Source organism: Acomys russatus, chromosome 16, assembly GCF_903995435.1.
Source record: "Acomys russatus chromosome 16, mAcoRus1.1, whole genome shotgun sequence".
NCBI classification, from domain to species: Eukaryota; Metazoa; Chordata; class Mammalia; order Rodentia; family Muridae; genus Acomys; species Acomys russatus.
In genome coordinates this window covers 28,236,180-28,307,078 of record NC_067152.1, presented here as the reverse complement: position 1 = coordinate 28,307,078, position 70,899 = coordinate 28,236,180, and the positions used below count along the sequence as shown (strand labels likewise).

The window sequence follows — 70,899 nt, the reverse complement described above, 5'->3', positions numbered from 1 at the left end:
AGCTTCTGCTGTCCCTTGAGCAGCTTACTGGGTGTCATTTTGGACCCCCCTCCCCCATCCCCTAACTCTTAACTCCTGTTAGGGCAAGCGTGGCTGCTGAGTGGATCAAGTGTGGGTCCTAGCATCACAGGCCACAGCTTTATTGTCAGACAGCTCAGGGTCATGAGGCTGGCAATCTATCACCCAAGAGGTTTCAATGAAACATGCACAGTAGCTGCTCATTTAAACAACTCTGTCACATAGCCTGCTAAGACCCATCAATGGCTTTGAAGAAGCCACTTTTGTTTCCCAATCAGCAACCTTAAGACAAGTTTGACCAAAGGGCTTGCTTCAGAAATGGAAGGCCTCTCAGGTCCCCCGGGAACCTCTGGCTCTAGTGTCACAAGACTGCCCTGAGCAGTGACCCCGCTCCCCCCATTGCGTGTTGCCTCTCTTGCCTGACAAACAGGAAGGTGGCAGGGCTGCCTCCGTGCCTCTGCCGCCTCCACAGCGCTGTACTGGCCCCCACCCTCCTCTCTGCTGAGGTTGTGGTGAGCTTGGATGGTGCTACTGTCGTCACAGCCCACAGTCAACACAAATTACCTTGCGGTGAGAAACAAGTACAATTTATAATTGGTGAAATCGGGGGTGAGAACTCACCCCGAGATGTTTAGTAAACAAATGCCTGGTCCTTGGGTAGGAGAGTAGGGTGCAGAAAACCCTGCATGGAGATGCAGAGCCTCTGTTTTCTGGGTAGGGGCACCAAGGATCTCACTCACCAGTTGGTTTTTGTTTGTGTGTGTGTGTGTGTGATGTGTATATGTATGGTGTGTGTGTAATGTGTGTGGTATGTGTGTATGGTGTGCATGGTGTGTGTGTGTGTGTGTGTGTGTGTGTGTGCGCGCGAGATTGTCCCCTCTCCTCTCACTCTAGTTGAGATAGGGTCTGTTGTCCATGCTGCCTGTGCCAGGCTAGCTGACCAGCTGGCTTCCAGGAAGTCTCCTGTCTCCATCTCCCATGTTGCCATGAAAGCACGGAGATTATAGACACATGCTGCTGAGTCTGGCTTTATGAGGCTCTGAGGATTCGAACTCAGGTCCTCATACTTTATCTACTGAGCCATCTCTGGAGCTGCAGTTTGGGTTTTGTTATTAAACGTATTTAGAACTTGCAAGAACATAAGCATTAGCAATCCTGCCTTCTAGACTCTGGCTAACACTCCGCCCCAGGCCTTAGCTTCTCCCCGGGTGTAGGGGCGTGTAGGTGCTAGGCACACATGATCGTTCTCAGTACCTGTTCACTTATGAGCTGCAACAGTCACAACTTTCCTCATCCACCAACTCATACCTTCTGGGGGTATCTAAGGTCACCGCCATGTGACAACACAACCCTTTGCAGCTACTGCTGTGCTTCATAGTCACCTCTTCCTTTTCCAAGGCAACCTGGCCAGCCCATCAACAGTCAGGGTACCAGGTAAGTGTCGCCCTTGGCCCCTGTAACAGGGTCCTGCGGTTGACTGAAACCCCACCCATGCTCAGGCTGGGGCAGCGAAACACATCAGTCACGTTGTAAAGCAAGGTCAGGTTTTGAGTCCCCTATCCCCCTAATGGCTGCTTCTGGGGACCCCTGAGGGTGGGTGGGCAGGTGGGCAAGGTGACATGAAGCTTTTGAGCTTGGGATCCCAAGGGAGCACGGGAAGGGTCCCCCTCCCCACATTTTGCCAGCTTTCGGGATGGATAGGTGGGTCCAGGAGAGTTAAGGGAGGGAGGGAGACATGTTGACTGGATTGCTCACTGCTGCACTCAGCGAGTCATTACTGCACCTTATGGTATACCAAGAATTGTTTTAATTGAGGGGAATAAAGCTGAGGGACAGCGCAGCCACATGGCATGTGTGTTCTACTTGGAGACGGCACTGCTTGTATTCCGTCAGGAAGGTCTTGTACCTTCTCTCTTTTCCTATTTCACAGTATGAAATCTACGTCTGCTATCAGTACTAAAAGTGGCCTGGAGAGACACTGTAGTCTACTTAGAGTGTTAGTGATATGCGAAGATCTCGCTGATCCCCTAAACCTCGGCTTTGAGACTCCCACAAGTCTCCATGAGAAGCCGGTGGCTAGGGACCAGCTGGTCCAAAGAAGAGACACAAGAATAGAACCCAAACCCAGACCCAGCCTGGAGCTGCCCTTCCCTTGCCAGTGAGAAAAGCCCGGGCTTGGTGCTTGGGGCCTTTGAGCATCATGGAGGAGGCGGGGTGGGAGGTGGGTGGGGGTGGGAGTGTTGGGGTGGGGGCTGTTATCCAGCATTGCTTTAGTCTGACTAAGCAGGGCAGGCTGAGAGTATAACCAAGCCAACCGGAAGTACATGCTGTTGGCGGGTGCTAAGAGCAGGAGAAGGGGAGAGAAGCGGATGAGCACGGCTGCAGACAGAACAGCCTGCTAAGGCCGAGCCCCTTCCTCGGAAGCACAGATTTGTAAACCAGGGATTGAGCCATACACCATCGATGTTTAACACCACAGGGAATTTCAGTTTCAGGCAGAGGAGACAGGCGGTGCAAGGGTCCTGAGGACCCGTATGTGTGGCCAGAGCCAATGGCAAGGGGGAGGGGTGGGGGGGGGAGTGGAGGGGGGGTGCCGCAGGCAAGCGATGGGTATGACGATTGATCCTCTGGAAAGGACTCGGAACTTTATCAGAAGAACCCATTGCTGCCCGAGGAAAAAGCCAGTGTGAGAAAAGCTTTGCCCAAAGCTGGCAGGTTTGGGTTCTGCTCCCAGGGCACCAGTGTCAACCACATTCTCGCTCACGTACCAGGAGCTTTCCGTTCTCATTCCTTGTCCTGTTTCCCCTCCCCATCAAATGGAGCCTTTCAGTCCAGGGTTCTCTACTGTGGGGCTCGGTGATGCACCTCTGCCATCCTCGCCCTTGGGAGACAGATGCAGGAGGACCGTGTGTTCAAGGCTAACCTAGGCTACCTAGCAGGACCCTGATACAAAGAATAAAATAACAAGGGCTGTGTATGGCTGTGCAAGCCTTTAATATCAATACCCAGAGAGCAGAGAGAGGCAGATCCCTGTAAGTTCTAGGCCAGGCAGAACTACATAGTGAGACCCTGTCTCAAAAATAATAAATAAACACAGCAGGCTATGTACTGTCCAGGGTGCTAGGGGACAAGAGACAGCCGATAAACTTAAACTTAATCCCTACATCCTCTGTCTCTTTCCCTGCTCCTACCTCAGGGTTGGATCACTTAAGCGTCAGTGAGTATTGAATATCTTGCTTTGTGCTTTTGTTTTGACTTGTTTTTGAGAGAGAGTCTTATGTAGCCCAGGCTGGCCTCGGGACCTTGAACACATCAAGTAGCTGAGGATGACCCAGACCTTCTCATCCTGTGGTGTCTACCTGCTGAGTGTTGGGATTACAGGAGTGTGCTTCATCACAGCAAGTCTCCTGCAGCGCTGGGGGATCAAACCTGGAGCCTCATGCATGCTTCGTGCACTCCAGTCAAGTGTTCTACCAGCTGAGCCATATCCCCAGCCAAGGGGGATTTCTTTTTAATGACAAAGATAATTAAATTAAAAAATTAAAGTCCAACACTGGGAGGTGGTGGTACACGCCTTTAATCCCAGCACTCAAGAGGCAGAGGCAGGCGGATTACTGTGAGTTCGAGGCCAGCCTGGTCTACAAAGTGATTCCTGGACAGCCAAGGCTAAGCAGAGAAACCCTGTCTCAAAAAAACAAAACAAAAATTTCAATTCCATGCTTGTTTCGACAGCACATGTCCTAAAATTGGAATGATTAGGATTAGCATAGGCTCTGTGCAAGGATGACACTGCAAATTCATGAAGCATTTCATATTTTTAATTTTTTAAAAATTTTCTTTTTTAATGAAAAAAGCAACACTTGCTGATGACAGAAAATGCAGAGCACAAAGCAACAAAGAAGACGTGACATAGGATACAGGGAGGGTTTCGTCCCTTCCATGGTGAGGTGGCCTCAGCACCCGAGTGGGAGTTATTGGGAAAAGAACAGCAGAGCTCAGAGACTGTCTAGGCTTTTGTTGGGGTGGGTTTTGTTTGTTTGTTTGTTTGTTTGACTGTGTGTGCAAGTGGCAACTGGTGCGCAGGTCAGAAAACAATATTATGGAATTGATTCTCTCCTTCCACTATGGCCTCCAAGCCTGAGACGGAGTATCTGGGAAAGACCGTATGTGTTTTTATCTTCCGCTTGGGTGCCACAGTGCCCCACACTGAGCAGGACAGGAACACAAACATTTATTATGCACCTGCAGCATGACAAGATATGACTGGGGCCTCACATCCACCCTCTGCACCCACAGGGAACACCAAGCATGGCCATGGTGACTTGACCCTCTAAGGAATTCAGGACCCAAAGAGCATGTGAGGGAGGAAAGAAATGAATCGAGATGGGGCAGTGACCCCACCCCACCCCATGACCAAGAGCTGACCTGCGGTGAGGCTTGACCTTGACAGAGCTTGCGCTGATGCATCATGGAGTCCTGGAAAGCAGCAGGAGGTATCCCCTGATGTTCCACAGACACCCCCCTCAAATCCAGCTTGGTTCCCTGCTGCAGGAACCCCATTCTTCCCCCCAGGCCACAGGATGCCACTCCTGGGCACAGCGCTGGCCCAGTTTCTTTCCAGGCTTCTCTGGGAATGGCAACATCCCAGTGTGCTATAAATAGTCTCTCCCGGGCCCCAGACGGCCAGTTGGCAAACATTGTAATTTGCTGAAAAGTTTGGAATGTGTCTAAAAATGCAGGTGGCAAACGAGACCCGGCCTTGGGGGAGGCGGGGAGGGGGGCAGGGTGCAAGTGGCAGATCCATTTCAGAGGACAGCTGAGGCCCCCTGTTCGGGCCAGAGTCTCTATGAGGGCACCCATGCCAAGACGCCCTGATGAGTGTGAGCACGGCCAGCACATATTACCTTTCTCTCACAGTGGTTGCCTCCCGTGTTGGCCTTCCCTCGGATGCTCTTAGTCATAGCTGACAGAAACACACAAGGGCCCTGGGGAGCCAGAAGCACACCCCAAACAATGTCACTTAATTCCCTCTATTTACAAATCAGGAAGAGATTTCTCAAAAGCCCCTAACAGCACATGGAAGTAGAGCAGACTTCTGAGCCCCACCCCCCATCCCAGTTTAGGGTGAAGTGTAAGAGCCCTGACTTCTTTGGAGAACAGCTCCCTGTTGTGTAGGAGATGACACCATGGCTCTCTGGTGTCCACCCTCCCACCCCACCCCCACCCCCGCCCCCGCCCAGGGTTGACACTGGACTAGCCAAAATCCTTCCGGTCTGATCCCACCCGGCAGCAGAGAGGCAAAGGTGTAGGGTAGACACAGTTACCCTGCAGAGCCAGCACACACCAGGAGCTCTGTGCCCAAGCCAGGAGCTTGGCCTTTTGGCCAGTAAAAGCCACCGTTGGCTGTCATTTTCCTATCTTCTAGAATTTTGATTTTTTTTTCCTTTATAGGAAAACAAAGCCAAAACCAGAACACTGAACTGGAGAGGACTGAGGAAGTGGTTGCATCCATCAAACACTCGCCTTGAAGGCAGCGTCAGGGCCTGAGTTCCACCCTAGTGCCCAAGGAAAGATGGCAGCTTGCACTTGTGTTCTCAGCTCCAGGGAGGATTCCTGGAGTTTATTGGGTCAGTCAGGGAGAGCCTAATTAGTGAGATCAGGTCCCAGTGAACAATCCCATCTCAAAACAAAGGCAGAGGCGGGGGAGACGGCTCAGTGACAAAGCTGTATCGGCCTGACAACCTGAGTGCCAGGAGCCAGAGGCCACCTCTAAAGGGAGATGGGGAACAGAGCCATCTTAGGGTCACTGGCCTGCAGTGTGCAGCAGTAAGCAAGACAGACTCTGTCTCAAACAAGATGAAAGACTGATGTCCGAAAATGGCCTCTGACCTCCACACTTATGTCACGGCACAGGCATGCTCCCACACACATACAAACACACACGCACACACTCACGCCAAACAAAACCAAGATGAACAGCTTCTGAGGTTGTCCTCTGGCCTGCGTGTGAATGCCCATTCTCACACACACAAATGGACATGCGCAGTCATGATTGGGAGTGCATGTGCACATGCACACACATACACACACACGCACACACATACACACACACTCACACACTGTGGTAAGTTGAGGGTGAGGAAACAGGAAACGAAGTATACATCCAGCCCTCTCTCACTGTGTCACCTGGACAAGCCTCTTGCCCTCATCCAACCTCTGCCTGCCCTGTGTAAAACTAAATCGTGACTCAAACATGTACAAAACACCTGTGTGACAGGCACTTGTCTCCTTTAAACAGTTACCCAGCAAGACACTCTTTTTTCTTTTCTTTTGGTTTTTTGAGGAAGGGTTTTTGTGTGTAGCCTTGCCTGTCCTGAATTCACTTTATAGACCAGGCAGGCCTCAAAGTAACAGAAATCCACCTGCCTCTGCCTCCCCAGTGCTGGGATTTCAGGCATGCACCACCGCGCCTGGCAAAGCAAGACGTCCTTACCCCGTTTTAGGTAAAGACATTGAGGCAGAAAGGTTAGGGAGCTTGTCCAAGATCACACGGGTTTTGTTTTCAATTTGAGACTCACAGTGCCCAGCCCTCTGAAGTCTGTCTGACGCTGATAATTCAATGATTCCAGACATAGCAGTAACTACTACTGATGCTACTGGTAGCTTCCAGTTCTCAGCTACCGAAAGGCTTGAAGACAGAGAGTGACAAGGAGTGAGGGACGGATGGTACATCAGTGTAGAGTCTACACAAGACCAGAGCCAGGATGCAGAAGGACAGCTTACCAACAAAGGCACACACCTCCCGCCAGGGTTCTTTTGTGAGAACTGTGGCTGAAGACTGCCACCTGGTGGCCATCTGTGGACCTGCAACAGTGGCGTATAGACCCCAATTCCCAGGGATGGAGGGACCTTGACTAGAGAGGGTCTGCACTGAGTGAGGTATTAGCAGCAGGTGGCAGGGCCAACCCTAGTACCCATGCTCTAAACTACTGGGGCTTTCTAGACAAATGTCAGAACCAATTCTTCAGGAACTAGTTATGAAAGAAGAAATTTTGGGACCAGCATGATGGTGCTTGCTGCCAAGACTGAGGACCTGCGTTTGATAGCGAGGACCCACCCACACTGTAGAAAGAGAGACACACCCCTACCAAGGTTCCCTCTGACCTACACACGTACACGACGTGTGGTCCAAAGTGACAGCGCTGAGGAAAGAGACCCCGAATTAGTGACCACCAAGGACTCCATTTTCAGGTGCCCAACCCAGTGGGCAGCTTCGCAGCAGGTGTGCAAAGCTATAGACGACACAGGCTGGACACGCCCCTTTGGTGGCCAAGAGCACCCGATGAGGCAAAAGTTCACTTGGGAGAAGGGGGCAGAGTGAGCCAGAAAAGTGGCCTCAGCTCAGGGTTAGACACAGGTTAAAGTCTCAGCTCCCACAAGCTGCGTGACCTTGGACCAGTCGCACCAGTCACCCAAATCATCTGGGTGCCAGTTCCCACCCCCTATAAAGTAAGATTTACACACGTCTTCCACGCACTTTCCTAATCCCATCATTTTTCTCGGATTCATCCCTTTTCTTGGTCCACTCTGGGATCCGGTGGGTCTGGTTGTCATGCAACAGCTGCCTACTGGCCTCTCACTTCTGCCTCAAAGCATAGCAACCATGGTGTCAGTACTGTGTTTTCCGCCATCCTTGACCTCATCCATTCTTCCCAGCCTTCCGGAGGATCTGTGAACTCTGTGATGGCGGCTCAGGATCCAGTCCCAAGCAACCAGGCAGGAGCAGCTGCATCTCCCAGTACCGGCCTGGTGACCTCCCTCCACCTCCCAGCTCTTGCCTAGGTCCCTCCTTTAAGTCTCAGGGAAATTCTGCTTAGGAAGCTACTATGGATCCCACAGCCGATGTCCAAGGGCCTGCCTGAATCTGGTGTCAAAGATCATCTTGGCTTGGAAGCAGCCCTCTTGTGGGCTCTCCTACAGTCCCTATCTGTGTCCCTTCTAATATCCCCAAACCCTGTCTCAGATCTCATTCCCTCAACCTTGACCTCTCCCCCTCCTCCAGGAAGCCCTCCTGGGCTTCTTTAGGTAGCTTCTCCCTGCCTCCCTTTCTCCCCCTGTAGTTCACTTACCTTTAGTCTCTACCTGGGTGGGGGTGGAGTGGAAGCTGGTGCCATTGTCTCTCCTTGGAGCCCCACTGTGAGCAGAATCAGGGCGGCCAACTAGCTTCCTTCCTCCTGCCTCCCTCCATGCTGAGCAAGAAGACAGACATCACCACTGGTGGTGGGTGAGTGGCTCAGTGGGTAAAGAGGCCTGCTTCCAAGCCTGATGGCACACACGGTAGAAGGAGAGACCGAGACCTTCGCATGGATGTGTGGCACCCACGTGCCCGTATATTCCCACACCCCTGCACGTGTGTCCACAAAATGAATTTTTAAAAATGAAACTGGTTTTTAAGAGAGAAAGAGATCACTTTGGCTATGGCGACCTCCAGGCATACTTTTCAGTACAAAGCAGCAGTGTGCGCTCCAGGCCCACTGGGTCTTGCAGAACAAACCCTAGATGCTCTGTCCGGCCCACACTTTTGCCTCCTTTGTGTGCTCAATGTCAGGTAGGGCTGGGTGAGGTGGGTGTTGGTTCCACTGTGCTCGAATGCTATAGGGCACAGACTAGGTGTCATTCAGGAACCTGAAAGTTTCTTCGGGGGCTGGTGAGCTGTGGTGGTATCAGGAGTCCCCTTCAGCTGAGTGTGGTGGCACACGCCTTTAATCCCAGCACTGGGGAGGCAGAGGCAGGTGGATCTCTGAGTTCAAGGCCAGCCTGGTCTACAAAGTGAGTCCAGGACAGGCAGGGCTGTTACACAGAGAAACCCTGTCTCAGAAAACCAAACCACAAAGAAAGGAGAAAGAGCAAACCGGGCCAGGCTGTGGTGGCGCATGCCTTTAATCCCAGCACTCAGGAGGCAGAGGCAGGCAGATCGCTGTGAGTTCGAGGCCATCCCAGTCCAGGTCAGCCAAGGCTACACAGAGAAACCCTGTATTAAAAAAAAAAAAAAAAAAAAAAAAAAAAAAAAACAAAATCAAAAAGAAGGGGGAGAGGACGAGACACAGAACTCTATTTGAGTTCTATGTCTCTAAGCAAATGGTCTCAAGAGCTATGGCCTGGCATTAAGACGATCTGAGCTGTCTGGGTCAAGAGGACCAGCCAGAGAGTGGTGGGGCCCAGAGCCCTCCACGGGAATCAGATGCAGAATTTCTAGATGCGCTGCCTGGCTTCAGCTCCCCTCTGAAATCATGAAGCAGAAAGTCATCACACTGAAAATGGAAGCCAGAGGAGCTACTGTGCTGGAGCCCACCCCAGGCCGCCTGCCTTCCACGCCTGAGCCTGGCCTTGGAGTGCCTGACCCAAGTCTGAGTCTAAGGTTGCATCCAGGCCAATTGAAACAGACCTTCCAGCAGGGACCCCAAGGTGACAGTATTTTGAAGGTCCCTCAGTGAGTGTGGTATGCATTTTGCAAGCTGACACAAGTCCCTTTGTGTGATCACATGACTTAGTCTCCATCGTACCTGTGGCAGAGGAGTCTGAAACCCCGCCCCAGTCACCTTGCCCACCTGCCCACTTGGTTCTATTTACTGTGCCATTGTGTTGTTCAGGTTTGGTTTTGTGATTTGGGAGACAGGCTCTCCCAGAGGCCCCAGGCTGGCTTGGAACTTGTGACCTAGCTGAAGAGGACCTCGAACTCCTCCTGATCCTTTTGCCTCCTCTTCCCACGTGCTGCTTTCCTTTTTGGGGGGCTCACTCACTATGTCATCCAAGTTGGTCTTGAACCCACACTGGTCCTCCTGTGCCAGCCTCCACAGTGCCGGGATTACAGTGTGCCGTCACACCAGCTTGTTTGGTTTGGTTTGAGTCTGGTCTCTTGTACTCTTGGGGAGCCCATTTTCCTTCTTTGTGGCTCTCATGCTCTATTTTGTTGCCCCTGACCCCTCTGCCCAGGCATCACATGCCCAGCCCGAGATCGCCATCTTTGCTGTTTGCTGCATTCCAAGCACCAAGTGACATGTATTAGTGATAAACTTTGTGGAACGGACAAACGAACGAATGAATGAATGAACCTGCTACCCCTGCCAACCACTAATCAACATGGCCAGTCCCATTGCCACCACCCCTGCTCTGCTTGTGTCCTGATGTCTTCTACCCTAAGCTGCTCACCTGTTGAGCTGCTTGCTTGCAGACCCAGTCAAGTTCCCCCGCCCCACCCCCCTCCAAGTTGAGTTGAAACACCTCTTGTCTCTTTCTTGGGCTACCTCGTCCCAGCAGCTCCCTTAGATGCGTGCAGTGTTGGGGAGCACTGGAGGGGATTTGTGGTAACCGTCCCACGATTTCGTTTGGAATTCTTTTCAGATGAAATGTCAGAAATATTAGCGAGGCAGGGTCGTAAATCTGGTCCTAATACAGCACAGAGCTTATTAATGAAGAATAAATCATGGCAGGAAGCCTCTGCGGAGTGCTCTCGGGGCCCAGGGGAAGATGGCATATTTATGAGCGTGCCGATCACGCCTTTCGCTTTCTCAGATAGATGACCAAGGCAGGATCTGTCGGGGCAGTAGCCTTAACATCGGCCAATTATATTTTTTTTCCTAGTAAAAATTAATCTGTTCTGTAGAAATTTCCTAAGCATTTATTGGATTAGGAACTCATCCAAAATATAGAAGATTAAATACACACTCCACATACATGGGAGCCCACACCACTTGGCTAAAATAGGATGAAAATTCCCCGCTACCGCAAGATGCCCTCCCACGAAGAAACTCAGGTTGAAGGAGTTAAAGGAGCCAGCCTCGTCACACAGCTAGGGAAACAATGGCAAAAAAAAAAAAAAAAAAAGCCTGCTCGGTCTGTTCAATGAAACCTAGTAAGCCAGGTGTGATAGCACTCACCTGTGATCCCAGCACTCAGGTTCTGGGCCAACCTGGGCTACATAGCAAGGCCCTGTCTCAAACTGTTCCCCACCCAAACTATGGCTGTTGAGACAGAGGTAACCCAAGATAATCAAAGATCTGAGGAAGTCAAAGGAAAGATGAAGAGACCAACACTAGTGAGCATGGTGCGGGGTCCCAAGAAGGGGCAGTCGGAGGAGGCAGGAGATGGACCCTCCCTCCCCCTCAACCTCGGTCAGGAAGGCAGCCTGGTACTTCCCTACCTGCCTGCAAACCAGCTGCCTCTAGGTTTGCAAGATCTGTTGCCTTAAAAATCTGTGGTCACCTGCCGGGCGTGGTGGCGCATGCCTTTAATCCCAGCACTCGGGAGGCAGAGGCAGGCGGATCGCTGTGAGTGAGTTCGAGGCCAGCCTGGTCTACAAAGTGAGTCCAGGACAGCCAAGGCTACACAGAGAAACCCTGTCTCAGAAAAACAAAACAAGCAAGCAAGCAAACAAACAAACAAAAACCTGTGGTCACCTGTTATCGCAGTAGTAAGACTTTAATAGAGTGGGAGGGAAACTGAGTCATAGAAAGCCACAACGGGGCAGGGTTAGCTTTTGTCTCCATGTAGGGGTAAAGAAGGACACTTTTCCTTAGGATTAGGCTATTGCTGGCTTCAGGAGGCTCACGCAGACCAGAGCACACAAGCCCATGGTCCCCAGCTGCCTGCCTTTTTCTCACAGGGACTCACCTCCCCTTAGTAGGCTGTGTGGGGTCTTCTCTGAGCTCCTTGGTCTCTGAGGCCCCTGAAGCTCTTCTTAAATGTGACCCATCTGCCTCAGGGAGAAAGCCACCTGCTCCTAGGGCTGCTCGCTGCTCCCTTTCCTCTCCCATCTCCTCTCAAACACTTTTCCTTAACCCGAGCAGCTAAGGAAACAGGACTCTATATCCCAGGCATGTCCCTGCCAGCATCTCCTTGGGACTCAACGGGTGTTGTGACAGTCCAGGGAGCCACAGTGCAGATGCCTCTCCTCAAGCATGTCTGATCTGGGCCTGCACCAGCCTGTGGAGTCCTTTTTCCTTTGTTGAGCTCTTGCGGTGTAGTAATAAGACTCATGAAGGCAGCCGGGAGTGGTGGCGCAGGCCTTTAATCCCAGCACTCGGGAGTGAGCCAGAGGCAGATGGATCACCGTGAGTTCAAGGCCAGCCTGGTCTACAAAGCAAGTCCAGGACAGCCAGGGCTATCATAGAGAAACTCTGTCTCAAAAAACAAATAAAACAAAAAACAACCCACCAACCAAAAAGACTCATTAAGGCCTGGGGTGGCTGAGGGACCAGGGGTTCTTGATATCTGGCCATTGGCATGCCTAGCCCATTTAGGGGTTCCTAGACCCATGTGTCCCATCAGCCTTACTATAGGAAGGCTATATATACTAGGGCACTGGAATACAACCTGAAGTCAGGCTGTTCCGGGCCGACCCCCTGCTTCTTATACAAACTTCCCAGGCCTTGGCCTTTCTCTTTGGTAAACTCGGATATCTAATAAACATGTGGAAGAAATTTAGTGGGTTGGCATACACTTCTATATTCACCCACACAGGCACGTGCTGTGTGTCCCACCCACATCACCCATGACCCCATCAATATTAGAGCTCCCAACCCCGACCTCACTTCTGGCCCACAGTGAGCCCCATGGCCGTGTCAGGGAATCCACGCCGCCTCACCAGCAGCCTCTATCAGTGACTTTTGGATGGATTGTGGATTCTACAGTCTTGAGCTCCTGTCTCCAACATGGGTCACCTGCCTCTCTCTTTGCACCCCTCACTTCCTCACACTTCTTCTGAGCGTGCAAGAATTCCCATCAACCCACTGACATTCCCCTTAGTTCCTTTCTCAGGTCAGATTTTGGGGACCTCGTCTGAGACCAGCCTCAGCATGGGTCTGGCAGCCAGGAGGCGAGGCCTTTTTCTTCTCCTCTGACACTGAGTGTCCAGATTAGGCAGGGCTACCACGGGACCCAAGGCAGCACTGTGGCGTAAGGAACCAGAGCGATGACACCCCACTAGATGGTATGCTACCACAGCCTCAGAGAAGCCAAATCCCTCTTCCTTTGCATAGGTCCCCAATACCCACTTATGGGGGGAAAGATCTGTATCTCCAAGAATCCCAGCTCCCCTGATCTTAGATTCTTTAGTCTAAATGCCCCAACTACCATCTTATCTCCCTAGCTCCCTTTTTTTTTTAATTCAAACACAAAGCAGAGCACAGATGCCTTGGATACTCCAGGGTGAATCTTCACTGGCCAAGACAAGCCTCATCTGGCTTGGCACAGCACCCCCCCCCCCCCCCCCCGCCAGCCACATGAATTCTAGTCTCTGGGGACACTGAAGTCACCTCCCCGGGGGGAGGGGGGAGGAACCCTCTATGATTTCATCTTCTATTTAATCTTTATTTCTCCTCATACTTTTTAGAACTTCAAATAATTTCTCATTTGTACTAACTAGGAAGCCATAAATCGTCCCTTTATGTCTAAGGAAAATCAATTGTTATTTGACATTTTACCTTAATATTCCCGACTTCCTTCGGCTGTAATAAAGCTCCCATCTGCCTTTTATTTTACAGGCAATTAGTAAGTCACCTTTTTAAAATTTCTCCACATTTTCCATCAGATGGATGCAGGAATGGAAAGGGGAGCGCTGTTTTATGGGACTGAACTCGCCGGCTGGAAGGGATTTATCTGTAGCCTTCGAGGTACCAACACTCATTAATGGGTTTTATTGATTTGGAGGCTTTTTAACCCTTAGCAATAATACAGGTGTCACCTGCCTGTGGCAGTCGGGAGGGGGCAGGGATGCTGGGAGAGGAGGAAGAGAAGCCCACCCAGTTCCGAGAGCTGGGCCTGAGCAAAGAGACAGGAGAAGAGTTTTAATCTTCGGAAACACTATCACCCGCGGCTTACCCACACCACTGGGTAGACCCCAGCCCGTGCACACAGCCTGATTTTTTTTCTGGAAAGTAAGTTTGAGATCGAGGTTTTTGTTTTTCTCTCAATTTTCCCCCAGGGTGGGGGAGATGTCGAACTGTACCCCACACCCCATCCCCTGCTATGGAATCAGAGAAAGGCCTATTCTTAGGGCCTGAAGTACAGCTTGGGATGCACCTTTGGGCGCTAGGATCTTCCGGAAGGGTGCTCTGAGGCTCAGTCAATGTCTGGGGCTGTGAAGATGGGAGAAGCAGCTGCCTGCCACCTTTCAGGGCTCCTGGCTCTTCCCAAGAATCTGTCCAGGGAATTGCCTCTCAGTTACAGTGTCACCACAGACGTCACAGGAACAGTAAGAACTAAAAGCTGGCCAGTATGGCACTAGAGGAGGCTGAATTCTGAGAAATACCAGGCATTCCCTTGCAGGGGCTCCGATCACAATGCCTGGGATCCACACACTCACCTAGTGGTTACGGGCAGAATTGCAGGCCCAGTGTCCTAGACAGACCTCTCAGCGTCTTCCTGTCTGCTCCCCCCTCCCCCCCAACCCCTTCCCCAAGTGAAAATAAACTCCAAGAATTCCCAGGATCCCTAATCCCATATCCCTCTGCCTGGAACTGTCCCAACGGCTACAATCTCTACCCCTGTCTTCACTTAAATTTTCCTCACACACAAAGCAAACAGCAGTTTCCTGACCCCCTAGAGATGTCTCACATCTAGGTGCCAAGTGTGGGAGACAGCGGATGATCCCCAGGAAGGAGTTGGGTGGGGTTGGCCAGGGAGCCCAGTCTGTCACTCCATCCAAGAAAGGCATTTCTGAAAGTGGAGACCAAACTGGGGCCACGACGTGCAAGAAAAGACACGAAGGCACAACTTATGATAATTTCACCTCACTCCAAGCCACCTTGCCAGGGAGACACAATTACTTGTATGTGTGCATACCTCTGTGGTGTGTGTGTGTGTGTCCTTTCCCACAAAGGTGGCTGGTCCTGGCAGCGCCTTATACTCCATGCAGACCAAGGCTGCAGTGAGAGGGAGATTTACAACGGCCGTGGCCTTCATGACTTAATGGTCAGCAATTGAGCTATTTCATCTCATCAGCCAGTTTTGCCTAGAAATGGCCACTGAGATTCATTCCAGGATGGCTCTCAGTCATGAGGGGCTGACCTGTGTATCTCCTAAATCATGTTAACGCCAGGACAAGCCCGTGCCTTCTTCCCTGGGCAGTATCTTTTACCACTCGCTGGTTGCTTTCTGTTCTGTAAGAAATTTTCCTGGCCCCAGGGGGCACAAAGGAAGGAAGGAAGGCAGCTCTGGTGTGGCATGTCTTGGAGCCATCTACCCACCTACATAGAACTTTCTCCCTCCCCCCTTTCCTCCCCCCGCACCCAACAGCTCCCTTTACACCTTGTCAGGCTCAGTCATGGCTGTGGCGACTCTGGTGTTCTGTCCTTCCTGGTCCTTTCTCACTGTCCACTCACCTGCCTTTCGTGGTGTAGGTCCCCAGGCCGGATCCCTGAATCTGGGACCCTAACACGCATGCTCCATTCTCTCCCCAGGCCCTAGCTCACACCAGCTTGGCTGTTCTTTCCTGACATTGCCTACTGGTCTGTTACAAGCTGAGCTCGAATCATCATCTTCAGAAGCCGGACCTACTCTAACTCACTGCAAAGGTCATGCTCTTAGTGACAAGGCCGGCCTTCCAATTTCCCGTCGCTTCTCACGCCCCGTGAGTGTAGGTCAGGGTTAGGGTTAGGGTTCCTAACTCTGAGCTGTGCTAGCAGGGGTAGCTAGCTGGGCGCTGAGTGGTGGCACCAGCGGCTCGAGGAGGATGTCATACCGATCTTGGTCGGCAGGGGGCACCAGCAACCCACAGAGGTCCAGGCAGGAAGCCGCTCAGCATGAACCAAGCTAGCCAGGTGAAGCTTGTGGAGACCAAAGCTGGACCCTTGAGACCAGAATCGAATGTCTGTGGGCATTCAGGGCAAAACTCTACCCAGGAGATGGTTCCTTTTGCATTTGGAAACTGGACTTGCCCTGCCTAGCCTAGTTTGCCCTCATCCCCTTGCCTGCTCTTAGGCTAGCTCCTAGACACAGGGTGACTCCCACCACTGCAGGGTTCTAGTCCCAGTTGGCCATGGTAAGATTGAAGCTTTGGATGTCTTGGTTTCACAATTGGGAAACCGTAAGAATAGTGGTCCCAGAGTTCATCAAGAGGCAGAGTCTTCCTTTTCCAAAAAAGAAAAACCCTAAGGGTACCACCACAGTAGCCAAAGTGCCAAGGACAGGCACCCTACAGACATGGCGATGTCCCGGTGGATTCAGAATTCAGAAATATCTCTGATGGGCAAAAGAGGGAAAAGATGAAAGCTATACACCCAGCTCCTTTTTTAAAAACTAGATTTATTCATTTTACTTCACGTGTGAATATTCTGCCGGCACGTACGCTTGTATATGCACCATATGTGTGTTTGGTACCCATGAAAGTCAGAAGAGAACATCAAATCCCTTGGAACTGGAGTGACCCATAGCTGTGAGCCACCCACCGTGTGGGTGCTGGGAGTGGAGTCTGTGTCCTCTGCAAGAGCAACAAGTGCTTTTAACTGCTGAGCCAGCTCTCCAGCCCACACTCAGTTTCTTTCCCTCTGCCCCCCCCCCCCTTGCTTTTCCTCACATTACCACAACTCTCCTAAACTGAATGGTACTCCCTGCTCTCTGCTGCCCCAGCCGCAGTTCTGAGGCAGATGACTAGACAGGAAGCAGCCAGCTCCATCCACACCTTAGGTCCCTGAAGGACTTTGAAGAAGCTTGGGACTCAGAAGCCTGGTGAGTTCAAGGCCAGCCTGGTCTACAAAGTGAGTCCAGGACCAGCCAAGGCTACACAGAGAAACCCTGACTCAAAAAACAAAAACAAAAACAACAAAAAAAAAGAAGTGGCTGCTACAGTGGTCCCCTTTAGTAGAGGGAAGATGTAAGCCCTCAGGCCACCCCAGGTGCCCCCATTTGACCCCCAGATAACCTCTGTGTCTCCAGGGAGGCACCAGGCCATCTTGCCCATCCCAGGAAAGCAGCAGTGAGGTGACTATTCCGAGGCCTTACCGTGAACTTCCATGGGGAATGTTGCTGCTGGCTCCTGTATATTTTCACAGCTCACCAGTGTCAGGGTTGGCTGTGGTCAGTTTGGGGGACTCCCGGGTGACATGGGGCTTGACCAAGCCAGCGAGGGGCAAAGCCAGATCTCAAGGCTTCTCACAGTGTGCCAAGGAAGAAAGGTGGCGCCCACCTGTCACCTCAGCCCTCCAGAGGCCTCCTGAGGCAAGAGGCTGTAGAAAAGGAGGGAGGGAGGGGGAAAAGGCAGGCATGCGCGCGTGCATGCATGTGCGCATGTGCATGAGAGAGACCAAGAGACAGAGAGAGATGGAGACAGGGACAGAGAGGGGGGAAAAAAAGTAAGATGTGTTAGAGGCCACTGCTAGGAGACCCAGCAGGCAAGCCAGCTTTCCTCAGAGGAGGAAAAAGGGGGTCACTCGCCTCCAGCTCTTCCTTCCACCCTAGCATTGACTGCTCTGATTGGGTGGTCTATGCAGTGACTATATCGAGCCCCCACCCCCACCCCCGCCCAGGCTGCTGGCCCAGATGAGAGTGTGCCCTCCTCTTTGGATTTATGAGAGCCTAGACCTACAGGGCCCCCACAACAGTGACTCACAGCAGATCCTAGAGACCTGCTGAACCCATAACCACTGCAGAAAAATGCCCCAGGGAGCTGCACTAAGGCTGTAGCCTGACCTGAGCTTATGTTGAGCATCTTGCTCCCTCGGCCCAGCTCACTCCCCTCCGATGCCTGCAGCCCACCCCAGGATGCTTCTCTCTTTCTTCCTCCTGCCTGCCCCCCTCCTCCATGGCTGGCCCTCCCAGGTCCCAGTGTAGATGCTCAGCAGCAGTAAGTGTGCAGCCTCTGCGGTTGTCCTCTGACCCAGAACTGACATGCCGTCACCTCCCTCCTGGCTCCCAGTGGTCCTGTCTTGTCTTTTCCTTTTCTTCTTTCCTTCTTTCTTTCTTTTTGTTTTGTTTTGTTTGTTTGTTGTTTTTTATGTTTTGTTTAGTGTTTTCGAGACAGGGTTTCTCTGTGTAGCCTCGGCTGTCCTGGACTCGCTTTGTAGACCAGGCTGGCCTTGAACTCACAGAGATCCGCCTGCCTCTGCCTCCCAAGGGCTGGGATTATAGGCGTGCGCCACCGTGCCCAGCCAGTGGTCCTTTCTGTATTTTCTTACTCTCTATAGGCCAGCCTTGCTGTGTACACACACATACACATACGCGCACGCGCGCGCGCTTTTCTCTTCCCAGGGACTTCTCTGAGTCTTGTCTCCCAGGCCTATCCTTAGTCCTGCCCAGTCCAGCATAGATGAGAACCTAGTCTCCCTGAACAATAGCCCCCTCACCCACACCTCACCCACTCTCCTGCAAAGCTGACTGGGCTCCTGAAGCAGATCCCACACCATGGTGTGGAAGGCTATTTCTTCCAGCATCACATTAGAAGAGCCACTTGGGTGGCCTGTTCTCCCACCTGCTCCCCCCTCACCCAGACTCAGAAGCAACTTGGAATCTCAGCTTACAGAGATGGTCCCCCACTTTCCTCTCCCTGGAAGGCGAACTTTAGGGCTACCCTCAGCGAGAGCCCCACATGTATGCACCAGCATATCATCAGTCATCATTTTATCACACTGCCCAAAGGCTCAGAGAGGTTTAGAAACTTTCTCAGGGTTACCCAGGCAGGAACTGGCTCAGTGAGGATTTGAACCCAAGTCTGTAAGAAACCAGCTGTCCTGCTCGTCCATGCACAGGCTGCATTTCATACTTTGCACACTGACGAACGGTAAAAAGTGTTTGCAAGAGTGAGCCCACCTAACAAAGGGGGAGCCTGAAGGGCTTATCAGGAAGAGTCAGCTAAAAATGGGGTGTGAGGCTTTCTGAGGACCCCCAAGCACAGAGCTGAGGAAGTCCCCTCAAAGGCACACAAGAAGCCAGGGTTCTAGGAGGTCTGGAGCTTGGGGAGGAGGAAGCTGCTGGGTCCCGAGCTTTGTGTTTCTATATTCTCATCTCCTTTAGTTAACTTTCTGTTGCTGTGATAAAATGCCTTGCGTAGAGTAAGGGGGGAAAGAAAGAAAGAATGTATCCAGCTCACAGCTCAAGATACAACAGGTCATGGTGGGGAAGTCAAGGCAGTGAGAGATGGAGGCAGCAGGTCACTGGCAGTACACACTCCGGAACAGATGGTGTTGACTGAATCCTAGCTTGTTTTCTGCATTCCATCAGAGCCCAGGAGGCCCACCCACAGAATGGTGGTCACAGTTAAAAAAGATGGATCCTCCCAGGTTAATCTACCTAACTAAAGCAATCCTTCACACCGGTTCTCGGGGCTAACCTTTATCTAGATAATCCCTCTCGGTGTGCCTGGAGCCTGTTTCCTGGGTAATTCTTGACACTGGAAAGCCTCAATGGAACCACTGCATCATCTCAGCTTGCCCTCTGACTGCAGGGACCAGTGGCCAATAACATAGGGGATGGGCAAGCATACGGACCAGATCCCTCCAGAAACAGTAGTTCCGGAGTCCTGAGGATGCCCTCACCCCAGGAAGAGGCAGACAGGGTACCCCTCAAACAGCTTCCCAGGCAGGCACAGAGCAAGTCTGTAAGGGGTGGGTGGCAATGATGGTGCTGTGTCTTATCAATGAGTTCAGGGGGTGCCTGTGGACTTCCAGACACAGTTGGGCTAACACTTTCCCTAGGGTTTGTCCAGCAGATAGAAGTAACATCTGCGAAATGGGGGGGTGGGGTGGGGTGTGGGGTGTCAACTGTTAGCATTCTTTTGTCTCCTCCCACCAACTGATAGGATAAACACTTTTTTTTAAACAAAAGAATAAATGAACACATTAAAAATAGCCTTCACAACTAGGTAGCCAGCGAGCCCTTGTGTCTGCCTCTGTGACTCTAGCAGCCTAGCCACACTGGCCTTGATACATCAGCCACTCCAAAGATGGATGGATGGATGGATGGATGGATGAACAGCTACCTGTCAGGCTCTGTGCTAAGTGGAAGAACCCTGCCCGGACACAGCAAGCTTAGCGCATCTCAAGAGTCTGGTGGCTGCTGTACAAAGGGCCCTGGGGGAGTTTGATCCCCCCAGAACCCACATGACAATGCCAGGCATGGGGGTGTCTTCCCGTAATCCTAGACTGGGGAGGCAGAGACAGGTGTGTCCCTGGGCTTGCTGGACAGCCAGAGTATGCTAAAATCACTGGACAGCCAGAGTAAATTAAGCTATGAGCCCCAGGACTCAGTGAAAAAGACCATCTCTAAAAACAAAAAGGAAAACCCAAGGCGGATTGCTCTTAAGGAATGACAGCCAAAGTTGACCCCTAGTGCATACACACTCTCTCACACACACATGGTAAAGCATAGGGGTGCAGGCTTTCAATGTTCAAGGCTCCTTGCCCAAGCCAACCTGGTAGATAGTGGCTGCTCAAAAACCATCACCAAGGGACGATGGGAGGACACTGCACTTGACACCCACTTTCTGCTCCTTTGGTTATGGCTGACACATTTATGATGGTCAAATATATTCTTACACTTCATCCACAGAATCATGCCTTGTGCTTTTTGCTGCCAGGCACTGTTCCAGGTATCTTCTTAGCCTGTGGGGTGTCGTGTGTGCGTGCGTGCGTGCGTGCGTGTGTGTGTTGGGAGGCACACAGCCATGCAGCTCTCCGGAGTTTTGCGTATCATTCTCTTAGGCTCTTCTGGAGGGGCAGCGTTCAGTACTCTGCTGCCCACTCTATTTTCTGCCCTGTAAGTGTGAGCAGCGGCGAGACCGCAAGATCAGTAGAGGCCTACAGAACATCTCTACCAGCTGTACCTCCCATCAGGCGGAACCATTCTAGAATCAGAAAAGTTCCGCGGTCCTAGAAATGAGCTCTGACCCTGGGCCCCTTGCAGACCTGTTGTGGTTCTGACCATTGCCACCAGGTGGCGCCCTCGGACTCACAGCTACACAGCTTAGCTGAAATGTTCCAGCACACAGGGCTCCTCTTCTCAACTGCAGTAAGTTAGAGCTTCTACAGCGACCCCAGAGCGGAACCTTTTGACCAGGGCAGGACTGCTCTGAAGGTTTAAGAACTAGAAAAGTAACCCGAAAATGGGAGTTAGGGTGTGGGTTAAGCTGACAGCCAGTCCAATGCCATGGTTTGAAAACTCCTGTAATGTCAGCGCTTTGGATGGCTGAGGCAAGAAAACCTCAAGTCTGAGACTTGCGGAAGCTACACAGTAAGACTGTGTCTCAGAACACCAAGGGTTGAGAGTGTAGGTCAGAGCTAGAGAGACTGCAAAGCACTCAAAAAACCCTAGGTTGGATCGCAGGACCAAAGGGGAGGGGGCAAAGACGGTCACAGTATAAACACTAAGCACTAGAAATAACCCCAGACTGAAATCAACAGGACAGCGTGTGTTCCAGTGTGTGTGTGTGTGTGTGTGTGTGTGTGTGTGTGTGTGTCCGCCTCCTTGCTTTGATATTTTTGACCAGATGGCAGAGGCCCTACTATGTAGGGAATGGGTACACACAGTAGGATGTCTAGGAACATTTTTTTATGAATAGTGCACTGATGCTCTGAACCTATCTGGGTTCTATTTTGCGTGGCATGTAATGCGTATGTGTCGACCATATACAGGGCTTATAGGGTCCAGCTAGGACCTCCTCGACTGAGACGCTGGCTGGTGCACCCATGTTCTACCGTCTCTAGGCTCAAGCAAGGCCAGCTCCCTCTTTTCCCTGGCTAGTCTACCCTAAGCAGGAAGTCCTTCCAGGCTGCGGTTCTCTCCAGCAGATAGTGCTAAAGCCTGGGTCCTAGGCTAACAGCGCCGTAGGGGAGATTGTTTATTTCTTCAATTAGAATAAGACCGACTCCGGGAGGCTGCAAACTGGGAATAACCACATTTGTTTTTTGTTTTTGTTTTTGTTTTTTTTATCACTCCAACACTCATGAAACCATAAGCCGCATGTGGGGCCTCCGCTGCCCTGACCCTTCTCTGCCCAGAACTAAAGGGTTCCCTTCCACAGGATTCCACCAATCCTGCTCCCCAGGCTGGGAGATCTGAGGAGTGCTCTGTAGCCAGAGACCCTGAGTGTCTACTGTGTGTGTGACAGTTTGTGGGTCTTTAAGTTCCCTTGAATCTTTTTGTCTGCTTCCATGTGGGACTCCACAAAAAAAAAAAAAAAAAAAGGCCAGGAAATTAGAAACCCAAATTCTTACATCCCGTCTCTTAGACAAGGCCCTAACCTCTCTGGGCCTCGGATTTCTCCACGATTGAATGAATCTCCAACCTGCTGTGATTCCTGATACCCTGATGCTGTGAGCGCCAAGGCCCTTTGCTTAGCAGAAGCTTGGAAGTATGGAAGCAGCTTGTGAAAGAAATGGAAGCGTGTCACAATAACTGTCCCCAGCCCTCCTGGGCTACTGCTTTTCCTATAATGCTGCTCTGCAATGAACAAAGACAGAGATGGTATGCAGGCGCCAGGGCCTCCCCGCTTTCTGCCACTGTTGCCTCTTTGCAGCCAGCCAGGAAGGGATGGGTGTGAGCTGCCGCACAGTGCTATAAGATAACAGAAGGTGGACAGGGGTCATTCCAGTGCCTTTAGAGCATCCCCACCCCCAGCCCTCAAGAACCATCAGAGAACCATCAGGCTTTGCTCAGCCTCATTGCTCATCCACCTTCTTCTTCCCCTTTGAGAACCAATAACATATGGATTTTCAATTAACTTTAAATTACAAAGAATATTCTGTTTACCGAATAACCCATCCATTTGCAGTCCCATCCAGAAATTTTTATTTGGTTCAGGCTGTGGCCTCCCAAGGAGCCTGGATTTTTTTTTTTAATGGGATAACAGAATGTGGGTGTAGTTACGTAATTAGAGGTCCTGGCCCCAACCCTTTCGAAGGCTGAAACTTTATAACCAAGTCACCTGAGCCTTGAACCTTCAGGTCCTTACCAATAAAACAAAACAAAACAAACAAACAAACAAAAAGCAAAAACAAAAAAAGAGGATCTTGTGCTACCTCAGGGTCAATGCCAGAAACAAGTGGGTTATTTCAGGGCAGCGGGGGGGGGGGGGGGGGGGGGGGGGGGGGAGGGTTGTAAATGTGACATTTACGCAAATGACAGCCACCTGGTAGCATTGAGAAGTGCTTGGTGAGAACAGAGGTAGGTTCTTGAACCTACAGATTTCCTAGTGAGCAGTGGGTGGCTCCAAGAAGTGGGGAGAGAGACAACACCGGGGATTGCGTAAAAAAAAAAAAAAGTATTTATTTATTACGAATACAGTGTTCTGCCTGCATGTCAGAAGAGGGTACCAGATCTCATTATAGATGGTTGTGAGCCACCATGTGGTTGCCGGGAATTGAACTCAGGACCTCAGGCTCTTACCCTCTGAGCCATCTCTCCAGCTCCCCCACTCTGGGAACGTGATTTGATGGTCTTTTCCCACAACCTTTTTGTTTTCTTTGTTGAGACACGCTGACCCACAATGCACAGTCCCCCTGCCTCAGTTTCCTAAGAACTAAGATTATAGGCATGAGCCACCATGCCCGGGCAGCCCCATAAGCCTCTTTACTTATGTTTTTGTTTTGTTTTGTTTGAGACAGAGCCTCCCAGTGGAGCCTGCGTGGCCTGGCCTGGCTCTATAGACCAGAGATCTGCCTGCTACTGCCTCCTGCGTGGTGGGATTAAAGGTGTGCATCACTTACTATTCCTGACCCGCCCCCGCCCCCCAAATAGGCCTCTTACCTGACAAGCAATGTTTTAAACTCAGTCTCAACATTGAAACTTGAAGGCTGACAAGATGGCTTTGCAGCAGGTACAAGCGCCGGTACCTAGCCTGTCAGCCCAAGTTTGATTCTTAGAACCCACATGGTGAGAGAAGCGACTCCTGAAAGTCGTCCTCTGATCTCCACATGTTCACCATGGCATGCGTACATGTATGTGAATGCATGTGTGCGGATGCCCGTGCACATACTAAGCAAATGAATAAGTAGGTAAATGCAAAAGCAGTTCAAAGACTGCTAACTTCAACGTCCCCAAACTTTGGTTTCTTTCGAAAAAATGGAAAGACCTCGCCAAACTCATGGCATGTTCCTCCAAGGCAAAGCTGGCAATGTCACATGGTGGAGGGTTCTAACTTCCCATGTCTCCCAAGTCTCCTTCCAGCTATTTGAGCACCCATGTGGGCTCTCATATCTCCACAGGATGACCAGCATAGCTTTACCTGTAACCCAGGGATGCTGGCCTTCCTCACAAGGCCTGCCTGGGGCTACCCTTCCCACCTGGACAGAGCTGGGAGAGGACAGCTTTGTGGGTAGCACTCTGGAAGAGGCGCCCTCATGACCCTCCCAGCCAGAGCCCATAATTCACAGCTGTGGTTCCCCGCATGCTGATTTTTGTTTTAAAAAATACTGCTGGGTAAACAGTGAGGGAAACCGGAGCTGTTCCCACACCACATAAATCGCCGGTTTGCTGTCCTATCTGCTTAGCTGTTTTCCCCCACAGAATGGCTAGGCTGCCTGGAAGAAAAGACTTGGAAAAGGAGGCCCAGAGAAGGGAGCCGCCAGTATCCCAGGCTCCCACTGAGGCCTGGCGGCCCTGCTCCTTCTCCTTCAGTGCTCCAGCCCAGGATACTTACTCCCTCCATCTGGGACCCTCCTCTCTACCCTCAGCTTCTCTTGCTCCAAAGGCCTCCACTGGAGGCTTTTCTGGGAGTACCCGGGACTCTACCAGCAGAAAGACAACCCATCACTAAAGGCCGACTATCCAATCACCACGCCTCTGGCTCAATGACCCCATTTAAAGTTTCCTCTCCAGAGCCTTCTGTCCAAATTCAATGTCCTACCTCAAAAGTCAAAGGCCAGAGCCTTTTGTTGGGTTTCAGACCCAACAAGTGGCTGAGGTGCCTACTTAACATATCAGAGCCGAACTGGCCTCCAGATTCTCCCAGTATCCCTCTGTCCCTACCTTTTACAGGGTATGGCTGGGTATCCTGTCTTCTGCCCTGAACTTTTCAACCCAGGGGCTGGGCTTCCCCTCCCCCAGAGGCCCTCCCTGTTCGCTCGCTCTCTCCCTCTCTTTCTTTCCCCCCTCCCTCCCTCACCCCCTCCCCCTCTCTTTCTCTCTGCTCATTTCTCTCTCCCTGCATGAGTGAGCTCTCCTTCTCTCTGTCCCGCGACCCTCCCCCTCTGCCTCCATGGCGATTTCCCTACTCTTGTTCTCTGAGACCAGTGAACCTGCCCCAAATAAACTAAGAAGACAAAGAAAAGTACACTATTAAATTTGAATTTCAGACACACAACCAGTTGAGTGTTTTGTTGTTGTTTTGTTTTGTTTCCTCCTTAAGTCTAAGCATGTCCCAAGTACTTAGTAGTACATACTTAATACGGTGCACTGAGTTCTACTTGGCAGTTCATCTTACCCCTTTTCCTCTAGAATGGCTCTGGTGGAGAAGAAGATGGAAGGCTTGTTGGGGGTCCACCGTCCCCACTCCACTTGGAACTCTACACGGCCAAGGTCTGCTCAATGGAACAAGATGACAACTCCATCCAAGGCATTTCTGGAGTCACCTCCCCTATCTCTCTCATCGAAGAGAAGAAAGGGTTTCTCAGTAACCTTTGGAGATGTAAGTTGATTCAGAGACTAAGACAAATAATTGCTTACTTTCTCTCTCCATGTGCCCACATCAGGGCATATCTTACTCAAGTATGCAAGTATGTCTTTTATTTCATTCTTTTTAAATTTAACGTAATTTATTTATTTATTTTGTTTATTTTATTTTACTTTATTTTTTTGAGACAGGGTTTCCCTGTGTAGCCTTAGCTGTCCTGGACTCGCTTTGTAGACCAGACTGGCCTCGAACTCACAGCGATCCGCCTGCCTCTGCCTCCCGAGTGCTGGGATTAAAGGTGTGCGCCACCACAGCCTGACAAGGCAACTCTTATAAAAGAGAGCTTGCTTACAGTTTCAGAGATGTAGTCCATTATCATCATGGCGGGGAGTGTGGTGCCGGAGAAGTAGCTCAGAGCTACATCCTGATCTGATGGAGGGGGGAGGGGCGCCTTTCTGGGCTTGGCTTGGGCTCTTGAAACCTCAGAGCCCACCTGCAGTGACACGCCTCCCCCACACCTCCTGGTCCTTCTCAAGTAGGTGCCACTCTTTGGTGACTAAGCATCCAAATAGCCTACAGAGGGCATTCTTACTCAAACCACCAAACATCTGATGATAAAACTAAGATTGTTGCCTTAAGGACAGTGCCAGATGTGAAAGACTAAAGTGCCACACGAGAGGGTGTCAGTGGTGATCAGAAAGAGGCACTGTCCCCACTGTCCCCCTCAGCAGCCTGAAAAGTTCTTTTTAGGGACCTTAGCTTGCTTGGGCCATGGTGAGGTTTAAGGCTTTGACGCTGAAAAGAAGAGTTTCAGGACTAGCCAGTTTGTGAAGCAGAGCTGGGGATTTTATTAACAATGTTTCGTTTTGTTTTACTTTGCTTTTTGGTTGGTGGTTGGTCGGCTGGGTTTTTTTGTTTGTTTGTTTGTTTGTTTGTTTGTTTGTTTTTGAGACAGAGTTTCTCAGTGTAGCCCTAGCTGTTCCGGAACTTATTCTGTAGGCAGGCTGGTCTGGAACTATGCCTCCCAGGTGCTGGGATTAAAGGCATGTACCACCACCAATTGGCTGATAATGTTTTTAATACAGGCTAAAGCAGGAGGGTGAAGAGGAAGAGAGGTGATTAGAAAGACATATCTAGCCAGGCACAGTGGTGCACACCTTTAATCCCAGCACTCGGAAGGCAGAGGCAGGCTGATCTCTGCAAGTTTGAGGCCAGTATGGTCTACTATTATTATTATTATTATATTATTATTTTTTTTATTATTAATTTATTTTTGTTACATCTCAATGTTTATCCCATCCCTTGTATCCTCCCATTCCTCCCCCCCCCATTTTCCCATTATTCCCCTCTCCTATGACTGTTCCTGAGGGGGATTACCTCCCCCTGTATATTCTCATAGGGTATCAAGTCTCTTCTTGGCTACCTGCTGTCCTTCCTCTGAGTGCCACCAGGTCTCCCCCTCCAGGGGACATGGTCAAATGTGAGGCACCAGAGTACGTGAGAAAGTCGTATCACACTCTCCACTCAACTGTGGAGAATATTCTGCCCATTGGCTAGATCTGGGAAGGGGTTTAAAGTTTACCTCCTGTATTGTCCTTGGCTGGTGCCTTAGTTTGAGCGGGACCCCTGGGCTATTATTATTATTATTATTATTATTATTATTATTATCATCATCATCATCATCATCATCATCATCATCATCATCAAAGATGGGCATCTTTTGGTCAGATGGGGGTTCCACATAGTTAAGGAAAGAGAAGGCCCCATGATTTCCTTATGCCTTGGCCTTCCCCACCAACCTACTCTTGTCTCAGGTATGAGCTCACGTATACCCATACAATCCTATGAGGCCAGTCCTATCAATATCGTTTCACCACTGAGAACCCCCCCAAAAAATATATATGCTATTCCTGAAATCACAGAGCCTGGGGGTGGCAAACATAAATTCCTTGAGTGGGGATGTCCCATCTCCAGCCCCTTCCTGAACCTTCAGCATCTCCAGACACAGGTGGCTGAGGTGGCTAGCTCAGAAGCAGGGCAGGCCTGTCCGGTCGAGGAAAGCCAGTCTGTCATGAGCAATGGAGGAAAGTCCCAGCATTCTGCAAGATGGCTCAGGTGTGGCCCAGCTGGAAGCCCTCTGGGGACCCTTGAGACCTCTGACTTGTGTCTTTCCTCTTCCTCCCTCAGCTACCTCCAGCAAAACCAGAAGCCAGGGGCCCCTCCCTTCCGGACCACACCCCTGGGCTGCAGCCAAGAGCTTTCTCTGCAAACAGCCACCGCCATCCATCTTTGTCTCCTGGCCCCACAGGGCCTTGACAGGGGGCTGCTGACTTTGGGGAGGTTAAAGGTGTGGGGCCAGCCTTCAGCTGACAAATGGGTTGCTGCAGGAGGGGGCTGTTGTTTTTTCCTGGCCTCAGAAGAGGGGCCTGTCAGGAAGATGTAGAGGTGGTGGCCTTGTGGTGCCCCTCAGGGGCACTGACAGACGCCAGCAGCTGCTGTGGGGTACAGGGGTGCCAGGCCCTATGTTCTCAGCACAGAGCACCCTGCTGTGCTCCCACCTCATGGCCCTCCTGACCTCCCCACCTACCCCACCATGACTCAGTGCCCACCCTTTCCCAGGGCAAAGGGCCAAGGGGGCCTCCCTGGGATTGGGACCCTGAGCCAGATGTGAGAAGGACAACCCAACAGGGATCTGGTTACAGCCTGCCAGGTCAGGCCCCCAGGGCTTTCTAAGGAGCTGACAGTCCCCTCTTCCTTCTAGCCTGCCCCTCCTGTGGGCTCCTTCCACCAGGCAGAGCCTCACAAGGCTGTTCCTATGGAAATCTCCCTGTGCTCTCCCGCGCACCCTCTCCACTTAGAATCATCAGGTTAACAAGAAGTGGGCATAGAAGCCTCATTTGTCCACTGCACATTCTGCCTTTCTTAAAAACAGCTTTATTCAAAATTCCAGGTGACCCAGCCTGGTGGCACCTCTTTCCCAGTGGGTAAAGTGGGTGCTACGCATGTCTGTGGATCTGAGTCTGGATGTCCAGCACTCATGGAAAAGCTGAGCCGGGAGGTGGCAGCACATATCTGTAACACTGGCCTCAGCACGGGGTCAGAGATAGGTCAGTCCTAAGGAATCAGCTTAGCCAAATAAACGGTAAGCCCCAAGTTTAGTAAGAGACTTTGTCCCCCCACACTCCTTCCAAATGTTTGAAGGGCAGGATGTGGTAGCACATGCCTTTAGTCCCAGCATTAGGGAGACAGAGGCAAGTGGATCTCTGTGAGTTCAAGTCCAGCCTGGTCTATAGAGTGAGTTCCAGGACAGCCAAGGCTACACAGTGAGACCCTGTATCAAAAATAAATAAGCGAAAAGCAATAAAAGAAGACACCTGGCCTCTCCATGAACTTGCAAAACAGACAGACAGACACACACACACACACACACACACACACACACACACACACACACACAAATAAATTAATAGAGTAAAATTCCCAGGCAGGTAGGCTGCTACAGTCGGCGCAGGCTGCCTGGGTCCCGAAGCCCTTCCTTATATATATAATGTACCCGGGTAGATTCCTCAGGCTCTCTGTGCCTCAAGCTTCTGGGAAATGTCGCACTAGAACACTGTTTGCTGCTGAGGGCATGCAGTGGGTAGGGGTAGGGGCATACCATGGGTATGGGGCTAAATCAGCAAGCAAGGCACCGTGAGGTGAGGTGTGCTGTCCCAGGCAAACTCAGGACTTAAATTCACCTGGTACTGTTGCTCGTCTCCTGGAGCCCTGGGGTCTGGGACGAGCCAGCAAAATTCACAGGGGCTGTTGCCTTGTCTCTGCTGTTCTGTGCTGGTGGTGGAAATCTCTATGAAACAAAGTCAGCCCTCCAAAAGCTAGCCAGCTATTGGCAGAAGGCAGACCAGAGGTTCTCAACCTGTAGGCTCTGGACTCAATTGGAGTCAAATGACCCTTTCTCATGGGTCACCTAAGGTCATCAGAAAACAGAGATATTAACATTACAATTCATAGCAGTAACAAAATTTCAGTTGTGAAGTAGCAACGAGGTAGCAATGTAAATAATTTTATGCGTGTGGTCACCACAACATAAGGACCTGTATTAAAGGGTGGCAGCGTTAACGGTTAAGAACCACAGAACTGGCCAGGGAGTGGTGGCGCACGCCTTTAATCCCAGCACTTGGGAGGCAGAGGCAGGTGGATCGCTGTGAGTTCGAGGCCAGTCTGGTCTACAAAAGTGAGTCCAAGACAGTCAAGTCTACACAGAGACCCCTGTCTCGAAAAACAAAACAAAACAACAACAAAAACCCAACCAACCAACCAAAAAAAAAAAAAAAAAAACCCCACTGAACTGTAGACAAAGAGAAATGGCACCAGGGCTGCCTACCCTGTCACATACCAAATACAACAAGCCAGGACAACCCATGGGAACTTCTTTTGGGCTGGAGGACCCTGGGTTCCTGTCTTCATGCCCAGGGTGCCAAAGATGCCTCCTGGGATTGAGAAAGGGAAGCAGGTCAGGAAGGAGATGGGCTGTAGGTGGGAAGGACCCCTAGAAACTGCAAGGACTTTAAGAGCCTTGGCTGTGGAGACAAACTGCTTGGAGGCTCTCAGAAGAGTGTGGCTCTCTGGCTTGGAAGCTGGTAAAGGTAATAAAGACACAGAAGACACAGTTTTTTGTTTTTTTGTTTTTTTGGCGGTTATTGTTACTGAGAACGGCACTTTGGACAGAGATTTCTGGAGTTTATCTTTCTTTATACCCCAGACCATGCCACTGGGCTGCCAAGATGAGAGAGAGCAAGAGAGAGAGAGAGAGAGAGAGAGAGAGAGAGAGAGAGAGAGAGAGAGAGATGACTTTTAATTCCCTTCCCTTTTCTGTTCCCCTGGGGAGAAGGAGAAAGGCTTTAAATCACTGCAGTCACCAAGTTTGTCTTTTGTACCGACTTTCCCCTTCACTCCCCAGAATTTGGCATTTGGTGGATTCTGGATTTGACCGAAGGCTTTTTTAAATCCAAGACTCGGGGAATTTTGTTAACAAGGCAATAAAAATAACTTTATTGTGTTACAGGAGGTACTCAAAAGACTGCGGATGTATGTGTGCATGAGCTCTCTCTCTCTCGCTTGCTTATGAATGCTTTCTCTCTCTCTCTCTCTCTCCCTTCTCTCCTTAAAAAAAAAAAAAAAAACAGACAATGTTTCTTTAAAAGTCTGCGTCTGCAAATGCCATTAGATGTGGGTATAAGGTTTCTGATGATAATGCTGCCTGCACGGGTTTTGGTTGGAGGGACCTTGTGTGAGTGGGTTGACCCCTCCCTCTCCTCTCTCACATTTCACTTCAGAAATTTGTCACTCTCTCCCCACCGCAGGATTTAAAAGTGTGTCTCAGCAACCCAGTCCAGCCCTCTGCAGCCATTCACTCAGGGTCCCCGGGAGGAGCTTGTCAGTATGGGTGGGTCCAAGGTAGGACAGTCAAAATGTTTAGTACAGTAGGAAACAAATCCGTGCACAAGGGGCCCCAATAGCCAGCGCGTATCAGGGGACAGGAGTGGGCATGCACATGTGTGTTACTGGCCACGTGTTCATAGACTTTGAGGCAAAATTTTTGTTTTGGTTCCTGAGGTAAATTTTCCATTCAACATTTTCCCTTTACTGTTTAATTTTTTTTTATTTTTTTATTTTTATTTTTTTTAGTTATTATAAATCTCTGAATAGAAAAAAGTGCAGTGCAACACCTTTGAACAGACTGAGGCAGGCAGCGGACAGCAGATGGATCCGGTGGCCAACAGCTGCGTGAGGAACCCCCACCCCCCAGCCCCACTTTGGGGCTGCCTTCGAAACCCCCACTCGGAAGGGAGCAGCGCCTCAGGGCTGTCCCATTATCCACCAACTCCGTTTTCCTTCCACCAAAAATCAGATTTCCCAGCGACAGCAGCATACCCGGACTTCTCTGCTTCCTGCCTGGCAGCCACCCCACACAGCCTGCCCCGGGCAGAGCGTATCTTCAATGAGCAACACCCTGCCTTCCCACAGACCCCTGACTGGCACTTCCCAATCTCTGAAGCCGGGCAAAGGCTCAACCCAGGCCCAGCTGGGAGCGCGGGAGAGATGGGGGCCGGCAGCCCAAGCCTGGTAGATGCCACAGGAGGATCTGGCGATGACTATATGGTACTTGGGAGCATTGTCAGTGAAACAGAGACGAAATCATCCAGAAGGAAAAAAGAGAGGTCAGGTAGGTGGTGGAAGACCTTAACTATTCCTTTATTGTGTCATCCTGGGCAAGTTGTTTGCCTATGGTGAGCCTAGAGGCCCTTATTGTAAACTTCAAAAAAGCGTTTGTCTAACTTGCTTGAATGTGGGAGAGGAGGGTATCTACTGTAGGAGTTCTAGAATTCTCTGGCGATGGGAGGTGTTGTTTTTGTTTTTGTTTTCCTCCAGCATTCCTGGGTCTCTGTAAAGAATGAGTGTGAGAAAATGACTTATGGGGTCAGGAAGGACTTGAAGGGTACCTGGGATGGAGTCTCGGGGTTCACACTGGTGAGGGCTACAAAGGACTCTTCCAGAAGCTAGGCTGCCTCTGCCTCACACTGTTCCTCAAGCAGCCTCCAAATGGTCCCAGAGCCATAGCAGGAGTTTACCGAATTCAGCCGGGATGGAGACTTGGGAGCTAGGGCTGGAGCTGGGACTCTGGGTATCCACCTTGAGGCAGGACTCTATATCAGGAGGCCAGAGACGGAGGAGTCGGGGAGGAGGATTTTGGCATGGACAGGAGAGGTGAGGGGAAGGGAAAGAGTGGGGTCTGGAGCAAACTGCAGAAGTGGTGCCCAGACTTAGGGGACAATTCAGCTTGACAAGGTCTAGTGGGGCCTCAGGGAAGAGCCCCGTGCTGCAAAGCTTCCTCTTTAGGGAGCACAGCAGCCTTAGGAAAGGCAGAAAGGCAGGTGGGTAGAGGCAGGTGCCAAGGCCAGCCGTGGCAGGGGATACGGTAAGGACGGCTACTGAGGGTTGGAGCCTCAGGGGCTGGGAGGAGATCACAAAGCCTTTCTACCCTCCCTGCCTTTCTCGTCTTCCCATATGGCTCACCCATACCACCTATGCACCTTTTGTCTGGTCCCCTGCCTCCTCTCCCGCCTTGCCCAGTGAATGACCAGCACTAGCCTCCTACTCCACCATCCTCTTGTACTCCTGATAGGGAATGCCCACTGAACCTCACTGGGTCTAACTAGAGGAGGGCCTTGGAGGGGGCATTGATTGACAAAGGAGAACTTGCTGGCCTTATCTTCATAAGCCCCCTTTGACCTAGTGCGCATGTGCGGAGTTTCCACTTTTTGCCTGGGCACTAGGGCCCAGAAAAGAAGACTTGTGTCTGGGGAGCTCAGGCTGAGAGGAAGGGCAGCCCTGCAGGCTGTGCTCTGAGGGAGAAGAAGTCAGGAGAAGGACAAAGGAGGGAAGTTACAAGTGGTGGGAGCTGCAGACAGTTTTGGGTTTTTTTTGTTTGTTTGAGTCCCACAAGTTTGCAAAGTGGGGCTGCGGGCTTCTTTGGCATCTCCATTCTGCACGTGTGAAAAGGGAGACAGTTGGAGGGAACAACTATGGGAACAGGACATGGCGGCACAAGACCGTAATTCCAGTCATTGGGAGACTGAGGCAGGAAGCTCTTGAGGTCCACGACCTGTACTTTTCTATTCTGGGGGAGTCTAGGAAATCAGATGAACCGGATTTGGTCCTCTAAGAAGTGAAATGAGCCCCTAGATTCTAAACTCCAAAGCCTACACCTTCAGAAGATTCCTGCACAGCAGTCCCCGTATGGTATTTGATGGCCAGGTTTGAAGCCCCTCCTGGATGCAGTGACAGTGCGTGGTGCTATCCACAGTGCACCCTCAGGGGATAAACAGAAGGGCCCTTTAGAGCCGCCCCCCCCCCCGTGGTTAAACACCCGCAGGTGGGATCAGCCATTGTGAGTAACTCAGCGGGAGGTCTACTGAGTGGGATGGATAGAGCAGGTGCCGGCCCCTCCGCCTAGGGCTACAGCTCTCTCTTTGGTAGGCATGCGGCCGCTCTTGCTCCTCCTGCTCTGTGGACATTTTGCTTCCTTACACCGAGGGCCAAGGGCGTGGGGGAAAGAAGCTGGGAGATTGCTGGGCTCAGACAAACTCTTTCACTGTCCCTAAGTCTCAGCAAAGCCCAAATGGAGAGAAGCCAATAGCTGGGCTTTGGAGAGCGAGCACGCACGCACCTGGCTCATCAAAAAAGTCAGCCTCTGACCTGGGAAGACTCCCATGCATGGGGGTGGGGGGCCGGGAGCCAGGGGTGTGCTGGGTCCTCTCACTTGGGGTTCCTCCAGATCAGCAGTGGAAACAGACAGCAGGAGTGGGGCCCCGGTGAACTGGCTTTCCCTCCATCCCATGTGGCCCGTCAGTGAAGAGATCTTTATTGCCCAGGTGCTCATGTCAACCTTTGGAATTTAACTGCAGAGGAAGGAAGAGGCAGGAGGGTCAGCTTCCTAAGAGCCTCGTGGGGGTTGGGGGCGGGGGATGCCACTGGCAAGGCTCACAAGTGGCTGCCGAATCTGGAAATCTCAAGAGACAAGCCCACATAGAAAAGCCCTCGAGTTACTCTGGCAATTTTAGGCACCCCCAGATCCTTTAATTAATACTTTTGTTGTTGTTAGTCATAAGTTACTATGAGGGGGGGGGGTCCTAGGAACCCACCCAAGAGCCTGAGCTGAAAAGGAGGATGTAACCATGCCACTTCCCAGTGGCAGAGCATCTGGGAAAGTAAGGAACTGAAAATTTCACATTGCATCTGCTGCATAACAAAAGTCTGATAGCAGCTGTGACTGGTATCAAGTCCCTACGTTTTAGACTAGTCTTTAGAATACTGGCTCTCAATCTGTGGGCTGCCTAATACCATCGGAAAACAAATATACTTACATTGCAATCCATAACAATAGCCAAGTTACAGTTAAGAAGTAGCAAGGAAACTCTCTATTAAGGGGCCCCAGCCTCAGGAGGGTTGAGAACCACTGCTTTAGAACATAGGGTGAGGATGGGTGGGGATGTCGGGAGGGTGGAGTTTAGAGGGCAGAGCGCTAGAGCATGCCTGAAATCTCTGGGGTTTGATCCTCAATACTTCACAAATAAGATGGCGTATTGAGAGCCTGGAATCCCAACACCTGGGGATTGGGGGGTGGGGGCAGGAGAATCAGAAATCAAGATGGTTTTCAGCTTGATAGAATTCCAGGCCAACCTGGGGGTACATGGGACCCCCTTTTTTTAATGGCTAATATCCCTGTATTGGTGGGAACAGTAGAATTGAATATTCCAGCTATAGTGTTATAGTGTCTCAGAAATTCCCCGGGTCGGTGGCACATGTGAACTTCTCACAATCTCTTTGTCCTAAAATCCAGTAGTGATCCTTTAACGCGTCAATCAGAGCTGTGGAGGTGTGCTGGGAGGTAGGGCACGAAGCAGGTGTCAAATTATGCCGCACACTGGCTGGCCCTGGAGGCTCCAGCCACGGACTCTGCACCCCTCTCCATCACCAGCTCCCCCCCCCCCACCCCCCCCATTCCCCCCCCCCCCCCGCCTCCACTCCCCACCCTGCTTCTCACGGAAGCGAAGCTGATTCTCTGCAGTAAATGATCAAGAAATCCGGTGCCCCTCCCCCACGCTGAGCAGTCTTGGAGACCCGCAGAGCAATCTTGTTTTACCTACTGCCCCCCCCCCATCCCGACCCCAGCCCTGGCCAGGGGTGTGAAAGACCCCTACTGGCAGGGACAGCTGCGAAGCCACTGCCGTTTTCCCCTAAACTGTCGGGCTACTAGAGTGATCGTCTTTAATTTATGTGAATGGGATATTTCTCGGTGATTTCCTGACGGGGTTCAAGGGAAGGTTGAGTGTGACCCGGCGCGGGCTACCGGGAAGCTGCCCCACTATCTGGGAATAGTACTGGGCGCTCCGGGTCTCAGCGCCCCCAACGTTAATCGAGCAAGTGCCGCCTTTGTCAGACCCCGCCTGTCGTAGCATCCTTCAGTGCCTCGTTCTGCATCTCTCCTGCCCCAAATTCTCCCCTCCGAGATCTGATCTCTAGTGCCCTGCTCAACTACCCAAGCCTTCATTATTCCTCTATAACCTCTCTCTCTGCTCCCTTCCCTTCCTTCACTCTTTCTCCTCTCCTCTTCTTTTTCTCCCTCACCCCTCTCCTCCTCACTTTCTACAGAGTCACACCTTGTACTGGCCTTCCCACACATGTTGCCTTTTCTTCTTTCCTCATTGACGGTGCCCTTTTGCCCTGATTTCCCACCCCCAAATCTCCATATTTTGATATTCCTCTCTAAAGCCACCCTTTCCGATCATACTTTGTGCCTGTTTAAAACCTATGGCTGTAACTGCACACAGCATCACATCAATGAGAGCTACCGTCAGAAAGCTGACACTTTGCTCAGAGTATTGGGCACGCCTGAAATCACAGTAGAAAGGAGACTAACAAAGCTGAGGCCAGCCTGAGCTACCCAGAGAGAACTGTCTCCAAACAAGGGAGTTTCAGAGATTAGTTCTAGGACCTAAGCTGATTTTCTGGCTATAGCTTGTAACTTTGTAGAGACTTGACCGAGATGTCTTAGGGTGGATGATCTTTGGAAAATCTTTTTTTTCTCCTTCTCCTTCTCCTCCTTCTCCTTCTCCTTCTCCTTCTTCTTCTTCTGGTCCAAAACACACAGTATAAAATCCGGCATCTTTACAGTTTTGAAATGACCTTTTACAGAAGCCAACCGCAGATCAGCTATGTAGAACAGATTTCCAGAACTGTTGCAAAATGATGCTTCTCTTTGGAACAGGCCCCCAACCCCCTGGCAGCTACCTGCTTCTCAGTAGGAGTTTAAGTGTTACAGGTGTCAATAAATGGGTCCCAAAGCTGCTGTCATTTTTGTTACTGCCTTATTCCTCTCCGTGGCTGGCACTGGCGACAGGTCTATACTTCCTGAACCAGTCAGCCCTCAAGTTCAGATAATATTGTTGCACATGATAGGGATTTCTTCCTTTTAAAGCTGAATTCTCCTCCATTGCGTGTTTGTGCTACATTTCCTGTATCTGGTCATCTGCTGATAGACCTGAAGCTGCTTCCATCACTAGGCTATTGTGACTAGTGCCTCAGGAAATGGTTGTACACATATCTCTTTATGCTTCTGTTTTTACCTTTTTAAAAAGAAAACTTTTAGATGTTTACCTACGACTGCAACTGTTGGATCATATAGTCTTTCTATATTTAATTTTTTAAAAGGCTTGCACTTGTGTGTGTGTGTGTGTGTGTGTGTGCACGCGCGCGCGCGCGCATGTGTGCATGTGCCTGAGCCTATGTGTAAAGCAGCCAGAAGAGGGCGTCGGTTCCCTCAGACCTAGAGTTCCAGGCATTTGCAAGGTGCTCAGCTGGTTATCTGGCTTCTGGTACCCAGACTTCAGTCCTCATGACTTCGCAGCAAGTACTCTTAACTGGGATAGGTGTTAGAATAAGCCTATTCCAGCCAGATTAAGAGTATACAAAGGCAGGTTTAGTTGGGGACAGCTCCTGGGCAGGTTCATTGGTCTCACGGGAGGAGTTCAGGGAAGTCACCATGCAGATATGCAGATGCAGACAGGGAGACAGAAGAGTGAGACTGGGGAGAAAGCGCACATGAAGAGAAAGAGGAGGAGTGTAGGGGTGGGGGAAGTGAACCAAAATGTCTGAATTATTTAGTGAATGGCCCACCACCTGGGATGGAAAGTTCAGGGTAAGAGGGCGTGGTAATCCAGCCGCCCCTGAAACAGCTAGGGATTTAGGGATGCTGGGAGAACCCGGAGGCCAGGTCTGCTTTGGTATATTAAATAGGCACCTCAGCTGCCTCTCCTGGGTCTGAAACCCAACAAATTGCTGAGCCATCTCTCCATTCCCTATGTTTAGCTTTCTGAGGACCCTTCATACCGTTTGTCATAGCTAGTGTGCCATTTCACAGATTGCCCCCAACAGTGTGTCATAAAGGTTCTGATTTCTTCACAATCTAAGCCAATACTTTTTAATTTCTGTTTTTGTCTTTTTGTTTGGAAACCTTCCTCCTTTTTGCATGGGGTGGGGGTCGTGGGAGGTGCAGGCATGTCACAGAATACATATGGAAGTCGGAGGACAACTTGTTGGAGTTAGTTCTCGCCTGACCATGTAGGTTCAGGGGGTCGAACTCAGGTCCTGGGGCTTGGCAGCAAGTGCCTTTACCCACTGAGCCCTCTCCCTCACCGTGTTCGCTTGCTTGCTTTTGTTGCCTATGTTTTGGAGGTTATACAAAAGAAGACAGGGCCAAATCCAAAGTCATAAAAATTTTATCTGTACTTCCTTCCCTCTAGGAGTTTGATATTTGTACTGGCTTCATTTAAGGTCCTATCTTTTTTGTTTTGTTTTGTTTTGGTTTTTGTTTTTTCCCAGACAGGGTTTCTCTGTGTAGCCTTGGCTGTCCTGGACTCGCTTTGTAGACCAGGCTGGCCTCAAACTCACAGTGACCCACCTGCCTCTGCCTCCTGAGCGTGGGGATTAAAGGCGTGCGAAACCAAGAGCTGTCAGTTCCCCATTGTGTAATCTTGACCACCTATTGAGGATTGACTTTCTGGCCTCTCTATCCCTCTCATCTGTCTTTATTCAGTTATTTTATCATAGCTTTATGTTTTGAAATTAGGAGACCCAAGGCTCCCAGTTTTGTTCTTCTGAAAATTATCTTGGCTATTTGGAGTCCTTTGACACTTTATTTTCATAAGAATTTAAGATTTGAGCCAGGCGTGGTGGCGCATGCCTTTAATCCCAGCACTTGGGAGGCAGAAGCAGGCAGATCTCTGTGAGTTTGAGGCCAGCCTGGTCTACAAAGTGAGTCCAGGACAGCCAAAGCTACACAGAGAAACCCTGTCTCAACAAACCAAGAAAAGAAAAAAGAATTTAAGATTTGTTCAGGCAGTGGTTGTGCACGCCTTTAATCCCAGCACTTGGGAGGCAGAGGCAGGTGGAGTTCAAGGCCAGCCTGGTCTACAGTTCAAGTTCCAGGACAACCACAGCTACACAGAGAAACCCTGTCTCGAAAACACACCAAACAAGCAAACAAAAAGACGTGTTTACCAAAATGTCAGTGGGATTATGTTGAACTTGCTACAGTGTTCTGCATAGTGTATATGTTTTAACAATATTGTGAATACAGTGTGTTATTGCATCTCAAACCCAGAACCCCCCAGGAAGAAAGAAGCCTTAGAGCCAGGCAGTGGTGACACGCACACCCCTTTAGTTCCAGTACTGGGGAAGCAGAGGCAGGTGGACCTCTGAGTTCGAGGCCAGCCTGGTCTATGGAGTGAGTTCCAGGACAGCCAGGGCTACTCAGAGAAACCCTGTCTCAAAAGAAAAAGAAGAAGCTTTTAAGCCCTACATGGCCAATATGGGGGGAGAAAGTGGCTCTATGTGCTGCCAGTGTCCCTCCGGGGGTCCCTAGGTACAGTTGCCACCACTGCTCTTCCTCTGAAAAACAGACTGGGATGCAGACAGGCCATTTGGCCTCCAGTGTGTCTGAAGTCAGAGGCCTAAGTGTGAATCCTGCACCTGCTCAGACTCCTGATCAGACACACTTGCAACGTCCTAGACACAGTGGGTTTCTGCTGAGGCAGAAGAGCCTCCTGAGTGGCTGAGAAGGCCAGCCAAGGGGCTACCTTAGGTCTGCCCACTGTCTTGGCAGGATAGGGCTCAGGAGCTGCCTACCCACTGCCCTGTCACTCCAGCTTGAATAAATCAGGGACACGGGGTGCAGGGAAGTGTGCCTGATTTAGAAGCAGATCTTACGTTCCCTGCAGGGGATAAGCTCCTTGCCCTAGTTCCGTCTTTGCCAACACATTGGCCCTTTCTACCCATCTCTCTGCCTCTGGCCCAGACACACACCATCCTTGACTATGATGGTATTTTCCTGTCTACTTTGCTCTCTGTGTAGAAGAACGGCGTGGGCAGTGGTTCTGTCCTGAAACCGACACTTCCTTTGGTGACAGTGAAGGATGACACCTGAAACTTAAAAAACACAGAGCCCAGCACCACCTGTGCCTTCCCAGTATCTCTCAAAGGCTGCTGTTCCCTGGGCTGTGGATGCAGCCCAGTGATAAAATGCTCACTTGGCTTGTGAGGACCTGGGTCTGCTCTCTAGAAACCCACACATGGGTGGGGTAGAGTGGACATATACAAGCACATATATGCACGACACTGATCCGTCCATTGCCGTCACCTCTGCCTCCTACACCTGTTATCAGCTCAGCAGCCAAGTGTGCTGCCTGCTCTTCCAAAGGACCTGGTTCGAGTCCCGGGTTTCAGCACTAATGTTATAATTTTAAAATAGATAGCATGACACAGATATGATGTGGAGAGATATATTTGGAGAGAAGAGAAATGGGAGAGGAGTTGGGACCTGAGTGGGCCATGAGGGTAAGGAGAGACAGACACAGAAAGACAGACAGACAGAAAAGGGGGTGCCCTTAGAGAAAGTGCCTTTTATCCTGGGGCCCTGGAGCACACTTGGTAGTGAGCAGGTAATGATGTCAGAGGTTGCTAAGCAACCTAGGGGGCAGGCTGTTCCCATGCCAACAGCACCCATCCTTCAGCTCACTGCACCTTCTACAATCCCCACAGCCACTCATGGCCCAGTCCTCCTCTCTCCATCATGCCCACCGTCATGTTGTGGTTAATTGGTTATTAATATTTGCTATTAATCTATATAATTAGTATGGCAGTTAATATTTAACCCACTATCAATCAATCAATAAAAGACACAGACACCTGTTACATTTTTAATATGCCTATACACTGGACTGGGTAGAAACTAATCCCTTAAGCTATCCTATTATCTCCCAGCCCCACACCCTATGCCATTTACTTTAACACACCTAACTGGGCGACTTCTTGCCCAAATTAATGTAAGTACTTGCATACGCTTTCCATCTGGGCTGCTTCTCAGCAGCCATGCGGACCCTCAGAGCAGGCTCCTCCTGGCCATGTGCGTCTCTCCAAGCTAACTCATGGCGACCCTCCTCCTCCACCTCCTCTCTGTCCCCTCCTGTGAATGTATGTCCTCCAAGTCCAAGAACCCACCGCGCTCCACCTACCTCTCTTCTGCCCTGCCCAGGCATGTAGGTAACTTTATTTAGCCAATTAGGGATAATTTGGAGGCAAGGTTACACAAACGTCATTTTGGTAAACATGAGGGTTTGCTTGTAGAACAGTAAGAATCTGGGAGTTGGGGGGGGGGGCGCGGGCGAGGGATTAACATCTGCAAACGCCCTCACAACTCCATGTCAGCAGGGACTCTTGGTGACAACTACCCTGGCACCAAGCATTCCCATTCCAGAAGGGTAGGCTGCCCTGTCCCTGCTGTAAATTCCTGGGCCCCACCACCGGGGGCTTCATGTCTCTTCCTGAAGCTGGACCGTGATGGGGTCAGGCCACTGGGCTGCTGTAGCACCTGGTGAATACCAGGAAGCCGGGAAGGTCCCAGATGCAAATACCCAACTGGACGCTCACTGCCCTTGTCTGATTCCTGCCTACCTCAGGGGACTTTCCATGCTCCTTTTTCCTGAAGGCATCAGAGCCGAGGGGTGTAGCCAGGAATCCGAGGCAGCTCGAGAAAGCCACAGATTCCTCTTTCAGGGGGCTTGCCAAGGTCTCACCCCAAATAGACCCTTCTTCTCTCCTCCCTGGGGGAATCCCAGCGAGACAGACCTAGACCCTGACCCAGACATCGTCCCCAGAGCACCTAGAGTACAGCCTCAAGCTTAGCAGTCCCTGGAGGCCGTGTGACAGGTGGCAGCTGCCTTACCCCTGGTCCTTAATCTCTCTATCTGTTCAGTGGGCCCATCGAAGCCTTTCCTGCCGCACCGAATAACAGGAGAGAGGCCGGAGTGCGGCTCAGTGGGAAAGCACTTGCCTAGCATATATGAGGCCTGGGTTCTATCAAAAAGAAAAGACGATAACACTAATAAGAGGATATAGGAAACCAGGCCTGGCTTCCATTCTTCCACTAACTTGCTGTGTGTCCTTAGACAGACCTCTTGCTCTCTGCTTATCTGGAAAATCAGCAAGTGATACAAAATCATCCCTGGGTCCCTTTTCTTTCAGCTCCACCATTCTATGATCCTGGGGGGTCAATATGAAAGCTCAAAAGAAGTTTCTGGTCTGGGAGAAGGAAACATTTGATCCACTGCAAAATGCTATTTGGACACAGAGCATGCGTTCTCCCTGGTGTGTTAGGAATTATGCAAAATGGCGCGACAGACTTGGGGAGCAGAGGTATAGCACTCCAAAGAGGCATGTTCCACAGAGTCTGTCTGACCCTCTCCGTCACCCTGATAAGGCTGTCTGCTAACTTTAGGAAACACTGCCAAGTCTGGCAGTTACTTCTGAAATGATTTCCCGGGGCTGATGTAAAAGCTCAGGAAAGGAACCACAATCACCCATACATCCTGTTTGCGTTTCTCTGGGCACTCTTGAGTGTCCCCTTGTGCTCCTGCTTGATCAGAGGGCTGGGCAGCTCCTGGACACTAACCACAGAGGAAGTTAGCAGTATGCTCGCCTCTTCCCTCCACAGTCCTGAACGGTGAGGGTTACCCTGTCACAGTGCCTGCAAGCATGAGTCCCATGGAAGGCTCAAGCAACAGTAGCTGGTGGTGGCCATAGCCGGTGACCTACCAAACAGAAGTGGAGATGGGAAAGGGGCACTCGAGAGACAGCTTAACCGACATCCTTATTGAGTGCCTGTAATCTCCGTTCTTGGGAAGCTGAGGCAGAAGGGCCAATGTAAATTTGAATACGTAGGACAGTTTCAAATACATAGTGGGCTCAGGGACAGCCTGTCCCCTGTCAGAGAAGGAAAAAGGAAGGAAGGAGAGAGGGGAGAAGGGAGGAAGGAAGGGAGGGAGGGCGGGTGGTAGGTGGGCATGCAGGCATCCTTTGCATACAGATCTGGGGATACAGAATCCTCTGATCACCCTTCTCTAAGTCTGTAAAACCATCTTTCAAACATCACGTCCAACAGAATCTCTGCTGCCAGTTCTTTCAGACAGGGTCAACTGTGTGACAAGTACCATCCAATGGGTTGACGCGTCATCAGTGTCATTTTGCCCTCTGAGCAGCCTTACGCTCGTGGTAGGTGTAGCTATTCTTGCTTTGCAAGTGAGGAGGTTGGCAGGACTTGGAGAACTGCTGGGAGACTCACCTGAGGTCAGGAAAGCTCCTCCCTGAGGCCAGTACCTGCAGGTGCCAAAGCCCAGGCTGTCCAGTGGGTTTTCAGATGCCTCCGCCAACATAACTCGTCTCCACTGGGCCAGGAACAGAAGCTCTGCCTGTGGGAGAGAAACTCCTTGGTATATGCTGATCTTTGGGTAGAGGGTTGTGGAAAGATGAGAGGGGGCTTTGTAACAACACAATGAGCAAGCTAGGTGGTGGTGGCACACGCTTTTAACCCCAGCACTCGGGAGGCAGAGGCAGGCGGATCTCTGTGAGTTCGAGGCCAGTCTGGTCTACAAAGTGAGTCCAGGACAGCCAAGGCTACACAGAGAAACCTTGTCTCAAAATAATAATAATAATAATAATAATAATAATAATAAAATAAAAAACAAAAAACAAAACAAAACAATGAGCAAAACCTCAGATGTGACTCAGGGGAGCAAGGGGGATGGGCTGAACAATGGGGAAGGGCCTCCAGTTCCTCCAGGCCAGGTGAGGAAAAGCAAAAAAGATTAGGGGAAACCCCACGCCCCCACCCCACCCCACCCCCGCAGGAGGGTGTTGGGCTCCTGGTTTGGGAGAGAACTCTGACATCAGTTCTTCAGGGCAGTGAGAACCTCATCCAACTCTATTACTTTACACATGGGAAAACTGAGACCCCGAGACGGAGGGGTAGGCTCTTAACAAAGATGACCGGTGTTGGGGCTGAAGAGATGGATTAGAAGTTAAGAGCGCTGGCTGTTCCTCCAGAGGACCAGCTTTCCTTTCCCAGCACCTAAACAGATGCTAACAGCCTCCAGCTCCAGGGGATCTCATGCCCTCTTCTGGCTTCCATAGGCACCAGGCTCACACATGATGCACACACATACATGCAGACAAAAATTCCACATACATAACACTTTTATTTTTTATTTATTTATTTATTTTTTTAAAGATTTATTTATTATGCACACCTGCAGGCCAAGAGGCACCAGCTCTCATAGATGGTTGTGAGCCACCATGTGGTTTCTGGGAATTGAACTCAGGACCTTTGGAAGAGCAGTTGGTGCTCTTAACCTCTGAGCCATCTCTCCAGCCCCAACACTTTTAAAAACTGAAAGATATGCTCTATTGTCAGATACCCAAGTCCTGTGCATATGAACTGTGAGCCTGAGCCTGTGAGTTGTACACCTCAGGCTGGAAGATGTCGGGGGTGGGGTTGGGTGGGTGGGTGGGGGGAGGACGCGGGCAGGGACTGGGGGGCGGGGAGTCCTCACAAGTCTTGTCTTGTTAAAATGTTACAGGCTTTTTCATCCTGTTGCAAGACAAACTCCCCCTTCCACCTCCTAGCTCCTTTTCATACTTGTGGCCATCTCGTCATATGTGACAGTGAGAAGAGTTTATCCCACTCTGGGAAACTTGATGGGACACGAGCATCCTCATCATGGCATGAATGCAGTATTGTAACGTCAGAACCCAAGTCAAGACAGTAGGATGCAGGAGAGGGCCCGTCTCCATGGCAGGGCCCATGTGATTGGGTCCTCGACCCCCTGCCCTCCCTCCCTCCCAGCTCTTCTTTCTAGGGAGGGTTGTGTTTGGGACTTGGGGGCATAGGGAGTTGTTCTGTGGTATGATAGGCCGGGGCTGCTGTGCACACAGAGGCAGGCCTGAGAGAAGAGGGGGGTGGATGTGGATGTAAACTCCAAAGTGGTAATCTGAGGATCCCTAGGGGTGGAGACAGGCTGTGCTCCATTTCCAGGCCCTGCCTGAGGGCATCCAGTCTAAAGATGGAGAGCTTGAGAACCTTGGCTTTAGTCAGGTGAGCCTCCTTTAGCCTGCTTCCTCCCTCTACCCAGGAGCAGTTTAACAAATACTGCCCCCAGGCCAGGCACTGAAAAGCATTCACAACACTGGGGGGAGACAGCATTGGCCATAGGATTGAGGCTAATCCACCCAACCATGCCAAGAAACAGGGCCTATCTGAGTAGCCACTGGCAATGGAGTCTTTCCATGAAGACTGAGGAAGTGGGTAGATCTGACTGCAGAGAGCAAGGCAGCTGTTAGCCAGGCATGGTCACATGTGTGACTGCAGCACTGACAGGGCTGAAGCAAACAAATCATCATTTTCAGGCAAGTCTAGGCAGCATAAATTGTTCCTGTCTAAAGTTGAAAGAAAAGAAAGAAAGAAAGAATTAAAAGAAAGAATTAAAGAGGAAAGCCCAGCTGATATTAATCCCATCTCAGATTTTTCTTTTTTCTTTTTCTTTATCTCAGATTTTTCAATGGCATCTCATGGAATTGAAACATTGGAACAATTATTATCCTGATATTTGTGCCACAGGTTAGGTTTTAAGAACAACACACACACACACGTTAGTTTATCCAGGTCTTCCGGAAGACTAGGAGACTGTGGCCCTGGTGTTGTGTTTTGAGATTAGCCTTGGAAAGCCAGGCCGGGGTAGTTCATTGACTATAGACCTACAGCACTTGGGAGCTGGAGGCAGGAAGATGAATGATATAGTTCATGGCCATCTTCCACTACCTCTCAAAGTTGAGGCCAGCCTACACGACCTGAAATTCTATCAGAAAGAGAGAGAGAGAGAGAGAGAGAGAGAGAGAGAGAGAGAGAGAGAGAAAAGTTTTGGATAGATGTACTTTATTTTCTCCAATTTCTTGGAAAAGAGATTGAATCCATACTGTAAACCCCGGGCCTATCAACTCCCTGAAGCTGTGACAAGAAGCTGGGAAGCACCCGTCCTCCCATTCTGTCCGGTCCCCGTGCTGTCCTGTCCCGTCCCCCAACCCCCACCCCTGTTCCCCGGTCAGGAGTTTGTGGACACCCTGAATCTCAGCGGTCCCCCTCGGCTTCCTGGCCTCACCGGCTGAGATGTGCTCCGGGGAGGCATTCGCATCCGCTCCGTGACCGACCTTCCCGGGCCCGCCGCCAGCAGGGTTAGCGGTGCTGGCAGCCACCAAGGCCGGAGGACTCCTGGGGGACCCGCCCTGGGACTGCACGTCCTTCCCGTCCAACCCACGCTCAGTCATCCGGGCGGGGTCTGGGCCTGCCTTCTCCGGCCAGGAGCCAGCGGCCACTGGGCAAGAAGCCCACGCGGCTCCTCTGTCTGTCCGCTGGCCTGCTTGCAGGGTCGGGGAGCGCATTCACCGTCGGACCCTGTCTGGAATTGAGCCTTAAGCGCCCTCACCCACTCTACTCCCTGGGCCTTCCTACCACCCTCCTGAGCCTTTCTCCCCTTCCCTGGCAGCCAGATGATGGGAAAACAGCTAAAGAAACTTAAGTACAATCAGGTTGCCTGAGAAGGGAAGCAGCCAGGATCTCCGGGGGTTAAAGTGGGGTCCCCAGCCATCTCCACATGCGTGGTTTCCCTTGCCTGACTCATCCTGCCTGTGTCCTTCCACCCAGCCAAGCCTCTGAGGACCCAGGGCCTCAGCTCCTTGTGGGTCAGTTCTCTTGAGGGAATGATAGGGCACAGCTCACAGAGAGTGTTATTTCCCCACCTAAGGTCTCCAAGAGTAAAAAAGAGGCATGGAAGAGAAAGCTGATGTGTTAAGCCTCCCTCCTCAGGCAGGAAGGGTTCCTGTGACAGTTGGCTGTCCAGCGTTGTTGATTGTCAGTTAATCGTGCAGGTGTGTTAGTCCCCTGCCTGTGGCCTCTCTGCCATTGCTGGCTGCTAGGGGAGAGGCACAGTTGCCTGCTGTTCAGAGAAGGATGCCCTCTCGTCCTAGACGCAATCCCTTCCACCCGCTCCAGGCTTTGAAGTTTGTAAACTCTTCAAAGATACCTCACATTGGAACTGTGTGTGAACCAAACGCGTGGGGCTGACTCCAGCCTCCGCCACTTAGCGGTTAGGTAAAGGTGTTCCTGTGTTTGGTGTTTGCGTCTGTAAGATTGAAACCACTCGGTTGGGTTGAAGTGCAGACAGAGACACTGTTTCTTGGCCCTGTCATGGGTTAGGACTGAGCCTCCCGTGTCTAACATGGTTCCAGATGGTTTTCCAGATTCGGCCTTCTGGAGCAGATGCCAGTGTGTGTGACCAACCTCCTCATCCTGGTGATACCGCTGGAGCCCCTGGGGCACATTCCAGCAATCTGATCCTAAAGCACTGGTGTATAAACTCGAATGGTCAGGAGGGCTTGTCAAAACGGGCTGCTGAGGGGCTGGGGCAGTGATGGTTCCATGGATAAAGTGCTTGATGCACAAGCACACGGACCTGAGTTCAAGCCCCAGCAGCCATCTTTTTTTTTTTTTTTTTTTTTTTTAAATCCTGGACATAGTGATAAATGCCTGTGATCCTAGGACTGAGCAGATAGAGAGAGGAGGATCCCTGGGATCTGGCCAAACTGGCGAGCTCCAGGTTCAGTGAAGGACCTTGCCAAAGAAAGAAAGAAAGAAAGAAGAAAAGGTACTGAAGAGCCTAACAATCTAAGTTCAGTCTCTGGAACCACACAGTGAATAGAAAGAATAAACTCCCAAGAGCTGTCCTCTGAGCACGCCCCCCCCCCCAATAAATAATAATAAAACTAAAGCCTAAGTTACAGAGTGACATAGAAGGACAGCCAATGTGACCTCTGGCCTCCATGGACACACACATTGCTGACTTTCCCATCCTGCTCCCACGAGTTTCTGATTCGGCAGTGATTTCTATTTCATACAAGTTTCCGATGGAAGGTAATGCCGCAGGTCTAGTGGCCGGCAGCCCTCCCCTTTCCTTGTCTTACTGCTGAGTGCCTTGACCAGACCAGGCACGATTAGCAAAATACCCAAAATCCCTTGGCAAAGCTGTAGGGTCCCCCTCAGCCACACCTCCCTTCCTGGGAACTTGGTTTGTCTTGGAGTGTGGGGACCTGCGAGCCGCAGGCTCCTGAGGCCCTCCTGGAATCAGGCTGGGGCCACAGACTTTACACAGCCAAGCCCAGCTTCATGTGCCTTGGGGAGGGAAAATCTGGCATGGGTGGGCAGTGTATACCTAAGACTGGGCACACACCACCAGTCTTTGACCACCTTAAGGCAAGATGCTAGAGGGAATGAAGGACACCACAGCTTCTCAGTATACTTTAAAAACAAACAAACAAACAAACAAACAAAAAACAAAAGCAAAAACAAAAACATAAAAACCAAGAGACCAGGAAATGCGGCCCCGCTGTTTACAGACCAATGGAAGGGCCGGAGCGCTCTCAGCTCACTCATCTCTCCCCTGTTTGGGGCCTTCTCTTCACAGATAACCAGGAGAACGGAGGAGGAAAGCCAGAAGGCGGCAGCAAGGCCCGGAAGGAGAGGACAGCCTTCACCAAGGACCAGCTGCGGGAGCTAGAGGCTGAATTCGCCCACCATAACTACCTGACGCGGCTCCGTAGATACGAGATTGCCGTCAACCTGGACCTTTCGGAGCGGCAGGTGGGGCCCAGGCGCACAGCAGCGCTCCAGTGCTGGCTGCTCACTTCCCTTCCCGCCTCCTTTCCCGTCACTCCTGGCTAGACCCCTTCCTTTCTGCTGCCCAGACAGTGGTTCTCACCTGACAGGCAGCCATCCCAGGGAATGATGGGAGTTCCGCCCGTGGAGACTACTGTAATTGGTCTGGGATAGAGGTTGCGCAGCTCACTCTTTCCCAGGTTCCCCCAGGTGTTTCTCATGTGAACAGGGACTGGGGACATCTGAGATCTGATTCTTTTTTTTCTCCCCCAAAACTTGAATCAGCATCTGCCTCAGCTTCACTTAGGCAAGGGTTCAAATGGAGGCTCTGCAAGCCGAGTGTTGTGGCATTCACGTGCAATCCCAGCACTTGGGAGACAGAGAGGCAGGAGGATTGTGAGTTCAAGGCTACCCTGGACTACACAGTGAGCTTGAGGCTAGCCCAAGGAACTGTCTTGAAAGAAATCAAAAGATGGGGTAGGGATGTAGCTTGTTGGTAGAGCGCTTGCTTAGCATGCAGGAAGCCCTGGGTTTAATCCTCACACCACAAACAGGGCACGGTATCATATCATGGTATCAAGGCCAGCCTGGGCTATATGAGATCCCGTTAAACAAAACCAGCAACAAGAAAGGGTTCAAATACAATTTGGATTCCAGGGAACAGTTTTGCAGTAATACTGAGTGGGTCTGGGAATATTCATCAGAAGTCAGTTCTTAGGTGACACAGACGTGCAGCCGGGTCCCAGGGCACTGAGGAACCAGTCCCTGGCCCTTGGTTTGCAGGTTTCCTTGAAGCATCACACCTGCTTTCGTGTGGCATAACCGTGGTATAACAACAACTAATAGTCACCTCCAGCTGCTGAGGTGTTCTGCGGGAGTGTGGGATTTTTGAATCAGAAGGCTCAGGTTAGAATCATTGCCTCTGCCATGCCCTGACCCCTGTAACCTCTGGGTTGCCATCTTTGCAATGATCCTAATGTCATGTGATAATGAAGGTCAGATTCAGAGCTACAGAAACTAAAAGATGCTTTATCGGTGTGCCGAAGGATGAGGCCGGCAGTGGTCTGTTGCCAGGCCTTTGGGGATTACAGGCTGGAATGTTGGGGGCTTATTGATGGGAAGAGAGCAGGGCATGTAAAGGGGGGCCCCCAGTATAGAGTGATTATCAGAGACTTCCCACCTCTGCCTGCAGATACAAGCAGGCCTCAAGACAAATCTGTGTGTGCGCCTTCACTGCTCCATCCTTGGATCCTTGGGGGGCTGGGGAGCAAGAAGTGAGGGCTGGCTTCCAGATCTTGGACCCACATGAGCAACATGGTAAGGGGGATCACCATAGCCCTAGAGTGACCCTGGCCCCTTTGCTTCGTCCCTCAGGTCAAAGTGTGGTTCCAGAACCGGAGAATGAAATGGAAGCGTGTGAAAGGGGGTCAGCCCGTGTCCCCACATGAGCAGGACCCGGAGGATGGGGACTCCGCAGCCTCTCCAAGTTCAGAGTGAGATGCTCCAAAGACCAAAACTGAGAAAGACTGAAAACTCCCTTTCCCACTCCCTCCACCCAGTCCCGGCTTCACCTCTTCCGGACCCACCCAGGGCAGCCTCTGTACACTGCGGTGCTGACTCTAGGATGTGAACTTGCCCAGTGTGTGGGAGCCTTGAATTTCCCAGCATCACTCCCTTTCAACAGCCCCTTCCCCAGGGGTCCCACTTCCCACACCCTCTTGAACTCCGGCGGACTGGCAAACTCTAGAAACTGCACCTGGGACACGCTTTACTGGGTCTCTTGGCTGCTACCCTTACCTCCCTTGCCATTCCCCTCCTCCTACATCAAGCTCACCTCTGGGTCTGGCTCCCATTTGGCCTGTGGCAGAATCTCTTCTTTGATACCAGCTGGTAACTTGTGGAAGCAAAACCCTCTCCAGGTGTTCACACCATTGAGTTGAAGGCTAGAAAGTGGCTCCTGTATCTAAGGATGGAGGGGACAGCACAACAGCCGATGGATGAGAACCTAGGCATCTGGACCTCTGGAATGGAGCGTCCCCGGGCTGCAGCATCCTCTGTGCCCCAGGGACTCTGACTGCAGATGAGGCTAGGAAGGCAGTGCCTCCTCCTCCGTGGCACGCAGGCATTGTGGCCTAACCTGAGTGTAACCCAAAAGCTGTTTTGTGGGAGGAGCTCCCAGGTTCGCGCACACGCGCAGCTCAGATCTCAGACCCAACTTTTAAGGCTGTTGCTGTGAGACTTGGTGAGCAAACAGCCTTGGACAACAGCAGCCTTGGAAAGAGATCCCTGTGCGTCTCAACGTTAGATGCTGGGTCTCCCAGACCCTGCTGGTGTTGCAGGAGGAGGTCAGCAAGTATTTTAATTTCTTGCCTGTAGATTTGATCATGGGTGTTTAAAAATAACCCAGTTTCCCACCCCACCCCCCATAAAGACAAAAGCTGTGGAAAATGATCGTCAGATGAAATGGCATGTTAGAGGAAGAATCGTTTTCCCTTAAAGCATACTTCATATGTTTTTTTTTTCTTCTTTTTCTTCTAAGGTTACATCAAGCTAATTGCGCAAGGTCAATCCATTTTGTAAGAAAACTTTCAGAGAAATAAATCAACCAAAAATGCAAAGTTTCCAGCCTTTTTCTTTATAGAGTTCAGAGTCACAGCTCCTGTGTGTAATGTTGTTGCTCATCCCAGACAATGTCTAGACAGCGCGAAGGAGAGAAGTCACGGAGATCGAAGTACCTTCCCACAGGTTCTTCAAAAGGTGGATTCCGGGCTAGAAAGATGGCTCAGCGCAAGGAGCACTTGCTGCTCTTTCAGAGGTCAGAGTTCAGTTCCCAGCATCAGACAGCGCACAGCTGCCTGCAGCACCAGGGGGCTGACATCCTCTTGTGGTGTCTATGGGCATATTGAAATGTGCATACATGCGCTCTCTCTCTCTCTCTCTCTCTCTCTCTCTCTCTCTGTCTCTCTGTCTCTGTCTCTCTCTCCCTGTCTCTGTCTCTGTCTCTCCATCTGTCTCTGTCTGTCTGTCTCCCCCCTCTCTCTCTCTTCTCTCTCTCTGTCTCTCTCTCTCTCTCTCTTGAGGGAGGGATCCAACACCCTCCTCTGCCCCTCCGGCCTCCTTGAGTTCTAGGCATTCATGTGGTGCACATATATACATATGTATATATTTTTATATACATAAAACTTTTTAAAAAGGTAAATAAAATGTGTTCAGGAAATGACACCTAAGGTCCACACCAACACATGTGCACACGAACACACCTGCACATACACACAGAAGAACTTAAAACTGTACTGAAATAGGACTGGTGATAAAAAAAAAAAAAACTGTATTCAAATAGGACTGGTGATATGGCTCAGTGAGTTGAGTAAAAAAACGTTGCCACCAATGGGATGCTGACTACAGCAAACTGTCCTCTGACCTCCACATGTACATATATTATGGCTCATATGCATTTGCATGGGCCCACACACACACAGGCATGCATGTGCATGCATGTATGCACACACAAATGAATAAATAAATGTAATTATTTTCTAATTGTGTAAAGGTGGTACAACTATTCAGTAGGACAATGCCTGACATTAGCCAACAACATTCACTTCTAAAACAGGAAAAAGAAAAAAAAAAATTCTTCAGTGTGAAAGTTGTAATTCCTTAAAAACTCCCACAGTGACTAGTCTGTTGACTCTAGCAGTAAAATGAAGGTTTGCACACACATCAGTTGGGTGCTCTTGGTTTCTTTTGCACATTCCCTCCACCTGTCTCTCTTTCCAGTATTTGATTGTTCAGCGCAGGGTGAACTGGAGCTGGAGCCCACTACTCTTAATGTTCGAAAAACCATCCACTAGTTGGGTATGGTAGCACTTAATTTGTAATCCCAGCACTTGAGAGGCTGGGGCAGGAGGATTAGGAGTTCAAAGGCAGCCTTAGCTACATCAAGTGTTTGAGGCCAGCTGGGCTACTTCAGAACCTGGCTGGGACAGGGAGGAAGGGAGGGAGGGGAGGAGGGAGGGAGGGATCTGAACAACTGAGAACTTGCAAAGGGCACCATTTTAGTAATGACTTTCTCTATCCTTGAGAGAGCATCTGGGACAAGCAAGTATGTGGCTGCCCTTCTGAGAGATGTGGGGAGATGAGAGTGATCAAGGGAAAGAAAAATTCATTTTCAAGTAGAGCTGCTGGAGGGGCTCAGGGCTTCAGAATCCTTGGCTTTTCTGATAGCGCCTCTACTCAAAAAGAAAAGCAGTGTCATGTGTGAATCCTCTCTGCCTGTCCAGACCCCAAAGTACTGCCGTCCTAGTAACCAAGTGTACTAAGCAGGGTTCTCTATAGAAATTGAACCTGTGTGTGTGTGTGTGTGTGTGAGAGAGAGAGAGAGAGAGAGAGAGAGAGAGAGAGAGAGAGAGAAGGAGAGAGAGAGAGAATGGGATTTGTTAGATTGATCGAATAACATAATAGGGGCTGAGTGGTCTAGCAATGGCCTCTGCCTGCTGGAAAGGCTGAGAATCCCATAGCTATCCAGGTCACAAAAGTCCCAGTCTTGCATTGAAGGCACTGAAGGCTCATCTGGTCTATGTAAGACTGAACTGATGCCGGGCAATGGTGGCACACATCTTTAATCCCAGAACTTAGGAGGCAGAGGCAGGTGGCTCTCTGAGTTCAAGGCCAGCCTGGTCTACAGAGTGAATCCAAGGACAGCCAGGGCTGCACAGAGAAGCCCTGTTTCGAATGGGTGGTGGTGGTGGTGGTGGTTCTTAACTGATGTCAATGGAAAACGGTGGTGGCAACAGCAGCAGCAAATAGACACACTCAGCCAGTCAACAGGCCCCACCCCCCCCCCCCCCCCCCCCGCTCCCTGCCCCCTTACATCTAGTCCATCCTTTGAAGGGAGCTGCCCACTCTCAGAAAGGGCCACCTCACCTCAGTCAGTTCTCTTTGGAAACCCGCATCCCAGCAAGTTGCTGGGGAGTCTAACCCATTTAGAGGTACGTGTTCCCCAGCCATGCAGAGGACCAGGTACCAGCCAAGCCCTCCCTCCCACTCTCTAATGAGGTGAGTGTCATTGCAAACTCTTTGGGCCCACCTCACATGTGCCCCCTTCTCACATCCACTTCCCACAAACCCTGAGCCTTTTAATATGTCTATGCACCTTCAAAATGATTCCAAACCCACATGCCCCTCTAATGCCATTGTGCTTTCCATGGCTGGTCTTCATTTCTGCCTTCCCAATGGAGTCTATGCATTTATGGCCACTATCCTAATTTATCATTCTTCTACTGGTGGAGAATGTGTGTTTCTCTGACCATTTTATTCCCAGCTACTATTGTGATTCCTGAAACATGGTACATCAATTTATAGTAATTGAATGGAGGCAGATGAACAGATGAATAAAGGAATAGATGATGGATAGACAGACAGACTGATGGACAAACTGTAATAAGAAGATAGATGGATAGACAGACAGAGGGACAGGCAGATGGATGGATGGATGGATGGATGATGGATGGATGGAAGGATGGATGGATGGACAAATGGACAGGTAAGTGGCTGAGCAGCTGAATGGATAAAGAAACTGTTAAATTAATTGTATTCCCTGGCTTTTTGGCTCCATGTCAAATGGACCACTTAGTGGAAGCGTTGACCCAAAGGTCACCTAGATAATGAGACACAGTCCAGACCTTCCGGGATCACAGATCTGGCAGATCAGGCCCTTGAGGAGGGGATATCACCCTGACTATAGGCCAGGAGAACGCTCTCTTGGCTGTAGTCATGGGCCCAAGATTCTCTGCCAATCTCTTGCTCACCTCCCCAGCTCTGTCTGGAGTTAGGACAAGACTTCCTTTTTTTGCTTTTGACCTATGGTTGGCGAAGAATCAGCTTCCAGGGCCTGACCCCTGCCACCAGCAAGCCTCAGGGGCGTGCCTGATAAGAGGCTTGTCAACCATTTCCACACGTCTGGGAGGGTGATACTTAATAACTTAAAGGTGACATCAGGGGTTGGGAGTCATATCCGATTGAACAGAGAGACATGACCTAACTCGTCTCTCACCATGGCTCTGGCTGCAAAAGCTTGTCTTTATTAATTTCCTAACTGAAGCTGCTGGCTCAGAATTCTAGGCTGTCCCCAGAGCTGGGGCCCATGGCCGGGCTTAACTCCAGCATGACTAGAAAGGCCTGAGAAGAGCGCCCACCATGAAGTCCGGGCTCTTCTTAGCCAGCATGGGTTTCTACCACCCAACAGATGTCATGTTTGGGGGAAATAAACCCACATTTTCTGAAAAATCCCTAGATCACATTGCAGGTTCCCTGGTGGCCACAGGGATGGTTTTCTTTGTGCTCTTAAAGGTGATTTAAACCCAGTTTTCCAGGAACACAAATCCTGCCTAAAGCATCCAGTGCACCTGGCTAGAGAGCTGCAGGCCTGTGTCTGAGCCTGTGGCTGTCAGGGGATTGGGGTGGGGTGGAGTGGGGGTAGGGTAGCAAGCTGGCTTCAGTAATTTTCCTCTTACATTCTGCACTGTAGGCAGAGACACCTGCATTCTCTGTTGCCTTCCTCCTTGGCTTCCATCTTATGTGTGTATGTGTGTGCATGCATGTGCACGCACACACACACACACACACACACACACACACACACACGTGCACACACACACAAAAAACAGCCTCCAGACTGACAGGCTTAGGGACCATCACAGGCTCTGTACAGATGAGCTGCTGTGTGGCCTTCATGAAGTCACCTTCCCTGAGCCTCCGTTTCCCTGTCCCTAGGCCTGCAGGAGTGGCTCTTAGCCATCACACACTGTTTGCAGTGATGCGAGGATGCAGTTTCTCCGTTTCACAAGAGGTTTTTCTGCAGCGATGACTATCTGTCAAGTCCTGGCTACGGTGAGCAGAGGCAGACAGATGAATGGAAACAGAGTCAGCCTGGCAGGGGACAGCAGAGGCACGGCTGTAGAACCTAGCTTAGTACCTAGCTCAGAGAGCACCTTCAGTGGGAGTGCCTCAGATCTCCCAGAAGATTCTCTTTCAGAGGAGAGTTTCACTGGGAATGGAGTCCAAGGCCCTGCTAAGCTCTACCACTAAGCTGCAACCTCTCCCACCAACCAACTGTATTCAGTGGACTGGCTGAGACTCACTGAGATATGGGCAGTATCCATTCTCCTGCTTTTGTGTGTGTGTGTGTGTGTGTGTGTGTGTGTGTGTGTGTGTGTGTGTGTGTGTGTGTTTCAAGACAGGGTTTCTCTGTGTAGCCATGGCTGTCCTAGACTCACTCTGTAGACCAGGCTGGCCTCGAACTCACAGAGATCCACCTGCCTCTGCTTCCCAAGTGCTGGGATTAAAGGCGAGCGCCACCACACCCACTCTCCTGCTCATTTTCTATGTGACTTTACCAAGCCTCCACCCCCGCCGGGTTATTTTCTGTCCATGGAACCAGAACATTCTAATCCCTTGAAGTGCCTTGAGTAACATGATAAATCATTGGGGCAAAACCAAACAAAACACCACTGGTCACTGGGCTGCATGCCTGTAATCCCAGCACTCAGAAGGCAGGGACAAGCAGTTCTCTGTGAATTCAAGACCAGCCTGGCCTCCATTGTAATTTCTAGGTCAGCTGGAGCTACATGGTGAGACCCCGTCTGGAAAGCAAAAACCACCACTGAAGGACAGGTGAGGTGGCCCGGTGGGTACAAGCAGTTGCTGTGCTGACAACCTGAGATTGTTCCATGGAAGCCACGTTGGTGGGAGAGAACTATCCACACAAAGTTGCCCTCTGACCCCCATCTGTGCCCTTCCCCTCTGTGCACAATAATAATAAGTACACAAACAAATAAATATAAAATGCAGATGCGCTGCTGAAAGGAAGGAGGGACGATGAAGAAGATTCTGGTGTCTAGACTTGCTTCCATTGTGTGGGCCCAGACCAGAAGCTCCACCCACTGCCCTACTGTGGACACACACACACACACACACACACACACACACACACACACACGTTCTCTATACCCCTTATGGCTCTCTGACCACTAAACCTCCTCCACCACCACCACCACACACCCGCTTCCAGAGATGTCTTTTAGACCCATGCCCAGAGGAGCCTAGGGAGGGGCAGCTTCTGTAGTGATGTCCCTTGGTAGGACTGAGAGAATAAAGGCCCAGAGTAATGCCTAGGAGCACCCTCCCCAAAAGCTTTGTTAGCTGGCCAGTCACTGTCATCTACTCTCCAGCCCACTCTCCCTTCACTCTGTACTCCATGCACTGGTCTCTAGGACTCCCAGAATGCTCGACTTATAAAAGGTCTCCCCAGGGGCATAGACACAGGCGCGCGCGCGCACACACACTCCCCCCCCTGCCCGAGTGCACATGCGCACTTGTCCCGTCCCATCCCACCCACCCCCACCCCTGCATATGCCCTGCCGCATAGGTGAGTCTCCCTGCAGGTATGAGAAGGGAGTGTGAAGCTCACGTCTCTTCTGGAAGAGCATGAGAACCTGGCCTATTTTAAATTCGTTTTCAAGGCCTTTCAGAGCTCTAGCCAGAGCCTCAGCCTTGAGGTACCTAAGAGGTTTGAGGGAGGATGGGGGTGGAGAATAAGAGGGAGTGGGGGTGGGGTGGGGGAATGGAAGCAAGCTCTTTCAACTCAAGAATTTGTGACCCTTCTAAGGGTTGTGGCACAGGATGCAGTGCCTTTATCCCCCAAATCCCCTCCTTGCGTCCCCCAGCGGATCTCTGCGGAGCAGATGCCCAGGGTGAAGAGGAAGAGACAATGCCCTCCTTTGTGGGGGGATCTGGGCCGGCAGTCAGAGAGGAAATTAGACAGTGCTCTTGACAGCAGCTCCGTCTGGGGTGTCTGTGAAATATGGGCCAGAGGGGCTCCTTCCCGAGGCCACTCATGGGCTGCCGACCACCCCCATCCCGCTCTGGGCAGAAAGGACATTGCTTGTTTGGAGAGAAATGACATATGGCACGCAGCTTCCTTCTCTCCTCTTTTGAGGGGCTAAAGGGAGCACATGGCTGTTCCTGGTAGGTATATGTGTATATGCATGTGTGGACACACATGTGAGTGTGTGTGTGTGTGTGTATGCACACATGGTGCACTATATGGGTGTTTCCTGTGTTTGTATGTTTCTGTTCATTCCAGGGTCAGAGAAAAGCATTCAAAGCCATATTTGGCCCCATGAAGAAAATGTAGACCAAGCCAGTGGGGAGACGGCTTCCTGGTAAGCATAAGGACCTGAGTTCAAATCCTCAGAACCCATGTAAGTCTGGGTATAGTAGCATATGTTGACAATACCAGTGCCTCCTCTATGGAGAGGTCAGGGGCAGAGACAAGAGAATTCCCTGAAAGGCCCTGGGCCAGCTCGATGGGCATACTCATTGACAAACAACAAAGAGGTGCCAGGTATGGTGGCACACGCCTTTAATCCCAACACTCGGGAGGCAGAGGCAGGAGGATCGCTGTGAGTTCGAGGCCAGCCTGGTCTACAAGCGAGTCCAGGACAGCCAAGGCTACACAGAGAGACCCTGTCTCGAAAAACAACAACAACAAAAAACGCAAAGCACACGGGGCCTGGAGAGATGGCTCAGAGGTTAGGAGCACTGCCTGCTCTTCCAAAGGTCCTGAGTTCAATTCCCAGCAATCACATGGTGGCTCATGACCATCTGTAATTAGATCTGGTGCCTTCTTGTGGCAGACAAGCACACATATGGGCAAAATACTGTTTAAATAATAAATAAATCTTTTTTAAAAACCCAGTTAAAAAAACAAAAACAAAACAAGACACACAACAAAGAGACTGTCTCAAAAAAGGACTAAAACCTGAAATTGTCCCCTAACTGCCACATGCGTGCCATAACACAAGCCACAGTACATGTGTACCCCACAGTCATGCATAGACATCATATACATGTGCATATAAATAAGTAAATATAGAGCAAGATGGTTGGTATCCACTTTTAGCATCCTTGTCTTAACATAGGCCTAGCTAAGGACACACAGGAACTGCGGCCCATATAAAATCATTTAGAGAGCTATAGCATGAAAGGATGGGGTGGCAGCCAACCTAGTACCCGGTCCTCCCATTCTGTCTTCTGAGCCATCTATCTCACAAGGTAGGAACTGTTTCCAGGACTGGAGCTAAGCTCCAGTCTCAAGAAAGTTCCTGGGGCAGCTGTGGCCTTCGGTGCCTCCAGTGGCCCCTGAACCATTTATCTTCAAGGAAGGAAGTGGAAGATGGCCTCACACACCCACCTCCTTTGTGGCCGGCAGGGTCTCCACATCTGGGCCACAGCTGGCTGCTGAATTGCCCGTGTAGACCCACTTTCCCCCCAAAGGACCAGAAGAAAGAGAGCTGTCAACAAGCATGTTCCAAAAACACCTCGGTTCTCCCTCAGACTCAACCCTAAAGGGCCAGCCTCAGTGTCCCGCATGGCTGAGCTGGGGCTGAGACCAGAGGCAGCTCCTGCCTTCCAAGAGGGATGATGAAAGACTCTCAAGGTATGGAAATGTAGAGTGGTCCAAGGACTGGCAGCTGGGGGAATCTCCGCTGCTTGTTGCTGACACCAGGGATGCTGTGAGTGCAAAAAGGAAAGTGAGTTCTTGACGTGGTAGCAGCAGGGCTGGGTAGGGGTAAGTGGGGTAAGGGTGTTTCCCTGTTGAGATGGGCTAAGAAGGCAAGATGCTGAGATTGGGAGGGACTCCCCCAGGGTCAAGTCTGTGCCTAACCCGTGTCCCTTCAGCTACTGTGCAGCTCTATGTAAGCCTCTCAGAGAGCCTGAAGGACCCACAAAACTTGAACCGACAGACTAAACAAGATGCTGCTCCCCCACCCCCACCCCACCCCAGTTCCTGAGACTGAATGCTTCCCAGTCACTTGTTCATTCTCCTGCCATGGCTGCCTGCATGGCTGGATCTTTTTGATCGAGCCCTTCTACTCTGCTCTGCCTGCTATGGTTACTGCCAGTTTTTCTTGTCTCCAGGGAGCCAAAATTCTCTCCTAGGAGCAAGTTTCTCCCACGAAGAACCCAGATAGCAGGGTCATTTGTGGGGGGGGGGGGAGAATTATATGTTTAGGATCAAATAGATTCTGTTCAATCCCAGTCCCTCTTCTTCCTACAGTGAAGTGTCCCAAGACATGGCTTTCGTTCCTCATCTGAACTAAGACTCCCCAGGAGTCACAAGGGGCTGGCCTTGTGAGTAGGAGTTGGGGTACAGGGGGGCCTTTGTTTCTCCCCAGCCAGGGCAGAAGTGACAAGTGAGAAATATCTGGGAGTCTAGGAGGAGGCAGGCAAGACCTCACCAGCTCTGGCAACCAAATAGTCCAGGAAACCAGCGAAACTTCAGCCAGGTGGGTCTGGAAGAGATGGACTGACAAATGGATGTCAGGTCTCTACGAGGAGGAAAGAAAATTGCTTCTCAAAAGAGTCAGAGCTGGGGCTCAGCAATTAAGAGCACTGGCTGCTCTGCCAGAGGACAAGACTCGGTTTCCAGCACCCACACAGTGGCTCACAACCATCCATAGCTGTAGTTCCAGCGGATCTGGTGCCCTCTTCTGGCTCTGAGAGTATTGCACGTGCATGGTGCACAGACACATCCACGTGCAACACAACCGTACATGTGAAATAAAAGTAAATAAACTGGGCCGGGCAGGATGGCACACACCTTTAGTCCCAGCACTCAGGAGGCAGAGGCAGGTGGATCGCTGTGAGTTCAAGGCCAGCCTGGTCTACAAAGTGAGTCCAGGACAGCCAAGGCTACACAGAGAAACCCTGTCTGGAAAAAATAAATAAATAAACAAACCTCGATTAAAAAATTTTTTTTTAAAAAGTGGAAGGAACTAGGTAAATCATTTGGATGGTAAAGGTACTAACCACAAAGCCTGGAGACCCCCAAATTTGATCCTCAGATTCCCATGTTCCCAAAATCAGGGTGCGTAGGGGCTGCAGATGTGGCTCCACCGTTAAAAGAATGTTCTGTTCTACTGTCTTGCAGAAGATCCAAGACGATTCCCAGCACCCACACCAGGAGGCTCACAGTCACTCCAAGAGATCTAACACCCACAAAGAGACACACATACACATAATTAAAAATAAGACAAACCTAAGGCTGGAAAGACGGCTCAGCACTAAGAGCATCGGCTGTTCTTCCAAAGGATCCAGGTTAGATTCCCAGCACCCATATGGCGGCTCACAACCATCGGTAACTCCAGTTCCCCGCAATCTGTGGGCATGAGGCATGTATGTAGTACACAGACATTTATATAAGTGAACATCCATATATTTAAAATAAAAATTTAAGCTTAAAGTTCTAAGTTTCCATATCTTTACTACTTCTACATGATAACTGTTTAAAACAAAATAAAATAAATCTGCTTTTAATAAAAAGCCAGATGTGATGGCAAATATCTGTGATTCCAGCACTCCTATGGCAAGATAGGAGGCAGAGACAGGAACACCATTGGGAAGCTTGCAAGCCAGCTAGCCTGGAGCATGGAGCCCAGCAGCCAAAACAGAGTCTGGGTCTCCACAACGCCAAAGGCAACAATTGATTCACCGAAATGTTTCTCTCACTTCACCGCATGTGCTATGGTAGGTGCCCACCCGCGCATGGACACATACAGACACACACACACACACACATACAATTTGTATCTATCTGTATGACGATGGTGATGACGATGATGTTTTTCAAGACAAGGTTACTCTGCGTAGCCCTGGCTGTCCTGCATCTCGCTCTATAGACCAGACTGGTCTCAAACCCACAGATTCACCTGCCTCTGCCTCCCGTGTGCTGGGATTGAAGATGTGTGCCATCACCAGAAGCTGGACTTTTGGCTACTTTGTGGGTTCTTCTTTCTTCCACTTTCAACCCTCTAACACTGGGGGGGGGGTTAGAAGGGGGAGGGGGTGTCAGTATTATTAGACTACTTCCCACTGATTAGGGGCGTCAAGTTCCTTGGGTCAAGTTTGGTGTTTGCCATCAGGATCTAATTCTTCTTTCCGTCTCTTTCCACTTAACAAACCACAACCAACAGTATCCAACCACCAACCAGCCAACAGCTCCTCGGGTCTCGGGGCCCTAGCATTCACACACCCTCTGAAGAGTTCCCAGGATTTCAAACATCACACTCTCACAAAAACTATCTGCAGGGGGCAAAACCATGCCCCTGCTAGAGCAAGAGGCAAATCATAGTCACCTGCTGTGAGGCAGCCCAATATGCCCCCACACCTGGGATTAAAACGAAAACAGGCTCCCACAGCATTTTCTGTGTTTTCTAAAGAAGCCAAAATTACAAAACCCTCACTACAATCACTTCCTGGCTAAGATGGAGAGTGATTGGGGAAAATAACGGACAAGGACCTCTGGCCTCCACATGTACACTCATATGTGTACACACATGCCGGTACACACATACACCAAAGTCCATATCAAGAAAAGCACAATTGCCCCTGACTTCCAAAGGAATCTATGGGGGACGGGGCACCACTATGCAGCATGGAGATGATCTCATCCAGGCTCCTTTGGCTGGTGGGGAAACAGAGAAAAACTGGTTCCTGGTCACACAGGCATTCAAGACAGACTGTCCCCAGTGCTCTGTCCATCTCCACTGTGGCCTCATTTGGGCCAGGAAAGGGCCTAAGTGTAGGAGGGGACCCAGCTTCTGTCAGTTGGAGGACAGAAAGTGGACAAGAGAAAGGGATGGATGACATCGAAGGCCTGAGCCCTGACTCTTGTAACCAGGGCTTTGAGGTCCTTGCGAGCAGTCGGGTTCACCAATAGAAGCAGGCTGGCCAGCGCTGAAGGCCCCTATCTGTCTAGACTGTGCTGGCCCATTCTGCAGAGAAACTAGACTCATGGGGGAGGGGGCTGGGGCAGGCAGGATGGCCTTGGAGGTCCCCGACAGCTCCGGAAGTCTGCACATAGTCTCTGGAAGACGGAGAGGTGTTGTCTGTGCAGAAAAGCCATTGGACATTTCCGTGTGACGGTGACAGAAACCATTCCTTCCTTCATAATCACCCCCTCACTGCCGCACTGGCTCAGGGCAGACAGCCTGCAGAGAACATGGGCTTTATTTTTAAATCCCTCTTGATTTTTTTTTTTTTTATCCCCGTGAATGCCTGAACTCCCAGGCAGAGGAAAGCATTTGAGCCTGTCCTTGAGTGTGCTGCTGGTGATGTGATGTCCCAGACGGGACCTTGGCTGGGCTCAGCCACAGGAACAAACCCCCTGCTGATGTAATTCGGAAGAATAACCTACCAATTTCCCCATCTCCCTTCGCTGGATGCACCTTATCAAATGACAGGAGAAGCCAATGTTTGGTTAAATGGTTCGGAGGTTAATTCTCAACAGATGGGAAGAGAGTTTTCCTTTATTCCCCTCCCTTCCAAGAGATGTGGCCAGCTCTTCTGGCTGGCTGCATGAAGCTGGGAGGATGGGCACGGACCATTCTTCTCATCACATCCTTAGAGAGGATCCATTTCCAACCCAGCCACCAATGGCCCCTTAGGATCTCAGACCGAGTCCATAGTCTCTGTGGGACCACACTAAGGGCAGGGCCAGCCAGGTGCAGGTTGCAGTTCCCTCATGGCTCCAGAATATTCTGTAACCTCCAGCCACCACACGCTCCTGCTTCCTCCAGCCTCTAGCAGCCAGCCACTGTTCTGCATCCTGTGTTGGCTATAGATTTAACTGATTCTGGATTTTTTTTTCATATAAAAGGAATTAGAGAGTTGAGCAAAGAGCCCAGTTGGTTAAATGCTTACCACACAAGCCTAAGGCTCTGAATTCAGCCCCTAGAACCCTGCATTTAAACAACAACAATTAGGTGTGCTTGTAATCTCAGTGTGATGGAGTTGGGGATAGGTGGACATCTGGGGCTTAATGACAGGTAGTCTAGTTCAATTGACAAGTTTCAGGCCAAGTGGGAGACCTCATCTCACGTAAGAAGGTGAAGGCTGGAGAGATGGCTCAGCAATTAAGAGCGTTAGGTGCTCTTGAAGAGGACTCAGGTTCAGTTCCCAGCACCCACGTCAGGTCGAAAAACCAACCAACCAACCAACAACAACAAAAGAAAACCATGTAGTCGTTTATTTATTTATTTTTCAAGACAGGGTTTCTCTGTGTGGCCTTGGCTTTGCTGGACTCACTTTGTAGACCAGGCTGGCCTCGAACTCACAGAGATCCACCTGCCTCTGCCTCTCAAGTGCTGGGATTATAGGTGTGCACCACTGCACCCAGCTACATGAAGTCATTTGTGTCTGGTTCCTTTCACTTAGCTCTCTGTGTGTGTATGAAACAAAGTCTCAGTGTGTAGCTACAACTTACCTTGAATTTACAACCCTCCTGCTTCCATTTCCTGAGTAATGAGCATTAAAGTTATGTGCTGCTATGCCTAGAACCTTGCATGGTTCTGGGGTCATTCACTCTGTGGCATACATCAGCACTCCACTCCATTTTATGGCAAGACAATATCCCTTGTGCTTACATACCACATTGTACTTATCCATTCATCTGCTGATGGACACAAGTTTTTCTAGTCTTATTATACTAAAATGATTCTTGTACAAAATGTTGATGGGGAGGCTGGAGAGATGGCTCAGTGGTTGGGAGCACTGACTGTTCTTCTGGAGGATCTGGGTTCAATTCCCAGCACCCGCATGGCAGCTCATAATTGTCTATAACTCCAAAACCTGACACCCACTTACATACAATGCACATAAAATAAAAATAAATAAATTATTTAAAAAATATTGATGGGAGGAGGGAGGGAGGGGAGAATGAGGAAGAAGAAACTTGGATCATTTCTCTCTTGAGGATATAATTGGTCTTTTGTTGTTGGTTTTGGTTTTTGAAACAGGGTTTCCCTGTGTAGCCCTAGCTGTCCTGGAACTCACTCTGTAGACCAGGCTGTCCTCAAACTCACAGAGATATGTCAGCCTCTGCTTCCTAAGTGCTGGGATTAAAGGTGTGCACCACCACTGCTCAGCTAGGTCACAAACAATTTTATGTTTAACTTTTTAAAGGAAACCACCAAACTGTTCTTCAAAGCAGCCTCACCACTTTATTGTCTTATCAGCAATGTGTAAGAATTCCAATTTCCATGGCTGGAGAGATGGCTCAGTGGTTAAGAGCACCACCTGCTCTTCCAAAAATCTTGAGTTCAATTCCCAGCAACCACATGGTGGTTCCCAACCATCTATGATGTGATCTGGTGCCCTCTTCTGGCCTATAGTGTGCATGCAGGCAGAGCACTGTATACATAATAAATTAATTAAATCTTTAAAAAAAGAATTTGTGCCGGGCGTGGTGGCGCACGCCTTTAGTCCCAGAACTCAGGAGGCAGAGGCAGGTGGATCGCTGTGAGTTCGAGGCCAGCCTGCTCTACAAAGCGAGTCCAGGACAGCCAAGGCTACACAAAAAACAAACAAACAAACAACAACAACAAAAAAGAATTTGTAATATTAAAAAGAGAGAGAGAGAGAATTCCAATTTCCCCCATCCTTGCGAGCACCTTCATTTTCTTCTCCTCCTCCTTTTCTCCCTCCTCCTCCTCCATCATCTGTTGTTGTATTGCTCCTATAGCAATCTGAACAGATGTGATGTGGTGTGCCATTTTTCTTGCTGAGACAAAAATCCCCAATGAGAAGCAATTTAAGAAAAAAAAAAAAAAAAGAAAGAAAGAAAGAAAGGAAGTATTTATTTTACCTCACAGCTTCCTGGCAGGAAGACATGCCATGTTCTTAGGGGCAGGAGTATGAGGCTGACTGCTTATGCCTTGGCAGATTGGAGAGGGAGGGGGACAGGGAGAGAGAGAGAGAGAGAGAGAGAGAGAGAGAGAGAGAGAGAGAGAGAGAGAGAGAGAGAGAGAGAGAGAGAGAGAGAGAGAGAAAGGGGGGGAAGCGAGAGAGACTAGATTGTAGCATGGCCAGGTTATAACCCCATAAAAATCTGCCTCCCACTGGCCCAGCTCCTCCAGCCAGTTCTCATCTTCTAAAGATTTCCTGTCTCCCCACATCAGCACCAAGACCTGGGACCAAGTAGTCAGGGACACGGACCTATGGAAGACATCTCATACACAAACCATAGTGTGTACTGTGGTTGGATATTTCTTCATAGTCTCACTGCCACTTTATGTATCTTCTTTGAAAAAAAAATCCCTTCAGGTTCATTCCCATATATTTTTTTAAAGATTTATTTATTATTTATACAGCATTCTGCCCACACATGTGCCTGCCCACCATGAGAAGACACCAGATCTCATTACAGGTGGTTGTGAGCCACCATGTGGTTGCTGAGAATTGAACTCGGGACCTTCAGAAGAGCAGACGGTGCTCTTAACCTCTGAGCCATCTCTCCAGCCCCATTCCCATCTTTTAACTGGACAACCTTTTTGTTGTTGAATCTAGAGAGTTCTTTATGTAGTCCAGCGGCTGAAGCACTATGCACACACAAACACTTTCTCCCTTTCTGTAGGTGTCCTCTTGGGCTTGATGCTCTTTGATGCACAAATGTTTCTAATTATATCATGCTACGATTCACATAATTTTTTTTTCTTGCCTTGCTTTTGGCATCAAGTCTAGAAACCACCGCCAAGACCAATGTCATGATGACTCGCTCTTTATTTTCTCCTGTGTTTTGATTCTTTATATTTAGTCTACATTTTCTGTATAGAGTTAGTTTTTGTGTGTAGAGTTAGAATTCATCCTTCTCTTTGGTGTGCAGTTGTCTCAGCATCACTGAATGATCTTGCTGAAAAAAACAGTTAAGATACACACACACACACACACACACACACACACACACACACACACACACACACACAGAGTTTCTCAATCTTCTGTTTTACTATGTAACCTAGCTGCTTTCTTTCTTTCTTTCTTTCTTCTTTTTTTTTTTTTAGACAGGGTTTCTCTATGTTATCTTGGCTGTCCTGGACTTGCTTTGGGTGGCCTCGAACGCACAGACATCCACCTGCCTCTGCCTCCCAAGTGCTGGGATTAAAGGCCTGTGCCACCATGCCCGGCTCCAGCTGCTCTTAAATTACAGGTCCTCCCATCTCAGCCTCCCAAGTACTCAAATTGCTGACATGTAATCATACCCCGTTAAGACTGTCAGTTTTGCCCGGTGCGGGTGGCACATGCTTTTAATCCCAGCACTCGGGAGGCAGAGACAGGTGGATGGCTGTGAGTTCGGGGCCAGCCTGGTCTACAAAGTGAGGCCAGGACAGTTAAGGCTACACAGAGAAACCCTGTCTCAAAAAACAAAACAAAAGACCCTTATGTCTCATTGGTCTGTGTGTCTATCCTCATGCCAGTATCTTGCTTCTCTTTCCATTGCTGTAGCTCTATGTTTAAGTTTACAGGTGTGAGTCTTCCAATTTTGTTCCTTTCTTCTTCTTTCAATGTTGTTTTCATGACAGAAAACTAATTACAATTCCATGTGAAGTTAAAGACTGGGATTTTTCATTTCTACAAAAACAGCCATTGAGACTGTGACTGAAGCAGCATTGAGTCTTGTGTTTGTCAGTGTTCCTCAGAATCAGAAGGGGACAAAGGTGGATGGGTGAAGAGAGACAGACAGACAGACAGACAGATAATGGGTGGATAAATAGACATAGGTGGGTGGGTAAACAGGCAGATAGATGATGGCTGGATAGGTGGGTGGATGGATGCATAGACGGACAATGAGAAGGGTTCATTAGCAGATTTCACCATGTGATCCCAAAGGCCAAGGAGTCTCACACCATAGTTGCATGCAAGCAGGAGAGCCAGGGAAACCAGCAGCTTGACTCAGTCCAAGTGCAAAGGCTCGGCTGGATATGTGACCCTCATGCCTGAGAACTTGAGACAAGGTGAACTATACAAACACTAGTCAAAAGACTGAAAAACCTGGCGCACTGAGGTCCAAGGAGAAGATGTCCATGCTCCAGAAGAGAGAGAACTTTCCTCCCTTGCCCTCAGCCCATTGGATGGTGCCCACTTGGATTGGGAGGGGAAGGGTGTCTTCCTTACTCAGTCCACTGCTTCACAATCCAAATTATTCAGGGAACACCTTCACAAACATACCTAAATACAATGCTTTAGGTAGCAGTTGTCTGCATGTTCTGGCTAGGGTTGTTTGACAAGAGTAAACCTCAACTGAGAAAATACTCCCACCAGATTGGCCTGTGGGCAAGCCCGTGCTGTATTTTCTTATTTAGAGGTTGATACTGATGGGCTCATCCCACAGGGGACAGTGCTGCCCTTAAGTGGGTGGTCCTACCTGGTGTAAGAAGGCATGCTAAGCAAACCACGGGGAGGAAGTCAGTGGGCGGAGCTCCTCCATGGCCTCTGCCCCCGCCTCTGCCTCCAGGCTCCTACCCTGACTTCCCTTTATGGAAAACTTTGTTGGGGACATCAAAATTGAAATAAAGGAGGCATAGTGGTGTACCCCTTTAATCCCAGCACTAGGGAGACAGAGCTAAGCAGATCTCTGTGAGTTTAAGGCCAGCCTGGTCTACATAGTGAGTTCCAGGACAGCCAGAAGTACATGTTGAGACTCTGACTCAAAACAAAACAAAGACACACACAAAACAAACAAACAAACAAACAAACAAACAAACAAGCACGGGCTAGAGAGATATTTCAGTGGTAAAGATCACGTGTCACTCTTGCAGAGGACCTGAGTTTGCTTCTCAGTACCCACATGGTGGCCCACAACCATCTGTAAGTCCAGTTCCAGAGCATCCAACACCTTTTCCGACCTTAGAAGGCATCAGGTGAACTGATTTAAACAAAAAATAAACTGGAATAAACCCTTTCCTCTCCAAGTGGCTTTTCCCTATGGCGCTCTCTCTCACCCTAGTAGAACACCTAACCAAGACTCAGGGTATCCCAGTCAACTCACGCCTAAAATGAACCATCACAGACCTACAGACCACTGGGGGACGGTGCTGCCATTCTAATAATAATAAGCCAGCCAATGCACAAATATCAGGGGTCTTTAATTATATCCTTAATTCTCTTAGGAATATTTTCTGGTTTTCACTGTACAACCCTCCTGGTTTGCTCATTGTGGGACTAGAGCAACATGATTGATCCTTAGACACAGAGCTCGTCCCGGATACTCTACCACATCAGGATCCTGGCTGTATTTTGTTTGGAGGAAGGGGGAGAGAAAGAGGGAGAGGGAGGAAAAGTGGGAGGGAGTGAGAGAGAGAGAGAGAGAGAGAGAGAGAAAAGAAGAAGAAGAAGAAGAAGAAGAAGAAGAAGAAGAGAATATTAATTCATGATATGGTATTGTGACTTGAGGAAGAAATCCTCCTTTTGGAAATGCATGACCAAGTTGATTTTGTGTGTGTATATGATATATACATGGCGGTGCATGTACATATGCATGCATACATATAGAAGCCAGAGATCAACATTGGGTGTCCTCTCAATGTCCTCATTTTCCTTGTTTTTTGAAACTGATCTTTCATTTGACTCACTGGTTGACAAGGTTGGCCAGCTCTGTTTACCTCTCTGTCCACGCATCTACCTAGCTCTGCCCCTGTTGGTTTCATTTGAACACTGACAAGTGCAAGATTGTTTCTTTCAAAATCCTAAATGGACAGCAATCCCCAGAAATCCTCCTGTCTCTGCTGCTCAGGAGCTGGGATTGTAGGTACACAGCCATGCACGGCCTTTTTCATGGGTGCTATAGGGTGGGGCTCAGGTCCACATGCTTCTGCAGTAAACACTTTATCATCTGGGCCATCTCCCTAGCCTGGGAAGATAGATTTAGCTCACAAAGCCAGATAGTCCTATTGGACCAGCACGCCATAAGGGTATTTTAGTGACCCTTTGTATAGGAATGTTAATTCAGAACATGGCTGATCTGGCAAGAGATCATCACATCCAAAGATCTTCTAGGTCTGTGTGATCCAGCTGGAATACAAACGCGCCTTTAGTCCAGGAGACAGAGGCAAACAGATCTGAGTTCAAGGCCAGCCTGGTATAGAGCAAGTATCAGGTAAAGGAAAGCTTAGATCCAGGTGTGGCGGTACATGCCTTTAATCCCAAACGAAGGTTAAGTTAGTTTGTAGAAAGAAGCACCCATATTTGGAAGTGACGTCTAATTGAGTGGCCCAAAAAGTGCTGAATCAGAGATTTGACAGAATAGGATATGCCCAATTCTCATGAGGAAAGGGAAGCTACTTAGGAGGCAGGGTTTTTTGTTTGTTTGTTTGTTTGTTTGTTTCAGAGACAGAGGCAGTTTTTACTAGGACAGTAATGAGAGATGAGTTCAGAGAGAGAACTCAGGTGAAGATGGAACAGGCCAGAAAATGAGAAGAATCCAGAAGATTAAAGCAGATTGCTGAGTTAGTCTGAGGCCAAGCAGAGCAATTCCTAGCCAGCGAGAGAAGCCAGATTAAATACATCAGCTGGGAGAAGAGTTTGAGTCAAAACAGCTGGGTTGAACCAGCCACCCTAGAGCTCAGAAAGAACAAGTAAGGGTGAGTTTATTGAGCAGTAAGTCTCAGAGACTGAAAACATTCTAGGCCTAGGTTAGAATGTATGGAGGCTAGAAGCTTCCAGGACTAGGCCTAGGTTAGCAAGGAGGCAGTAAGCCTTGAAGACAGCAATTGAAACAGGTGAATAAAAGTTACTATTATGACCCTTGGTATTTTAGTCCATTATAATAACTGAGCCTGCTTGATTTATAAACCACAGAAGTTTAGTTGGCTCATGGTTCTGCAAGCCAAGGAGCCTCTGAGGGGCTGTGTCTGGTGAAGGCTTTCACACTGCACCATCCCATAGTGGAAGGCAGAAGAGCCTAACAACATGAGAGCTTGTGGGAGGGTACCAGCCTGGCTCTTCCTTTTCTTATAAAGCCACTCATACCATTCTATGTCCCATCTTCATGTTCCCCGAAGCCTAGAAGTTAGAAAAGTGTTGGTCTCCAGGACGGTGAACCATTAGGGGTTATGTCTCTGGGGCTGTGCCCCTGAAGGGAATTTCAAGGCTCTGGCTTCTAGCTCTTGCTGCCATTTCCTGGCTCACAAAGTGAACAGCTTTGTCCTATGACACATTCCTCCTGTGATAAGTGTCCCTTGCCGGAGACTCCAACAGTTGGACAGTTGCTCTTGGAACTGGAACCTCCCTACAATTATGCCAAATGTCAGAGCCCCTCAAAAGTAACTGGACTCCTCTCACTGGGAGACCTGTAATCAAAGGTCCTCAATCGTTAGTACGTTTTGAATGTCGTTAGTGAAACACGTGTGGATAGCTGTTGCTTTTTTTCCTGGTTGTTATGTAAGCCTACATAATGTCCATTTACCAAATCCTATTTACCATTTGGACTTCCACAGAAGACGCTTGCTTAGCCATGGTCTGGCAGTGGATGGGAGTCCCTTGGAAAGCCCATGTTACCTCAAACCTGGAGGGCAAGTCTGCCGAACTCGCACCAGCCCTGTGAGCAGCACCCTGGGATGGTCAGAAGCAGCTGCTTAGGCTGGTCCTGAACTCATTCTGGAGGCCAGACAGGTCTTGAACTTGTGATCCTCCTGCTTCAGCCTACCCCCAAGTAGACAGAATTACAGGCCTGAACCACCAGGCATAGCCTTCCCTGGATAGCGTTACCTGAATGGATCCACCTGGGACTCTT

General features: G+C 50.1%; 1 protein-coding gene and 1 non-coding gene across 2 annotated transcripts; both read left to right on the top strand.

Annotated features, from left to right (window-relative positions):
• The first annotated feature begins 3,734 nt into the window (after nt 1-3,734).
• On the top strand, nt 3,735-3,837 carry LOC127200860 (U6 spliceosomal RNA). Its single transcript, XR_007832087.1, has one exon. It is a non-coding gene; the product is annotated as a U6 spliceosomal RNA (small nuclear RNA).
• A 27,494-nt stretch (nt 3,838-31,331) lies between these two features.
• Meox1 (mesenchyme homeobox 1) lies at nt 31,332-49,987 on the top strand. The gene is made up of 3 exons (XM_051158726.1): nt 31,332-31,841; nt 48,082-48,257; nt 49,647-49,987. Exons 1-3 carry the CDS (start codon nt 31,379-31,381, stop codon nt 49,767-49,769), a joined length of 762 nt encoding a protein of 253 aa, XP_051014683.1. The 5' UTR covers nt 31,332-31,378; the 3' UTR covers nt 49,770-49,987.
• The last annotated feature ends 20,912 nt before the right edge of the window (nt 49,988-70,899 follow it).

Bases quoted from the DNA above. Each gene is read 5' to 3' on its own strand.
- Meox1 (XM_051158726.1), top strand. From the start codon at position 31,379: ATGGATCCGGTGGCCAACAGCTGCGTGAGGAACCCCCACCCCCCAGCC. The intron at 31,842-48,081 runs GTAGGTGGTGGA...TTCTCTTCACAG, and splicing joins AAGGAAAAAAGAGAGGTCAG to ATAACCAGGAGAACGGAGGA. The intron at 48,258-49,646 runs GTGGGGCCCAGG...TTCGTCCCTCAG, and splicing joins TGGACCTTTCGGAGCGGCAG to GTCAAAGTGTGGTTCCAGAA.